This window comes from Oncorhynchus gorbuscha, linkage group LG10 (assembly GCF_021184085.1).
Source record: "Oncorhynchus gorbuscha isolate QuinsamMale2020 ecotype Even-year linkage group LG10, OgorEven_v1.0, whole genome shotgun sequence".
Lineage (NCBI taxonomy): Eukaryota > Metazoa > Chordata > Actinopteri > Salmoniformes > Salmonidae > Oncorhynchus > Oncorhynchus gorbuscha.
Window position 1 is genome coordinate 49,374,894 of NC_060182.1, and position 51,251 is coordinate 49,426,144.

The following is a 51,251-nucleotide window of genomic DNA, read 5'->3' on the forward strand; positions in this document are numbered from 1 at the left end:
TAGCCAAGAGAAAGTTTTAGTTGCTCACGTTCGTTCTAACATATCAAAGTTTATTCTCATTCATACAGGTTTTACTTATTAAACTTACTTTGTTGTTACCAACAACAATTACTTTACCCGGTGCAGTGAGTAATAATGGTGGTGCTACACACACTGCCAGACTGCTTGTAACAACTGAGAGTGACAATGAAGCATTCAGTGGGGGCGGGGAAAGTGACACATTCCAGCAGCGGAGGCCTTTTCAAAATAAAAGTCCCTCAACGAATCTGGAGATTCATTTTTCTAAATAACATTCTTGCAGATTATTATTTTTATTATTGGGGGGAACCATTTTACCTGGTTTTAACATTGGGGAGGGGGCATGTCTACCCTTTCCCCCCCGGTCCTACGCCCTTGTTTCTGGTCAGACCTTGAAGTTACCACTTACCAGCTGGTATATGGGCGTAAAACAAATGGGCCTACATTTCCCTACTTACAGGAACTTATTCAAATACCATATATAGCATCTAGCCTAACCGGAATGGAGACGTGAGGAGAATCATTGTCGTACTGTAATTGATGGTAATCTATCGCATAATTTCATGAGTGTGTGTGGATTGTGCTGGGCTAGGTCTCTATCTGCTGACACGCCTCAGTGTGGTGCTGGTGGATGAAACGTACACATACCGGACTGTCACGGCGCTGTGGAGGATGGGGGTGGAGAGGGAGGACATTCAGACCCTCTGAAAGAGCTATTTGTACCCAAGGCATCCCTGGAGAAACTCCTTCACCCACCCAATAGTACTGGCCATCAGAGTCAGTCCACCCCATGTATGTCCAGAGTCTCCTGTGTGTGGGCAGTAAACATGCTGCCCATCTTTGAGGGGGGAAGAAAAGAAAGCTTGTTATGGCCACACAACCACAGCTCATTGTGATCTGGTTGAGAGCTCCTGCTTCAATACTGAGAAGCACAAGTTAAAGTCCAGAATTGTGTCCAACCACAGGTAAGATTACTGCATTAAACTTGCTTGAAAATAACATGATTAATAATGTCAATGATAAACAAAATGATGAGACATGCAGTCGGGACAGTGCTTTGAGATTGACTGTCATTTTAAAGATACATTATGTTTCCAGTGATACGTACATAGGGCTTATGCTAGTATAGGGGTTCCCAATTTCTTGGGGCCTGCGACCCTGTTTTGATATTTTTTTTAATTGCCACCCTACCATGTTTTAAAAGGGGTGTAATCAATGGCCAATGTTAACTTTTTCAATTGGGGCTATGACAGTCTATTACAAATCAGTCTGACAGTACTTCAATCTAAAGGAAGTATGGTTTGAAGTGACTGAAATTCATGTATTAGAAAGTTCACAAGGTCATAGGCAATACTTTTATATGATATTCTGTGTGTAGAAAATAAAATCATCATTAACCAGGTTTCCACCCAACCTTTATATGTGAGTAAAGTACATGTCGAATAAAAAATGTCAAGTCAGGCTCAATGGAAACAACATTTATCAGTAACCTTTCCATATGTCGACCCAAAAAAATACGCTAGACAAGGTGCAATGTTTTTGTGTTAGTGAAGCTAATTATGCGAGTAATGTTGGTGGAAACGCTTTTATGTGCAAATATTGATATAATAACCATGATATGAAAGTTGACTTGCAGTGGTACCTAAGTAAAAATACTTTAAAGTACTACTTAAGTAGTATTTGGTGGTATCTGTACTTTACTTTACTATTTAAATTGTAACTACTTTTACTTCTCTACATTCCTAAAGAAAATAATGTACTTTTTACTCCATTCATTTTCCCTGACACCCAAAAGTACTCATTACCTTTTGAATGCTTAGCAGGACAACAATTCATGCACTTATCAAGAGAACATCCCTGGTCATCCTACTACCTCTGATCTGGTGGACTCACTAAACACACATGCTTCCTTTGTAAATTATGTCTGAGTGTTGGAGTGTGGCCCTGGCTATCCGTAAAAAAATATTTAAAAAAGACAGGAAAATGGTGCCGTCTGGTTTTCTTAAAATAAGGAATTTGAAATGATACTTTCACTTTGACACTTAAGTATATTTTAGCAATTACATTTACTTTTATACTTTAAGTATATTTAAAACCAAATACTTTTAGACTTTTACTCAAGTAGTATTTTACTGGGTGACTTTCACTTTTTCTTGAGTCATTTTATATTTTAAGGTATCTTGACTTTCACTTGAGTACTTTTCCACCACTGTTAACTTGGAGTCACGCGATGACTTTGTATGGTCGTCCCACTACAACTCATCTGGAAAGCATGCAGTTTATTAGGCTAAATTATGATGAACTTCACAGGGTGATGAAACTGCAGGGTGATGAGCTTGATGCTCCTTTCCAATAAATATTGAGGGCCTTATTCTGGTGACATGATCATCAATGCTTGGCTGCTGTCTGACAAAAACAATCTTGCTCTTTTGTCCATAATAGTTTCATAATGTTGGCTATACCTGCACTGTATCTGCGAGCTGTTGGCTCACGTGCCAATACCAGTGTATACACTCGATATATAACATTTTAATGTGAGATATGTTATACTAATTTAACAGTATTTATTATTCGGAACATGGGAATTTAACAGCAAAAGGTATTTGTATGTGCACTACATCATCACGCACAGCCTTTTATCCAGTCAATGTGTTTGTTGTGGATTTAGTGCCTGACCTGTTCTAATGAATCCTGCGTGGCATGTGAACATTCCTGCGAGTCATATCTTTCAGTGATGGGGTCATAATATTTTTTTGCTTAAACTGTTCAAAAGTTAGTCATATTTGTAGGAAGAAAACAAAAACCACTATTTTTATTACTGCCGCATCTAACGGCTACCAGAGGTTACTGATGTAACCCCGGTTCTATGAACCAAGTGGATTTTTTTTTCAGAGTTTTTGCGACTCCATTTTCAAAGACACACCTATTTGATATTTTATATGTAAAAAAACATGTAATATAACAGAATAACTAGAACAGAAAATATTTCCAAATGAAAAGAGTTGTGATGCGCATATCGCATCTGGAACAGTTGTTCTCAAAGAGGGATTATTTGAAACAGAGCTCAGTTTGGTGAATTGAAAGACAAATTCTTCAGGGTTACAAAACAAAATCTGTTTTCTTTTTGATAAACAAACGTTTTATTTAGTTTATTCTGCCTTTTCTTTCAAATTTTCAAAATGGAATAACAATTCCACATTGAACAGATGACCTGGCCTCCATAATCCCCCGACCTCAACCAAATTGAGATGGTTTGGGATGAGTCAGAGTGAAGGAAAAGCAGTCAACAAGTGCTCAGCATATGTGGGAATAGCTTCAAGACTGTTGGAACATCATTCCAGGTGAAGCTGGTTGAGAGAATGCCAAACGTTTGCAAAGCTGTCATCAAGGCAAAGGGTGTCTATTTGAAGAATCACAAATATGTACATAGTTATAAACATACTAAAACATGCTCAAGTCAATTGTATTGTATCATCCAGAAAGCCATATATTGATGTGCTTTAACATTAGAATTCTAATAACATGGTCAAATAAAACCCCAACTATCAATAATATTCAACACAAATTTAGTGCCTCACGTTGAGTCTATCACTCAAATTCAAGACACTCAAATTAGCACACATCATTACAGTTAGAATATACATTTACAAACGGGATGATATATAGACAGTTTGTACTACTTATTACCACTATTAACTTTTTATCATTACAGCTCACGTTTATCCCGGTCTTACACTGTCGTGAGTGTGACAGATCGATATCTCAATGCATTCTTAGTATCACGTTCGTTCGTAGAAACGGACCAAAGCACAGCATACGTTGAGTTGAGTTCCACATAATTTATTAAAGAAGTGAAACTTTAGCAAAGACAAAACAATAAACAACGAACCGTGACTACAACACTAACTCAAAACATAAACAATATCCCATAACCCACAGGTGGAAAAAATGCTACTTAAGTATGATCCCCAATCAGAGACAACGATTACAAGCTGCCTCTAATTGGGAATCATACACAAACCCCAACATAGAAAATAAAACTTTGAAACCCACATAGAAATAATAAACTAGAGTAAAACTCCTAGTCACACCCTGACCTACTCTACCATAGAAAAAACAAATATTTTTTATTTAACCTTTATTTAACCAGGTAGGCAAGTTGAGAACAAGTTCTCATTTACAATTGCGACCTGGCCAAGATAAAGCAAAGCAGTTCGACACATACAACAACACAGAGTTACACATGGAGTAAAACAAACATACAGTCAATAATACAGTAGAAAAATAAGTCTAAATACGATGAGAGCAAATGAGGTGAGATAAGGGAGGTAAAGGCAAAAAAAAGGCCACGGTGGTGAAGTAAATACAATATATCTAATCAAACTTATTTATATAGCCCTTCGTACATCAGCTGATATCTCAAAGTGCTGTACAGAAACCCAGCCTAAAACCCCAAACAGCAAGCAATGCAGGTGTAGAAGCACGGTGGCTAGGAAAAACTCCCTCGAAAGGCCAAAACCTAGGAAGAAACCTAGAGAGGAACCAGGCTATGTGGGGCGGCCAGTCCTCTTCTGGCTGTGCCGGGTAGAGATTATAACAGAACATGGCCAAGATGTTCAAATGTTCTTAAATGACCAGCATGGTCGAATAATAATAAGGCAGAACAGTTGAAACTGGAGCAGCAGCACGGCCAGGTGGACTGGGGACAGCAAGGAGTCATCGTGTCAGGTAGTCCTGGGGCATGGTCCTAGGGCTCAGGTCCTCAGAGAGAGAGAAAGAAAGAGAGAATTAGAGAGAGCACATATGGGGTGGCCAGTCCTCTTCTGGCTGTGCCGGGTGGAGATTATAACAGAACATGGCCAAGATGTTGTTACTGTAATTTAATTATGCAAATGTGCTTTCATCAATTGAAAGCCCTTAATCTATTTTATGAGAATCTGTAAGATTTCTTGTTTGCATAAAATAGACGCAGACCAGTCTTTCAATAATAGGTAATAGAATTTATTCTCGGAGCGCGCTCCCACTTAATCACGTGCAGCAGTTTATATACAGATCATGACGTCATTTCATTGCTTCAACAGAATCCCCTCCTCTCAACCGGGACAAAGTAAGGTGAAAAGTTCATTCTAACTTACTAACACACTCCCAGATAACTTTTGACCCCTCAACATTATCGATCACCACTGAACTGACAGTTTTAATTAACAGAAAACCTAGGAATGCACTCACTGCCTTATCTAAAAAACCCAGAGCTAAGTTTCTGTAGGGTCAACCATAGGCTAACGACCTTATCTGTTTTCACAGTCCACAACCCATTAGTTTTATTCCTAGTTGGGATGGTGTTCATTAACTTTGTTTTACTCCTTGTCCGTGTCACACAATCCCTTCTTATGAACTCATATTGTTAATAACTTATAAAACAGAGTATAAGTGTTATGCAGGTGAATGAGGACCCAAAAGCGACTTGGCGAAAACAGAGTTTTTAATCCAGTAAAGTTACTTTACAAACAAAAGGCATAATACTACTCGTAATGACGAGAACAGACTGGAGACTTGATCAAGAACTGCAGGTTGCCTCGGGAAGGCACTTGAACGTAGCAGACTCAGACACCTGCTCACCACGCAGCATCTGAGGGAAACACGACACGACAGGGCAATACATAGACACAGCACGGTGAACAATAGACAAGGATCCGACAGGGCAGGAACGGAAAACAAGGAGAGAAATAGGGACTCTAATCAGGGAAAAGGATCGGGAACAGGTGTGGGAAGACTAAATGATTGATTAGGGGAATAGGAACAGCTGGGAGCAGGAACGGAACGATAGAGAGAAGAGAGAGAGGAAGGGAGAGAGAAAAAGGGGAACGAACCTAAAAAGACCAGCAGGGGAAAATGAACAGAGGGAAAAGCAAAATGACAAGACAATCTAAGACAAAACATGACAGTACCCCCCCACTCACCGAGCGCCTCCTGGCGCACTCGAGGAGGAATCCTGGCGGCAACGGAGGAAATCATCAATAAGTGAACGGTCCAGCACGTCCCGAGACGGAACCCAACTCCTCTCCTCAGGACCGTAACCCTCCCAATCCACTAAGTATTGGTGACCCCGTCCCCGAGAACGCATGTCCATGATCCTACGTACCTTGTAAATAGGTGCGCTCTCGACAAGGACGGGAGGGGGGAGGGAAGACGAACGGGGTGCGAAGAAAGGGCTTGACACAGGAGACATGGAAGACAGGATGGACGCGACGAAGATGTCGCGGAAGAAGCAGTCGCACAGCGACAGGATTGATGACCTGGGAGACACGGAACGGACCAATGAACCGCGGAGTCAACTTACGAGAAGCTGTCGTAAGAGGAAGGTTGCGAGTGGAAAGCCACACTCTCTGGCCGCAACAATACCTTGGACTCTTAATCCTGCGTTTATTGGCGGCTCTCACAGTCTGTGCCCTGTAACGGCAAAGTGCAGACCTCACCCTCCTCCAGGTGCGCTCACAACGTTGGACAAACGCTTGAGCGGAGGGAACGCTGGACTCGGCAAGCTGGGATGAGAACAGAGGAGGCTGGTAACCCAGACTACTCTGAAACGGAGATAACCCGGTAGCAGACGAAGGAAGCGAGTTGTGAGCGTATTCTGCCCAGGGGAGCTGTTCTGCCCAAGACGCAGGGTTTCTGAAAGAAAGGCTGCGTAGTATGCGACCAATCGTCTGATTGGCCCTCTCTGCTTGACCGTTAGACTGGGGATGAAACCCGGAAGAGAGACTGACGGACGCACCAATCAAACGACAGAACTCCCTCCAAAACTGTGACGTGAATTGCGGGCCTCTGTCTGAAACGGCGTCTAACGGGAGGCCATGAATTCTGAACACATTCTCGATGATGATTTGTGCCGTCTCCTTAGCGGAAGGAAGTTTAGCGAGGGGAATGAAATGTGCCGCCTTAGAGAACCTATCGACAACCGTAAGAATCACAGTCTTCCCCGCAGACAAAGGCAGACCGGTAATGAAGTCTAGGGCGATGTGAGACCATGGTCGAGAAGGAATGGGGAGCGGTCTGAGACGACCGGCAGGAGGAGAGTTACCCGACTTAGTCTGCGCGCAGTCCGAACAAGTAGCCACGAAACGGCGCGTGTCACGCTCCTGAGTCGGCCACCAAAAGCGCTGGCGAATAGACGCAAGAGTGCCTCGAACACCGGGATGACCAGCTAACTTGGCAGAGTGAGCCCACTGAAGAACAGCCAGACGAGTGGAAACAGGAACGAAAAGGAGGTTACTAGGACAAGCGCGCGGCGACGCAGTGTGCGTGAGTGCTTGCTTAACCTGTCTTTCAATTCCCCAGACTGTCAACCCGACAACACGCCCATAAGGAAGAATCCCTCGGGATCAGTAGAAGCCACAGAAGAACTAAACAGACGGGATAAGGCATCAGGCTTGGTGTTTTTGCTACCCGGACGGTAAGAAATCACAAACTCGAAACGAGCGAAAAACAACGCCCAACGAGATTGACGGGCATTAAGTCGTTTGGCAGAACGGATGTACTCAAGGTTCTTATGGTCTGTCCAAACGACAAAAGGAACGGTCGCCCCCTCCAACCACTGTCGCCATTCGCCTAGGGCTAAGCGGATGGCGAGCAGTTCGCGGTTACCCACATCATAGTTGCGCTCAGATGGCGACAGGCGATGAGAAAAATAAGCGCAAGGATGAACCTTATCGTCAGACTGGAAGCGCTGGGATAGAATGGCTCCCACGCCTACCTCTGAAGCGTCAACCTCGACAATGAATTGTCTAGTGACGTCAGGAGTAACGAGGATAGGAGCGGACGTAAAACGTTCTTTAAGAAGATCAAAAGCTCCCTGGGCGGAACCGGACCACTTAAAACACGTCTTGACAGAAGTAAGAGCTGTGAGAGGGGCAGCAACTTGACCGAAATTACGAATGAAACGCCGATAGAAATTAGCGAAACCTAAAAAGCGCTGCAACTCGACACGTGACCTTGGAACGGGCCAATCACTGACAGCTTGGACCTTAGCGGAATCCATCTGAATGCCTTCAGCGGAAATAACGGAACCGAGAAAAGTAACGGAGGAGACATGAAAAGAGCACTTCTCAGCCTTCACGTAGAGACAATTCTCTAAAAGGCGCTGTAGAACACGTCGAACGTGCTGAACATGAATCTCGAGTGACGGTGAAAAAATCAGGATATCGTCAAGATAGACAAAAACAAAGATGTTCAGCATGTCTCTCAGAACATCATTAACTAATGCCTGAAAAACAGCTGGCGCATTGGCGAGACCAAACGGCAGAACCCGGTACTCAAAATGCCCTAACGGAGTGTTAAACGCCGTTTTCCACTCGTCCCCCTCTCTGATGCGCACGAGATGGTAAGCGTTACGAAGGTCCAACTTAGTAAAGCACCTGGCTCCCTGCAGAATCTCGAAGGCTGATGACATAAGGGGAAGCGGATAACGATTCTTAACCGTTATGTCATTCAGCCCTCGATAATCCACGCAGGGGCGCAGAGTACCGTCCTTCTTCTTAACAAAAAAGAACCCCGCCCCGGCCGGAGAGGAAGAAGGCACTATGGTACCGGCGTCAAGAGACACAGATAAATAATCCTCGAGAGCCTTACGTTCGGGAGCCGACAGAGAGTATAGTCTACCCCGAGGAGGAGTGGTCCCCGGAAGGAGATCAATACTACAATCATACGACCGGTGAGGAGGAAGGGAGTTGGCTCGGGACCGACTGAAGACCGTGCGCAGATCATGATATTCCTCCGGCACTCCTGTCAAATCGCCAGGTTCCTCCTGAGAAGTGGGGACAGAAGAAATGGGAGGGATGGCAGACATTAAACACTTCACATGACAAGAAACGTTCCAGGATAGGATAGAATTACTAGACCAATTAATAGAAGGATTATGACATACTAGCCAGGGATGACCCAAAACAACAGGTGTAAAAGGTGAACGAAAAATCAAAAAAGAAATAGTCTCACTGTGGTTACCAGATACTGTGAGAGTTAAAGGTAGTGTCTCAAATCTGATACTGGGAAGATGACTACCATCTAAGGCAAACATGGGCGTAGGCTTGTCTAACTGTCTGAAAGGAATGTCATGTTTCCGAGCCCATGCTTCGTCCATGAAACAACCCTCAGCCCCAGAGTCAATCAAGGCACTGCATGTAGCACCGAACCGGTCCAGCGTAGATGGACCGACATAGTAGTACAGGATCTAGATGAAGAGACCTGAGTAGTAGCGCTCACCAGTAGCCCTCCGCTTACTGATGAGCTCTGGCCTTTTACTGGACATGAATTGACAAAATGTCCATCAAATCCGCAATAGAGGCACAGGCGGTTGGTGATCCTCCGTTCCCTCTCCTTGGTCGAGATGCGAATACCTCCCAGCTGCATGGGCTCAGTCTCTGAGCCAGAGGAGGGAGATGGTTGCGATGCGGAGCAGGGAAACACCGTTGATGCGAGCTCTCTTCCACGAGCCCGGTGACGAAGATCTACCCGTCGTTCTATGCGGATGGCGAGAGCAATCAAAGAGTCCACACTGGAAGGAACCTCCCGAGAGAGAATCTCATCTTTGACCACTGCGTGGAGTCCCTCCAGAAAACGAGCGAGCAGCGCCGGCTCGTTCCAGTCACTAGAGGCAGCAAGAGTGCGAAACTCTATAGAGTAATCCGTTATGGATCGATCACCTTGGCATAGGGAAGCCAGGGCCCTAGAAGCCTCCCTACCAAAAACTGAACGGTCAAAAACCCGAATCATCTCCTCTTTAAAGTTCTGGTAATTGTTTGAACAATCAGCCCTTGCCTCCCAGATAGCTGTGCCCCACTCTCGAGCCCGGCCAGTAAGGAGTGAAATGACGTAAGCAACCCGAGCTCTCTCGCTAGAGTATGTGTTGGGTTGGAGAGAGAACACAATATCACACTGGGTGAGAAAGGAGCGGCACTCCGTGGGCTGCCCGGAGTAGCAAGGTGGGTTATTAACCCTAGGTTCCGGAGGCTCAGCAGGCCAGGAAGTAACAGGTGGCACGAGACGAAGACTCTGGAACTGTCCAGAGTGGTCGGAAACCTGAGCGGCCAGGTTCTCCACGGCATGGCGAGCAGCAGACAATTCCTGCTCGTGTCTGCCGAGCATGGCTCCTTGGATCTCGACGGCAGTGTTACGAGCATCTGTAGTCGCTGGGTCCATTCTTTGGTCGGATCCTTCTGTTATGCAGGTGAATGAGGACCCAAAAGCGACTTGGCGAAAACAGAGTTTTTAATCCAGTAAAGTTACTTTACAAACAAAAGGCATAATACTACTCGTAATGACGAGAACAGACTGGAGACTTGATCAAGAATTGCAGGTTGCCTCGGGAAGGCACTTGAACGTAGCAGACTCAGACACCTGCTCACCACGCAGCATCTGAGGGAAACACGACACGACAGGGCAATACATAGACACAGCACGGTGAACAATAGACAAGGATCCGACAGGGCAGGAACGGAAAACAAGGAGAGAAATAGGGACTCTAATCAGGGAAAAGGATCGGGAACAGGTGTGGGAAGACTAAATGATTGATTAGGGGAATAGGAACAGCTGGGAGCAGGAACGGAACGATAGAGAGAAGAGAGAGAGGAAGGGAGAGAGAAAAAGGGGAACGAACCTAAAAAGACCAGCAGGGGGAAAATGAACAGAGGGAAAAGCAAAATGACAAGACAATCTAAGACAAAACATGACAATAAGTTTACTTAGTTACAATTCTTTTTATAATGGGGTTATTGTTTATTCATTTATTCATAATAAATCCAACAGATGTTCAAATGTTCATAAATTACCAGCATGGTCGAATAATAATAAGGCAGAACAGTTGAAACTGGAGCAGCAGCACGGCCAGGTGGACTGGGGACAGCAAGGAGTCATCACCAATATAGCAAGTAAAACACTGGAATGGTAGATTTGCAGTGGAAGAATGTGCAAAGTAGAAATAAAAATAATGGGGTGCAAAGGAGCAACATAAATAAATACAGTAGGGGAAGAGGTAGTTGTTTGGGCTAAATTATAGATGGGCTATGTACAGGTGCAGTAATCTGTGAGCTGCTCTGACAGCTGGTGCTTAAAGCTAGTGAGGTAGATAAGTGTTTCCAGTTTCAGAGATTTTTGTAGTTCGTTCCAGTCATTGGTAGCAGAGAACTGGAAGGAGAGATATACCAAAGGAAGAATTGGTTTTGGGCGTGACCAGAGAGATATACCCGCTGGAGCGCGTGCTACAGGTTGGTGCTGCTATGGTGACCAGCGAGCTGAGATAAAGGGGGAATTTACCTAGCAGGGTCTTGTAGATGACCTGAAGCCAGTGGGTTTGCGACGAGTATGAAGCAAGGGCCAGCCAACGAGAGCGCACAGGTCGCAGTTGTGGGTAGTATATGGGGCTTTGGTGACAAAACGGATGGCACTGTGATAGATTGCATCCAATTCATTGAGTAGGGTGTTGGAGGCTATTTTGTAAATTACATCGCCGAAGTCGAGGAGCGGTAGGATGGTCAGTTTTACGAGGGTATGTTTGGCAGCATGAGTGAAGCATGCTTTGTTGCGAAATAGGAAGCCAATTCTAGATTTAACTTTGGATTGATGTGAGTCTGCAAGGAGAGTTTACAGTCTAACCAGACACCTAGGTATTTGTAGTCGTCCATATATTCTAAGTCAGAACCGTCCAGAGAAGTGATGCTGGATGGGCGGGCAGGTGCAGGCAGCGATCGGTTGAAGAGCATGCATTTAGTTTTACTTTTATTTAAGAGCAGTTGGAGGCCACGGAAGGAGAGTTGTGTGGCATTGAAGCTCGTCCGGAGGGTTGTTAACACAGTGTCCAAAGAAGGGCCAGAAGTAGAACTGTTGCTAAGCAGTTGCTAGGGACTCTCCTGGAAGAAGCTAGCTAGCTTACAAAGAATAACAACAAAAAATATCTAGTTAACAGAAGAAAGGAAGACAAAATAAGGACAAAAGAAGGACAGAAGAAAAAGGAAAAGAAAGAGGACAACAAAGTGAAACAGTCAGCACTTCTATTGCAACTTCGTATTTCGTCGTCCTAACGTAGTCTACACTGTTATCTGCCCAGCAGCTAGCCAGCTAGCAAACGTCCACCGTCTACCGAATAGCAGCACTGTAGAAGCTATTACACTCAACTGAACGACTTGATTAGTGTAGTGTTAGCTAGCTACATAGTTGTCTTTGCTGTCTTCGTATCCAAAATAATTGTGTAGTTTAGAGCGTGTAGTCTTAGAGTGATTATCTTAATTTACCGAGGTTAGCTAGCCAGCTATTTGTCGTCCTTAACGTAGGAGACACTGCTAGCTAGCCAACAGCTAGCCAACGTCTACTGAATAGAACTTCCGCACTCAACAACCCGGTCGCATTCCGCTTCGCTCAACAGGTAGTATCACATTTTTCATTTCATTTCATTACAGCACAACGGTTTGATTTGTTTGATCGTAGCTAGCTACATAGCTAGCTACATAGCCGTCTGTGTATCAAAGATAATTGTGTAGTCTAGAGCGATTTTCTAGGTTAGCTAGCCAGCTATTGTCGTTCTTTTAACGCAACGTAACGTAATCAACACTGCTAGCTAGCCAGCTAGCCCCGAATAGCAGCACTGTAGAAACTACTACACTCAACGGAACGACTTGATTAGTGTAGTGTCAACAACGCAGCCACTGTCAGCTAGCCTACAAAGTCAACAACGCAGCCACTGCCAGCTAGCCTACTTCAGCAGTACTGTATCATTTTTAATAATTTTAGTCAATAAGATTCTTGCTACGTAAGCTTAACTTTCTGAACATTCGAGACGTGTAGTCCACTTGTCATCCCAATCTCCTTGCATTAGCGTAGCCTCTTCTGTAGCCTGTCAACTATGTGTCTGTCTATCCCTGTTCTCTCCTCTCTGCACAGACCATACAAACGCTCCACACCGCGTGGCCGCTGCCACCCTAATCTGGTGGTCCCAGCGCGCACGACCCACGTGGAGTTCCAGGTCTCCGGTAGCCTCTGGAACTGCCGATCTGCAGCCAACAAGGCAGAGTTCATCTCAGCCTATGCCTCCCTCCAGTCCCTCGACTTCTTGGCACTGACAGAAACATGGATCACCACAGATAACACTGCTACTCCTACTGCTCTCTCTTCGTCCGCCCACGTGTTCTCGCACACCCCGAGAGCTTCTGGTCAGCGGGGTGGTGGCATAGGGATCCTTATCTCTCCCATGTGGTCATTCTCTCTTTCTCCCCTTACCCATCTGTCTATCGCCTCCTTTGAATTTCATGCTGTCACAGTTACCAGCCCTTTCAAGCTTAACATCCTTATCATTTATCGCCCTCCAGGTCCCCTCGGAGAGTTCATCAATGAGCTTGATGCCTTGATAAGCTCCTTTCCTGAGGACGGCTCACCTCTCACAGTTCTGGGCGACTTTAACCTCCCCACGTCTACCTTTGACTCATTCCTCTCTGCCTCCTTCTTTCCACTCCTCTCCTCTTTTGACCTCACCCTCTCACCTTCCCCCTACTCACAAGGCAGGCAATACGCTCGACCTCATCTTTACTAGATGCTGTTCTTCCACTAACCTCATTGCAACTCCCCTCCAAGTCTCCGACCACTACCTTGTATCCTTTTCCCTCTCGCTCTCATCCAACACTTCCCACACTGCCCCTACTCGGATGGTATCGCGCCGTCCCAACCTTCGCTCTCTCTCCCCGCTACTCTCTCCTCTTCCATCCTATCATCTCTTCCCTCTGCTCAAACCTTCTCCAACCTATCTCCTGATTCTGCCTCCTCAACCCTCCTCTCCTCCCTTTCTGCATCCTTTGACTCTCTATGTCCCCTATCTTCCAGGCCGGCTCGGTCCTCCCCTCCCGCTCCGTGGCTTGACGACTCAATGCGAGCTCACAGAACAGGGCTCCGGAAGGCCGAGCGGAAATGGAGGAAAACTCGCCTCCCTGCGGACCTGGCATCCTTTCACTCCCTCCTCTCTACATTTTCCTCCTCTGTCTCTGCTGCTAAAGCCACTTTCTACCACTCTAAATTCCAAGCATCTGCCTCTAACCCTAGGAAGCTCTTTGCCACATTCTCCTCCCTCCTGAATCCTCCTCCCCCTCCCCCCCCTCCTCCCTCTCTGCAGATGACTTCGTCAACCATTTTGAAAAGAAGATCGACGACATCCGATCCTCGTTTGCTAAGTCAAACAACACCGCTGGTTCTGCTCACACTGCCCTACCCTGTGCTCTGACCTCTTTCTCCCCTCTCTCTCCAGATGAAATCTCGCGTCTTGTGACGGCCGGCCGCCCAACAACCTGCCCGCTCGACCCTATCCCCTCCTCTCTTCTCCAGACCATTTCCGGAGACCTTCTCCCTTACCTCACCTCGCTCATCAACTTATCCCTGACCGCTGGCTACGTCCCTTCCGTCTTCAAGAGAGCGAGAGTTGCACCCCTTCTGAAAAAACCTACACTCGATCCCTCCGATGTCAACAACTACAGACCAGTATCCCTTCTTTCTTTTCTCTCCAAAACTCTTGAACGTGCCGTCCTTGGTCAGCTCTCCCGCTATCTCTCTCAGAATGACCTTCTTGATCCAAATCAGTCAGGTTTCAAGACTAGTCATTCAACTGAGACTGCTCTTCTCTGTATCACGGAGGCGCTCCGCACCGCTAAAGCTAACTCTCTCTCCTCTGCTCTCATCCTTCTAGACCTATCGGCTGCCTTCGATACTGTGAACCATCAGATCCTCCTCTCCACCCTCTCCGAGTTGGGCATCTCCGGCGCGGCCCACGCTTGGATTGCGTCCTACCTGACAGGTCGCTCCTACCAGGTGGCGTGGCGAGAATCTGTCTCCTCACCACGCGCTCTCACCACTGGTGTCCCCCAGGGCTCTGTTCTAGGCCCTCTCCTATTCTCGCTATACACCAAGTCACTTGGCTCTGTCATAACCTCACATGGTCTCTCCTATCATTGCTATGCAGACGACACACAATTAATCTTCTCCTTTCCCCCTTCTGATGACCAGGTGGCGAATCGCATCTCTGCATGTCTGGCAGACATATCAGTGTGGATGACGGATCACCACCTCATGCTGAACTTCGGCAAGACGGAGCTGCTCTTCCTCCCGGGGAAGGACTGCCCGTTCCATGATCTCGCCATCACGGTTGACAACTCCATTGTGTCCTCCTCCCAGAGCGCTAAGAACCTTGGCGTGATCCTGGACAACAAACTGTCGTTCTCAACTAACATCAAGGCGGTGGCCCGTTCCTGTAGGTTCATGCTCTACAACATCCGCAGAGTACGACCCTGCCTCACACAGGAAGCGGCGCAGGTCCTAATCCAGGCACTTGTCATCTCCCGTCTGGATTACTGCAACTCGCTGTTGGCTGGGCTCCCTGCCTGTGCCATTAAACCCCTACAACTCATCCAGAACGCCGCAGCCCGACTAGTGTTCAACCTTCCCAAGTTCTCTCACGTCACCCCGCTCCTCCGCTCTCTCCACTGGCTTCCAGTTGAAGCTCGCATCCGCTACAAGACCATGGTGCTTGCCTACGGAGCTGTGAGGGGAACGGCACCTCAGTACCTCCAGGCTCTGATCAGGCCCTACACCCAAATAAGGGCACTGCGTTCATCCACCTCTGGCCTGCTCGCCTCCCTACCACTGAGGAAGTACAGTTCCCGCTCAGCTCAGTCAAAACTGTTCGCTGCTCTGGCTCCCCAATGGTGGAACAAACTCCCTCATGACGCCAGGACAGCGGAGTCAATCACCACCTTCCGGAGACACCTGAAACCCCACCTCTTTAAGGAATACCTAGGATAGGATAAAGTAATCCTTCTCACCCCCTCCCCCCTTAAAATATTTAGATGCACTATTGTAAAGTGGTTGTTCCACTGGATGTCATAAGGTGAATGCACCAATTTGTAAGTCGCTCTGGATAAGAGCGTCTGCTAAATGACTTAAATGTAAATGTAAATGTAAGTATACAGAATGGTGTCCTCTGCGTAGAGGTGGATCTGAGACTCACCAGCAGCAGGAGCAACATCATTGATGTATACAGAGAAGAGAGTGGAAGAGAGTGGGCCCAAGAATTGAACCCTGTGGCACCCCCATAGAGACTGCCAGAGGCCCGGACAACAGGCCCTCAGATTTGACACACTGAACTCTGTCAGAGAAGAAATTGGTGAACCAGGTGAGGCAGTCTTTTGAGAAACCAATGCTGTCGAGTTTGCCGATGAGGATGTGGTGATTGTCAGAGTCGAAAGCCTTAGCCAGGTCAATGAATACGGCTGCACAGTATTGTTTCTTATCGATGGCGGTTAAGATATTGTTTAGGACCTTGAGCGTGGCTGAGGTGCACCCATGGCCAGCTCTGAAACCAGATTGCATAGCGGAGAAGGTGCGGTGGGATTCGAAATGGTCGGTAATCTGTTTGTTGTCTTGGCTTTCGAATACCTTAGAAAGGCAGGGTAGGATAGATATCGGTGTGTAGCAGTTTGGGTCAAGATTGTACCCCCGTTTGAAGAGGGGGATGACCGCAGCTGCTTTCCAATCTTTGGGAATCTCAGACGACACAAAAGAGTGGTTGAACAGGCTAGTAATAGGGGTTGCAACAATTTCGGCAGATACTTTTAGAAAGAAAGGGTCCAGATTGTCTAGCCCGGCTGATTTGTAGGGGTCCAGATTTTGCAGCTCTTTCAGAACATCAGCTGACTGGATTTGGGAGAAGGAGAAATGGGAATTCTTGGGCTAGTTGCTGTGGGGGTACAGTGCAGTTGATCGGGGTAGGGGTAGCCAGGTGGAAAGCATGGCCAGCCGTAGAAAAATGCTTATTCTCAATTATAGTGGATTTATCAGTGGTGACAGAGTTTCCTATCCTCAGTGCAGTGGGCAGCTGGGAGGAGGTGTTCTTATTCTCCATGGACTTTACAGTGTCCCAGAACTTTGAGTTTGTGTTGCAGGAAGCAAATTTCTGCTTGAAAAAGCTAGCCTTTGTCACGGCCGTCCAAAGAAGTGGACCAAAGTGCAGTGTATTAAGCGTACATTTTCCTTTTATTTAAAAAACAAAACAACAAACGAAGAAACAACCGTGAAGCTTACAGGGCTATAGTGACTATAGTCAACTACCCACACTAAAAGGAGGGAATAAGGGCTACCTAAGTATGATTCCCAATCAGAGACAACGATAGACAGCTATCCCTGATTGAGAACGATACCCGGCCAAAACAATTAAATAAATAAACATAGTAAACAAAACATAGAAAGCCACCTCATATCACACCCTGACCTAACCAAATAGAGAAATAAGACATCTAAGGTCAGGGTGTGACAGTACCCCCTCCCAAAGGTGCGGACTCCGGCCGCAAAACCTGATCCTATAGGGGAGGGTCCGGGTGGGCATCTATCCACGGTGGCGGCTCTGGTGCGGGACGTAGACCCCGCTCCACCTCTGGCTCACCCCACTTTGGTGGCGCCTCTGGTGTGGGGACCCTCGCTGCTGATCCCGGACCCTAGTTGCGGGCCACGGACTGGGGACCCTCGTTGCGGGCCCCGAACTGGGCACCCTTGTTGCGGGCCCAGACTGGAGACCATCGCTGGAGGCTCCGGACTGGAGACCGTCGCTGGAGGCTCCGGACTGGAGCCCGTCGCTGGAGGCTGGAGGCCGTTGTTGGAGGCTTCGTGCCATGACTCCTCACTGGAGGCTTCATGCCATGGATCATCACTGGAGACCGTCGCTGGAGACTGGAGGCCGTTGTTGGAGGCTTCGTGCCATGAATCCTCACTAGAGGCTTCATGCCATGGATCATCACTGGAGGCTTCTTGCCATGGATCATCACTGGAGGCTTCGTGCCATGGATCATCACTGGAGGCTTCGTGCCATGGAATGGGACTGGACGTCATGCCTGGAATGGGCACCGGCGTAGAGGAAGGCTCCTGCCATGGAGCGGGACTGGACACCGTGCCTGGACTGGACGCCTTGCCTGGAAGCTCCGGACTGTTGCCCCTTGCTGGAGGTTCCGGAACGTGAACCGTCGCTGGAGGTTCCGGACCGTGGACCGTCTCAGGAGGTTCCGGACCGTGGACCGTCTCAGGAGGTTCCGGACCGTGGACCGTCTCAAGAGGTTCCGGACCGTCGCAGGAGGTTCCGTACCGTGGACCGTCGCAGAAGGTTCCGTACCGTGGACCGTCGCAGGAGTTTCCGTACCGTGGACCATCGCTGGAGGTTCAGTACCGTGGACCGTCGCAGGAGGTTCCGTAACGTGGACCTTCACAGGGGGTTCCGTACCGTGAACCGTCGCCGGAAGCTACGGACTGTGAACCGTCGCCGGAAACTCCGGACCGGGGATCGTCGCCGGAAGCTCTGGACCGGGGATCGTCGCCGGAAGCTCTGGACTGGGAACTGTCGCCGGAAGCTCTGGACTGGGGAACTTTTGCCGGAAGCTCTGGACTGGGGAACTGTCGCCGGAAGCTCTGGACTGGGAACTGTCGCCGGAAGCTCTGGACTGGGGATCGTCGCCGGAAGCTCTGGACTGGGAACTGTCGCCGGAAGCTCTGGACTGGGGATCGTCGCCGGAAGCTCTGGACTGGGGATCGTCGCCGGAAGCTCTGGACTGTGAACCGTCGCCGGAAGCTCTGGTCTGGGGATCGTTGCCGGAAGCTCTGGACTGGGGACCGTTGCTGGAAGCTCTGGACTGGGGACCGTCGCCGGCATGCACTTCAGGGCGCGTTCGAGGAGCAGGCAGAGGACGTACCGAACTGGGTAGGCGCCTTGGAGGCCTAGTGTGTGTAGCCGGCACAGGTGGCTACACACACTAGGCCAACATAGAAATAAAACAACCTATATTAACCACCCTAGTCACACCCCGACCTAACCAAAACAGAGAATAAAAAGGCTCTCTATGGTCATGGCGTGACATAATTACTCTTTTATTATGTTCATGTTATTACTATGTTATTTTTTCCGTTATTTTTTTAAATGTATTTTTTAAATGTACCTGTAGGAATATTTGTATTTTTTCTCAGGATTGTGCCCTGGAATCACATAGCTTGTAACTGTGTCATATCATCCCATGGCTCTGCTTCAACAGAGAAACACAACCCCTGTCTCTAAACAGGATACTTCTGCTTCAACAAAAAGATGCCAACAGGATGTTTGCCCTATAATTACTTCTAGGACTTTCCCTATTCAGCAATAACTCTGCTACAACAAAGTTTCTAACTCGGGGTGTCTTTGCTACAACAAATACATAATGTGCACAACCTGTTCATTTTACATTTACATTTAAGTCATTTAGCAGACGCTCTTATCCAGAGCGACTTACAAATTGGTGCATTCACCTTATGACATCCAGTGGAACAACCACTTTACAATAGTGCATCTAAATATTTTAAGGGGGGGGAGGGGGGGTGAGAAGGATTACTTTATCCTATCCTAGGTATTCCTTAAAGAGGTGGGGTTTCAGGTGTCTCCGGAAGGTGGTGATTGACTCCGCTGTCCTGGCGTCGTGAGGGAGTTTGTTCCACCATTGGGGAGCCAGAGCAGCGAACAGTTTTGACTGGGCTGAGCGGGAACTGTACTTCCTCAGTGGTAGGGAGGCGAGCAGGCCAGAGGTGGATGAACGCAGTGCCCTTATTTGGGTGTAGGGCCTGATCAGAGCCTGGAGGTACTGAGGTGCCGTTCCCCTCACAGCTCCGTAGGCAAGCACCATGATCTTGTAGCGGATGCGAGCTTCAACTGGAAGCCAGTGGAGAGAGCGGAGGAGCGGGGTGACGTGAGAGAACTTGGGAAGGTTGAACACTAGACGGGCTGCGGCGTTCTGGATGAGTTGTAGGGGTTTAATGGCACAGGCAGGGAGCCCAGCCAACAGCGAGTTGCAGTAATCCAGACGGGAGATGACAAGTGCCTGGATTAGGACCTGCGCCGCTTCCTGTGTGAGGCAGGGTCGTACTCTGCGGATGTTGTAGAGCATGAACCTACAGGAACGGGCCACCGCCTTGATGTTAGTTGAGAACGACAGGGTGTTGTCCAGGATCACGCCAAGGTTCTTAGCGCTCTGGGAGGAGGACACAATGGAGTTGTCAACCGTGATGGCGAGATCATGGAACGGGCAGTCCTTCCCCGGGAGGAAGAGCAGCTCCGTCTTGCCGAAGTTCAGCTTGAGGTGGTGATCCGTCATCCACACTGATATGTCTGCCAGACATGCAGAGATGCAATTCGCCACCTGGTCATCAGAAGTGGGAAAGGAGAAGATTAATTGTGTGTCGTCTGCATAGCAATGATAGGAGAGACCATGTGAGGTTATGACAGAGCCAAGTGACTTGGTGTATAGCGAGAATAGTAGAGGGCCTAGAACAGAGCCCTGGGGGACACCAGTGGTGAGAGCGTGTGGTGAGGAGACAGATTCTCGCCACGCCACCTGGTAGGAGCGACCTGTCAGGTAGGACGCAATCCAAGCGTGGGCCGCGCCGGAGATGCCCAACTCGGAGAGGGTGGAGAGGAGGATCTGATGGTTCACAGTATCGAAGGCAGCCGATAGGTCTAGAAGGATGAGAGCAGAGGAGAGAGAGTTAGCTTTAGCGGTGCGGAGCGCCTCCGTGATACAGAGAAGAGCAGTCTCAGTTGAATGACTAGTCTTGAAACCTGACTGATTTGGATCAAGAAGGTCATTCTGAGAGAGATAGCGGGAGAGCTGACCAAGGACGGCACGTTCAAGAGTTTTGGAGAGAAAAGAAAGAAGGGATACTGGTCTGTAGTTGTTGACATCGGAGGGATCGAGTGTAGGTTTTTTCAGAAGGGGTGCAACTCTCGCTCTCTTGAAGACGGAAGGGACGTAGCCAGCGGTCAGGGATGAGTTGATGAGCGAGGTGAGGTAAGGGAGAAGGTCTCCGGAAATGGTCTGGAGAAGAGAGGAGGGGATAGGGTCGAGCGGGCAGGTTGTTGGGCGGCCGGACGTCACAAGACGCGAGATTTCATCTGGAGAGAGAGGGGAGAAAGAGGTCAGAGCACAGGGTAGGGCAGTGTGAGCAGAACCAGCGGTGTCGTTAGACTTAGCAAACGATGATCGGATGTCGTCGACCTTCTTTTCAAAATGGTTGACGAAGTCATCTGCAGAGAGGGAGGAGGTGGGGGGAGGGGGAGGAGGATTCAGGAGGGAGGAGAAGGTGGCAAAGAGCTGTTCTTAGAACAGGATTTTCTATTATGTTTATAAGAAAATCAGTCTCACCCTGAATTTCTTTTATCTGTCCGGAATGATATATCTACTCACTGACACTTTCGGCAGGTCCAAGGTGGGTCCCCCTCTGCTCCGTTTTAGTCAGAGTGTGTGGTACCCTGAGCCACATCTAACTGAGCCCCTGCACGCAGTTTAACCTCGGTCTCTGGGGAGCAATCTACAAGCAGAGTTAGCATCCCACCACTGTCACCAATTTGTCGTGGAATATCAAATCCAAGAGAAGAGAGACTGCAGATTCTTTCAAACACTTTATCATGGGATTTTCAGAAATGGAGAATCAACTACCCACTCAACAGCTGATAGTTGAAAAGCTCTACAAACAGTGCCGGTTCAATGCTTTTATAGAGAAAATATATACAACCCCTTTCAGTATTCGTGGCAGTCAGAAGATAGTGTATAAAAGGTCATTCGTTGTCTGTGTAAACTTAAGATGGGCTATCAACCTTGTCCTAAGGGCTCAACCGTCTAACTGCATTCACAACAATAAACACTATATTGTACTCCTTTCTGCAAGGTTCCATACATGTGACTTTCTGTAGAAAGTAAAACCACTGCATTTCACATGCTGCGGTTGCACCCAAACATCTCTTAGCTCTTATGACTAAGTGACACCAAGACAAGTTTGTATCAGGTTTGAAAAAACACTAGCATATAAGAAGAGACTACTCTTTAAGTGGTAAAACACGGGATAGCATGACTAATTATGTCATTTTCCACGACAGCACCCACTTTTATAAAATAAGAGATTGCTTCTAATATGCAAACGAAAGATGCCCAACGATTGGCTAATACGGCTTTATTTAAATGTTGTGGTAACATTTTGATATCGAGTATCATGCTGGTTGTCATGTTTGTCATTTATTATCATGTCTTGTCCCTGTGCTCCCCATGCTATTCGTTTCCCTCTGCTGGTCTTATTTGGTTCTTTCCCTCCTATCCCTCTCTCTCCCCCTCCCTCTCTCACTCTCTCGCTCTCTCTTCTCTCTGTCGTTCCGTTCCTGCTCCCAGCTGTTCCTATTCCCCTAATCATCATTTAGTCTTCCCACACCTGTTCCCGATCCTTTCCCCTGATTAGATTCCCTATTTATTCCTTTGTAATCCGTTCCTGTTCCGTCGGTTCCTTGCATTGTATTCACCATGCTGTGATTGCGTTTCGCCCTGTCCTGTCGTGTTTTTGCCGTGATTGTGTATCACCCTGTCCTGTCGTGTTTTGTGCCTTCATCAGACGCTGCGTGTGAGCAGGTGTCTCAGTCGACTACGGCCTGCGCCTACCCGAAGCGACCTGCAGTCTGTGGCCGCTTCTCCAGTTGTTTTCCCCTCTACAAATCTAGAGGATTTCAGTTATTCCGTTTTGAGCATTAATAAACTCTGTTTCTGTTAAGTCGCGTTTGGGTCCTCTTTCACCAGCATGACAGAAGGAACCGACCAAGGAATGGACCCAGCGACTTCAGACGCTGTTTACACTGCCGTCAAGATCCAAGGAGCCATGCTCGGCAGACACGAGCAGGAATTGTCTGCTGCTCGCCATGCCGTGGAGAACCTGGCCGCTCAGGTTTCCGACCTCTCTGGACAGTTCCAGAGTCTCGTCTCGTGCCACCTGTTACTCCCTGGCCTGCCGAGCCTCCAGAACCCAGGGTTAATAACCCACCTTGCTACTCCGGGCAGCCCACTGAGTGCCGCTCCTTTCTCACGCAGTGTGAGATTGTGTTCTCTCTCCAACCCCACACATACTCTAGAGAGAGAGCTCGGGTTGCTTACGTCATTTCACTCCTTACTGGCCGGGCTCGAGAATGGGGCACAGCTATCTGGGAGGCAGGGCTGATTGCTCTAACAGATTCCAGAACTTTAAAGAGGAGATGATTCGGGTTTTTGACCGTTCAGTTTTTGGTGAGGAGGCTTCTAGGGCCCTGGCTTCCTTATGCCAAGGTGAACGGTCCATAACGGATTATTCCATTGAGTTTCGCACTCTTGCTGCCTCTAGTGAGTGGAACGAGCCGGCGCTGCTCGCTCGTTTTCTGGAGGGACTCCACGCAGCGGTTAAGGATGAGATTCTTTCCCGGGAGGTTCCTTCAGATGTGGACTCTTTGATTGCTCTCGCCATCCGCATAGAACGACGGGTAGATCTTCGTCACCGGGCTCGTGGAAGAGAGCTCGCATCAACGGTGTTTCCCTGCTCCGCATCGCAACCATCTCCCTCCTCTGGCTTTGAGACTGAGCCCATGCAGCTGGGAGGGATTCGCATCTCGAATAAGGAGAGGGAACAGAGGATCACCAACCGCCTGTGCCTCTATTGCGGAGTTGCTGGACATTTTGTTATTTCATGTCCAGTAAGAGGCCAGAGCCCATCAGTAAGCGGAGGGCTACTGGTGAGCGCTACTACTCAGGTCCCTTCATCTAGATCTTGTACTACTATGTCGGTCCATCTACGCTGGACCGGTTCGGGTGCTACATGCAGTGCCTTGATTGACTCTGGGGCTGAGGGTTGTTTCATGGACGAAGCATGGGTTCGGAAACATAACATTCCTTTCAGACCATTAGACAAGCCTACGCCCATGTTTGCCTTAGATGGTAGTCATCTTCCCAGTATCAAATTTGAGACACTACCTTTAACTCTCACAGTATCTGGTAACCACAGTGAGACTATTTCTTTTTTGATTTTCCGTTCACCGTTTACACCTGTTGTTTTGGGTCATCCCTGGCTAGTATGTCATAATCCTTCTATTAATTGGTCTAGTAATTCTATCCTATCCTGGAACGTTTCTTGTCATGTGAAGTGTTTAATGTCTGCCATCCCTCCCGTTTCTTCTCTCCCTACTTCTCAGGAGGAACCTGGCGATTTGACAGGAGTGCCGGAGGAATATCATGATCTGCGCACGGTCTTCAGTCGGTCCCGAGCCAACTCCCTTCCTCCTCACCGGTCGTATGATTGTAGTATTGATCTCCTTCCAGGGACCACGCCTCCTCGAGGTAGACTATACTCTCTGTCGGCTCCCGAACGTAAGGCTCTCGAGGATTATTTGTCTGTGTCTCTTGACGCCGGTACCATAGTGCCTTCTTCTTCTCCGGCCGGGGCGGGGTTCTTTTTGTTAAGAAGAAGGACGGTACTCTGCGCCCCTGCGTGGATATCGAGGGCTGAATGACATAACGGTTAAGAATCGTTATCCGCTTCCCCTTATGTCATCAGCCTTCGAGATTCTGCAGGGAGCCAGGTGCTTTACTAAGTTGGACCTTCGTAACGCTTACCATCTCGTGCGCATCAGAGAGGGGGACGAGTGGAAAACGGCGTTTAACACTCCGTTAGGGCATTTTGAGTACCGGGTTCTGCCGTTCGGTCTCGCCAATGCGCCAGCTGTTTTTCAGGCATTAGTTAATGATGTTCTGAGAGACATGCTGAACATTTTTGTTTTTGTCTATCTTGACGATATCCTGATTTTTTCTCCGTCACTCGAGATTCATGTTCAGCACGTTCGACGTGTTCTACAGCGCCTTTTAGAGAATTGTCTCTACGTAAAGGCTGAGAAGTGCTCTTTTCATGTCTCCTCCGTTACTTTTCTCGGTTCCGTTATTTCCGCTGAAGGCATTCAGATGGATTCCGCTAAGGTCCAAGCTGTCAGTGATTGGCCCGTTCCAAGGTCACGTGTCGAGTTGCAGCGCTTTTTAGGTTTCGCTAATTTCTATCGGCGTTTCATTCGTAATTTCGGTCAAGTTGCTGCCCCTCTCACAGCTCTTACTTCTGTCAAGACGTGTTTTAAGTGGTCCGGTTCCGCCCAGGGAGCTTTTGATCTTCTAAAAGAACGTTTTACGTCCGCTCCTATCCTCGTTACTCCTGACGTCACTAGACAATTTATTGTCGAGGTTGACGCTTCAGAGGTAGGCGTGGGAGCCATTCTATCCCAGCGCTTCCAGTCTGACGATAAGGTTCATCCTTGCGCTTATTTTTCTCATCGCCTGTCGCCATCTGAGCGCAACTATGATGTGGGTAACCGTGAACTGCTCGCCATCCGCTTAGCCCTAGGCGAATGGCGACAGTGGTTGGAGGGGGCGACCGTTCCTTTTGTCGTTTGGACAGACCATAAGAACCTTGAGTACATCCGTTCTGCCAAACGACTTAATGCCCGTCAAGCTCGTTGGGCGTTGTTTTTCGCTCGTTTCGAGTTTGTGATTTCTTACCGTCCGGGTAGCAAGAACACCAAGCCTGATGCCTTATCCCGTCTGTTTAGTTCTTCTGTGGCTTCTACTGATCTCGAGGGATTCTTCCTTATGGGCGTGTTGTCGGGTTGACAGTCTGGGGAATTGAAAGACAGGTTAAGCAAGCACTCACGCACACTGCGTCGCCGCGCGCTTGTCCTAGTAACCTCCTTTTCGTTCCTGTTTCCACTCGTCTGGCTGTTCTTCAGTGGGCTCACTCTGCCAAGTTAGCTGGTCATCCCGGTGTTCGAGGCACTCTTGCGTCTATTCGCCAGCGCTTTTGGTGGCCGACTCAGGAGCGTGACACGCGCCGTTTCGTGGCTGCGTGTTCAGACTGCGCGCAGAAGAAGTCTGGTAATTTTTTTTCTGCTTCTGCTCCTGGTCTTGCTGGGTCTCAGTCTGTTCCCTGCCATCGCATCTCTCCTGTTCTTGTCCCTGCCCTTGCTGTGTCTCAGTCTGTCCCTAGTTCTCTTTTTTTTTTTTTTAGAGTAGTACCCTAGTTTCCCTTTTTATCGTTTTTCGTTACGGTCCTGAGGAGAGGAGTTGGGTTCTTTCTCGGGACGTGCTGGACCGTTTGATCTATGATTTCCTCCGTTGCTGCCAGTGTTCCTCCTCGAGAGCGCCAGGAGGCGCTCGGTGAGTGGGGGGGTACTGTCATGTTTGTCATTTATTATCATGTCTTGTCCCTGTGCTCCCCATGCTATTCGTTTCCCTCTGCTGGTCTTATTTGGTTCTTTCCCTCCTATCCCTCTCTCTCCCCCTCCCTCTCTCACTCTCTCGCTCTCTCTTCTCTCTGTCGTTCCGTTCCTGCTCCCAGCTGTTCCTATTCCCCTAATCATCATTTAGTCTTCCCACACCTGTTCCCGATCCTTTCCCCTGATTAGATTCCCTATTTATTCCTTTGTAATCCGTTCCTGTTCCGTCGGTTCCTTGCATTGTATTCACCATGCTGTGATTGCGTTTCGCCCTGTCCTGTCGTGTTTTTTTGCCGTGATTGTGTATCACCCTGTCCTGTCGTGTTTTGTGCCTTCATCAGACGCTGCGTGTGAGCAGGTGTCTCAGTCGACTACGGCCTGCGCCTACCCGAAGCGACCTGCAGTCTGTGGCCGCTTCTCCAGTTGTTTTCCCCTCTACAAATCTAGAGGATTTCAGTTATTCCGTTTTGAGCATTAATAAACTCTGTTTCTGTTAAGTCGCGTTTGGGTCCTCTTTCACCAGCATGACACTGGTATTGAGTATCATGATATTAAACCTGGTATCGAAGTCAGAATTTTGGTATCGTGACTACACTACAAAGACGATCATCAACATCACCCAACAGTTATACCTACAGTCATCCTGCAGAGTAATACACAATGGACAATTCACTGATTTTATTTTTTTTTATTTCACCTTTATTTAACCAGGTAAGCTATTTGAGAACAAGTTCTCATTTATAACTGCAACCTGGCCAAGATAAAGCAAAGCAGTGCGACAGAAACAACAACACAGAGTTACACATGGAATAAACTGATAGCTTCCCCGTAAAACACAGAAGATTGACATGGCTACCTGTGGTTCCCCCTTCTCTTTCCAATGGCAGTCAACTGGATAATGAAGGACACCACCACAGGAGAAAACCTTGGACCCTCTGGTCCCAACTAGCAGACCTACACTTTGTTGACAACACAGTACACATAAAACATTTGCAGAACAAGATGTACTGGAGGAAGTGACACATTCACTTATCTGGGAAGTGTCATCAGGAAAGATGGAGGAAGTGACAAAGATCTACAAACAAGAATAGGAAAGGCAAGAACTGCATTTCTAATGCTTAAGCTAATATGAATCTCAAAACAAATGAACACTAAACAATCTATGCATCTTCAATACCAACAGGAAAATCAGTTTTACTATATGGAAAACCACAAGTCACAAGCAACAAACTACAAACATTCATAAACAAATGCCCAAAACACATCCTGAGAATACAGTGGCCATACGGAATGAAGATCTCTCAGAAATTACACAGCAAGAACAAATTGTCACAAATAAAATGCAGGAAATGGAGCTGTGTCGGGAACACCTTGAGGAAACCACGACCAGACAAGCTCTAACCTTGAACCCACAGGGGAAAAGGAAACCAGGAACACCCAGAAACAACCTAAGAAGGTCTGTGGAGACAGAACCTAAAGATGCAGGATTATCCTTGAAAGAAGCAGACAAAACCACCCAACGCCGAGCCCACTTGAGGAAGTTTGTGAAAGGGTGTAAGTCAAGGAAGTATGCCCCATATGGGCATTGTTGTGTCTGTGACTATCATTAAAGCTGACAACTGTATATTATCAAATCAATTCTCTATGTGTAATGTAATTATGCGATTAAACTAATCATGTAACTTTAATTAATTAGGAAGACGGGGCACCACAGAAAATATGTTTATAAGAGTGTCAATTTCCCGAATATAACTCCACAGATATTTTCAAAACAGTGCTTATTAATGGATTATAATTACCTCATCAGTTCTCATGACTGAATGTCACAAACCCTTGGATATCAGCACGAACCCTAGCAGAAATTATGAATCAGTGATGTACAAATCGGCTTAATTATTTATTTACTAACTAACTAACCAAATCAAATCTGTGAAAACACAGACAATTAGTTCATACGAACTAATGACATATGACGTGATACAAAGAAAAAGTCCCTAGCGGACGAAACCAATATGATTGCTTGGTAGACAACGGAAAGGGGGTGTGGACTGCTCAACAGCGGGAAACTCATAGCTAATAACTACACTCATAGAAAATGCTAATAGTTTACATTAACGACCGCTCATTCGAAAATAAATTGCAATTGACATATTTACGAGTATATGTCTTGTTGTCTCTCTGTGGTCGCCGGTCCGTCTGCTGGAGAGAGTCGACAGAAAGTCTCTGGTCATAAGGGCACAGGGCGAGACCCAGATGCAGACACGGGAGGCAGATGGTTCGAGTCTCTGATATTTATTCTAATCCAAGGGGCAGGCAAGAGAATGGTCGTGGACAGGCAAAAATGGCAGTACTGAGTGGCAGGCAGGCTCGAGGTCAGGGCAGGCAGTATGGTCAGGCAGGCTCGAGGTCTGGCAGGCAGTATGGTCAGGCAGGCTCGAGGTCAGGGCAGGCAGTATGGTCAGGCAGGCGAGGCAGGCAAGGGTCAAAACCGGGAGGACTAGCAAAAACAGAGAAATGGGAAAAGCCTAATAAACTGCATGCTTTCCTGAGTTGTAGTGGACGATCGTATAACATATGACCAACAAAAAAGAAAGGAGGACCAAGGCACTCTTCATATAATTAATTAAAATGCCTTTACTAGTATGGCATTTTCAATAGAAACATCGTTTTCTCCCTGAGGAAGACCCTGCAGCCGAAACGCATCGTTTAAAAAAAACTTTGTTTCTATTGAACATGCCATACTACAGGCATTTTAATTAATTAAATTAAGAGTGGCTTGGTCCTCCTTTCTTTTTGATGACCAATTTACCCCTTTTACCAAAGAGCACCTTCTGTCTACCAAAATGTACTATTGTGTACCTTAATGGCGCTTCCATTCCTCCACTTTCGACTAGATCGCGTGACCAAGTTTACTTCGATATGATGGTTATTATATCAATATTTATGCATAAAAGCACTTCCACCGCCATTTCACGTATAATACATTTTACAGACAAAAAAAGATCCCAACTTGTCTCGCATGCTTTGTTTTGTCGACATCTGGAAAGCTTACTGACAAATCAGCTTCCAAATCAGTTTCCATCAGGCCTGTTGTGACATTTGTTATCCAACATATTTTACTTGCAATAAAAAGGTTGGATGGAAACCTTGTTATTGTAAAACAACTATTCGTTTAAAAAAAGTGAATAAATCAAAGGCAGCCCTGTGCTTGGTTTGAAATTCAATCTTGCTCAAATTCATAGATGGAGCTATAAATGCAATAACATTTGATTTTGGTGAAATCCAAACAAAGAGTGTTGAGGCATGATACATCCATTAAAGGGAAAGTTCACCCAAAATACTAAATTACATATTGGTTTCCTTACCCTGTAAGCAGTCCATGGACAAGATATGACAGCAATACATGCTTTGGTTTAGTTTCCTGGCACCGTTTCCAAATGTTTTAGCATTTGTGGCACAAATCCCAATCAAGTCATAGTACAATATTAGCAGGGTAAGGAAGCCTGTGTCATTTTGTAATTTGGGTGAACCATCCCTTTACAGGGCAAGTTGAAGTTTCTTATTTTTGTAGTTGTTTCTGTAAACAAGTCACAAGAGGCAAGGTAGTACTGATAACACAACAAAAATGTTTCATTGCTTGGTAGAAGCTGTTTGTAGATTGCTGCTAACTGTTGCATATGTCACTCTCTCTTCAACAGCTTTTCCCTGAGCATAGTGACATCGAGTGGAACGTTACAGACCCAGTAGATGACTTCTGGAGTTGGGCTCAGTCCTCAAGGCAAAAGCTTCAACATGCTGGCCATTATTGAGTCCTGGGAAGAGGAGGGGAGCTACTACGAGGACAGCACCGGTCAGTTTCTGTTCATCTTGCTGTTAAAGGTGGGCCTGAACTGTCTGGTCCTGTCGATGTGCTTGCGCTGGCTGCACACCTCCTTCATGGGCGTCTGTGGCCTCTCCGTCTTCCTGGTCGATGTGTTGTTGTTGTGCGCTGTGGCGGCTGTGTGGTTCCTCGGATCCGCCCGCTCCCCGGTGTCCATCTGCTTCCTCTTGGCTCATGCCTCAGCCGTATTCAACGCGCTGCCTCTGCCCATGCTGGGCCTGGGGCTGCTGGACTACGCCTCCGAGCCACGCTACACCACGTGCCACGACGCTCCCTGTAGGGACCTATGGAACTATGCCCTGACGCTGCTGGTGTGGGTGCTTGCCGGTGTGCACTCCTGCTGCTCAGCAGTCACCACCCTCCTAGAGGTTGAGTACGAGGGAGGGAGGAACGCTTTAGGGTGCACTGTGCAGGAGTCTGTGTTTGTGGTACATTTCTCAGTGGGGATCTCCGTGGCCATCTGCTGTGTAATGCTGCTCCACTACAAACAGATGCCTTTGTGGCTGAAGGAGACCAACAGGCTGTCAGTGCAGAGGGATAAAGTTAACCCAATGTTGCAGAGCCACTTGAGATTCAGGTATGCCAAGTTACAGCAGCTAGGGGGTGACGAGGACGAGCAGAAAGCACTGTCAGTGGAGACTGAAAGGCAGAGGCCCCCCCTTTACCTCAGCCTGACTTTGGACTTTGGCACAACGTGGGCATCTTACCTGGTCATGTGCATCGCCTGTGAGCTTTTGGGCCTTGCAGTCCCTGCCTACATCAGCATCAACCTCCTATGGTTGGAGTTTGCCAACAGCGTATTGGTGGGGCTGGTGTTTTGGCTCAAGAACGACTGATTGAGGCCTTACACCGCCAATGGCATGTTTACTGGCACTTAAAGTAAAGATTCAACCATTTTTGAAAAATATATTTTATTTTACAATTTTCCATACAGTCAAAAATAATAATAACAACACACATAAAATGATATGTATATATATATTATTATATTGTGTTTGTGCATATAGGCTACGCCGGGCGGCAGGGTAGCCTAGTGGTTAGAGCGTTGGACTAGTAACCGAAAGGTTGCAAGATCCCCGAGCTGACAAGGTACAAATCTGTCCTTCTGCCCCTGAACAAGACAGTTAACCCACTGTTTCTAGGCCATCAATGAAAGTAAGAATTTGTTCTTAACTGACTTGCCTAGTAAAATAAAAATAAATAAAATCTCTGAACAAAGTTTTATCGATTCCCTGGGTTAATTTATGTTTTCATGTGTAGCTGAGATATTGCTGTTCAAGCAGGCAGAAATTCTGCCTGTATGACGTAGCATTGAGATAAAGCCACTCTCAACACTGGAAGTTAATAGGACTTTTAGATTATGAAAATGCCTATCATACACGTCAGTTTTCAGGGTCTAAAGTGGGCACGTGATCGCGTTGCACTCCATTGCATTGGCTTGGTAGGTGACTCGTTTGGAGGTAAGACATGTACAAAAATATTACTACATCTCGTTAGGTTCTAATTATCAGAGTAAGAACTCAACGGACGCTATGAAAGCTTAAACCATGTTTATTTATCCCAGAGGGTTGAACAGCTGAACCGACCAAAATACATTTCCAATAGTGGTGTATGTACCCCAATCTTCTCCTTCTCTTCAAACACTAAATCTCTGTGGCTAGGCAGGAAATGAAGTGGCAATAAACTGTGCCTTCTCCCTTAACATGACCTCAACCCCCTTCATCACTAATCCACGGCTCTCTCCCCTTATCAGTGCTGCCACGTGATCATTTACCCTGCACTCAGCACATTCCAATCTTAATTGCACCCACCATATACCTTCCTCCTACAGATAACCATTAACTTTTGGTGTAGACCCTCTAACCCTAAGCACTCAATATTTCAAAAGGATACCTGATAATTAACCCTATCCCAAGTTTAGGAGTTAGAACCCAGAATCCATCAGTCCCCCGTTTTGAACACTTAACTCCATACTGTTCAACATGACATAAACTTGGGAATTACTTATAGATGGACAAACAATAATAATAAAACGAAAACAAAAAATAAACATGATTCACCATGAGGTTTACAAACTCCGAGACATACAGTATGTTGACATGCCTCTGTTCTATGATCACACCATTTCTCATAGAAACTGATAGTAACGTGTCCGCTGGAGATGTCGACCCCTTCCATTTCAACTTTCTCCTTAGGGTTCCTAAGTGAGTGATAGCACAAGACTTGAAAATCAACGAGAAACACAACACATAACAGTATTAACAATGTGGTAAGCTTTTCATAATTATAAATGCAAAGAAATCCCAAAGTTTGATAACATGACAATTTCCACTCTCTCTTCGCCCGATTCTATGCTGATTCTGGATTCTGCTGGATTCCACAAAAATGAAGGCCCTATAAAACATCCTCATGCTTTCATCCAGTCTTCCCTATCAGGCCACAGGGTATAAGAGGTGTTCCCAAGCCATGTCATTTTAACTTGATAGGCACGTCACCTGATAGGCAAGTGTTGCCCTTTCCCACCTGGACAAAAGGAACACCTATGTGAGAATGCTGTTCATAGACTACAGCTCAGTGTTCAACACCATAGTGCCCACGAAGCTCATCACTAAGCTAAGGACCCTGGGACTAAACCCCTCCCTCTGCAACTGGATTCTGGACTTCCTGACAAGACACCCCAGGTGGTAAGGGTAGGCAACAACACATCTGCCACGCTGATCCTCAACACTGGGGCCCCTCAGGGGTGTGTACTTAGTCCCCTCCTGTACTCCTTGATCACCCACAACTGCGTGGCCAAACACGTCTCCAACACCATCATTGAGTTTGCTGACGACACAACAGTGGTAGGCCTGATCACCGACAATGTGTCACGCCTGCTCCCGCTCTTCCCCCTGGTGCTCGAGGGCCCCAGGCTGCCCAGCATTACGCACACCTGCCTTCCCTCGTCAGGGACGAGTTTCAGTTATTTTGGACTCACCTGGACTCACTCAATCACCTGTTTATTACCTCCCCTCTATCTGTCAGTTCCCCAGCTCTGTCCCCCACTGCTGCATTGATTGCTGTTTGTTATTGTGTATCTGTGTTCTGACGCTGTTTCTGTCTTGCTCTTTGTCTGTTCATAATTAATTGTCAACTCCCCATGCCTGCTTCTCATCTCCGGCGTCGGTCCTTACACAATGACGAGACAGCCTATAGGGAGGAGGTCAGAGGTCTGGCAAAGTGGTGCCAGGACAACAAACTCTCCCTCAATGTGAGCCAGACAAAGGAGCTGATCGTGGACTAGGAAAAGGCGGGCCGAACAGGCCCCCATTAAGATCAACGGGGCTGAAGTGGAGCGGGTTGAGAGTTTCAAGTTCCTTGGGGTCCACATCACCAACGAACTATCATGGTCCAAACATACCAAGACAGTAGTGAAGAGGGCACGACAACAACTTTTCCCTCTCAGAAGACTGAAAAGATTTGGCATGGGTCCCCAGATCCTCAAAAAGTTCAACAGCTGCACCATTGCTGCACCATCCTGACCGGTTGCATCACACTGCCTGTTATGGCAAATGCTCGGCATCTGTAAGGCACTACAGAGGGTAGTGCGTATGGCCCGATACATCACTGGGGCCAAGCTTCCGGCAACCCAGGACCTATATAATAGGCGGGGACAGAGGAGAGCCCATAAAATTGTCAGAGACTCCAGTCACCCAAGTCGTAGATTGTTTTCTATGCTACCACATGGCAAGCGGGAAGGGAGCACCAAGTCTAGGACCAAAAGGCTTCATCTCTCAAGCCATAACACTGCTGAACAAATAATCAAATGGCCACCCATTTGTTTTGCACACTGCTGCTACTCGCTGTTTCTTATCTATGCATAGTCACTTCACCCCTACCTACAGTTTAAGTCGGAAGTTCACATACACTTAGGTTGGAGTCATTAAAACTAGTTTTGCAACCCCTCCACAAATTTCTTGTTAACAAAATATAGTTTTGTCAAGTTCGTTAGGACATCTACTTTGTGCATGACACAAGTAATTTTTCCAACAATTGTTTACAGACAGATTATTTCACTTATAACTCACTGTATCACAATTCCAGTGGGTCAGAAGTTGACATACACTAAGTTGACTGTGCCTTTAAACAGCTTGGAAAATTCCAGAAAATGATGTCATGGCTTTAGAAGCTTCTGATAGGCTAATTGACATCATTTGAGTCAATCGGAGGTGTACCTGTGGATGTATTTCAAGGCTTCCCTTCAAACTCAGGGCCTCTTTGCTTGACATCATGGGCAAATCAAAAGAAATCATGCAAGACTTCAGAAAAGAAATTGTAGACCTCCAACAAGGCTGCTTCATCCTTGGGAGCAATTTCCAAACACCTGAAGGTACCACGTTCATCTGTACAAACAATAGTACGCAAGTATAAACACCATGGCCGTCATACCGCTCAGGAAGGAGATGCGTTCTGTCTCCTAGAGATGAACGTACTTTGGTGCGAAAAGTGCAAATCAATCAGAGAACAACAGCAAAAGACATTGTGAAGATGTTGGAGGAAACAGGTAGGAAGGTAGGAAAAGTACGTGGATATATTGAAGCAACATCTCAAATGGGTCTCCCAAATAGACAATGACCCCAAGCATTCTTCCAACGTTGTGGTAAAATGGCTTAAGGACAAAGTCAAGGTATTGAAGTGGCCATCACAAAGCCCTGACCTCAATCCTATCAAACATTTGTGGGCAGAACTGAAAATGTGTGTGCGAGCAAGGAGGCCTACATACCTGACTCAGGTATACCAGCTCTGTCATGAGGAATGGGCCAATATTCACCCAACTTATTTTGGAAGCTTGTGGAAGGCTACCCTAAACATTTGACACAAGTTACAAAACAATTGAAAGGCAATTTAAAGGCAATGCTACCAAATACTAATTGAGTGTATGTATATAAAGTGCTGGCCCACTGGGAATGTGATGAAAGAAATAAAATCTGAAATAAATCATTCTCTCAACTATTATTCTGACATTTCACATTCTTAAAATAAAGTGGTGATCCTAACTGACCTAAGACAGGGACTTTTTACTAGGATTAAATGTCAGGAATTGTGAAAAACTGAGTTTAAATGTATTTGGCTAAGGTGTATGTAAACTTCCGACTTCAACTGTACATGTACAAATGATCTCAACTAACCTGTACCCACGCACACTGACTCGGTACCGGTACTCTATGTATATAGCTTCGTTATTGTTAGGTTATTGTGTTACTTTGTTTTTACGTCAATATTTTCTTTACTCAAATTGAACTGCACTGTTGGTTAAGGGCTTGTAAGTAAGCATTTCACGGTAAGGTCTATCTTTGATGTATTCGGCGTATGTGACAAATAAAGTTTGATTTGAAGTGTGTATATCTTATCAACGCTACATCTCCTTGAGGTAACTCAGAACTGTATATGCTTTCACTTCAGTCCAGTGTACAATTACCCCAACATCTATCCTTTGTTCTGATGCATTAACCAGTAAAGCAACTAACCCAACCCAACTATGGCGGTTAATGTAGCTCCCAGACCCAACCCATCTGTATATCTACAGTGGAATCTAGTCTTTTTCACTCTTCATGGCGTCTTCAAGCTCACCCATTATGCAGCTGGATCTCACTTCACGTGAGAAGTATGAACCCACCGAGGAGAGACATGACGATCTTTACCGACTGGAGGTGCTGTAAGGAGTACTGTGTGGACCAACAACCCCGCCTGCTGTATCATTACGTAAACTCAATCTCCAGAATTCAGCCCTGTGCTCTCGGTTATCTCCTGCTCCTCATGTGCCGCTTTCACCTGGGAATATACACACTGCAATTCATGGGCATTTCCTGACAACATAGACTCTCCCATTATGGCCAGATCACTAATTTGTGACATGTGAATAATAGCCCCCGGTACTCCCATTGGTCTCCCAGTTACCAGCTACCAAGCCATTTGGCATGAATCCTCATAAAAGTATACCCCATCAATGATACTAAAGTAATCCCTGCAACTACTGACACTGCCCATGACGCATACCTCAAAATCCCTCATTTGCGCCGTAGTCATGAGCCCCCACAGATCTCCACCCCAGTCACATTCCATCCCACTTAACAGCCTCATGTAAACATTCTGTCTCAAACACTGACCTCATTTATATAATTATATTGGACATGTTATCCTTTATCACATGCCAGTATTTGTATCCAATGTGTTTATCTTAAATTTAGGATGAAGTAGCCTAGGCCTTATCTAGTTAGATTGCATCATATCACCTTTTCAATATTAGTTATCAACTAATATAAAGCCATGTTATCCTGAACATCAGTGTCATTTAATATAATATGCACATGTGTGATAGTTGAATTAATTCATTGCAATGTAAGCCTACCACAGGAGGTTGGTGGCACCTTAATTGGGGAGAACGGGCTTGTGGTAATGAGTGGAATGTGTAATCTGTGGAATGGTATCAAACACATGGTTTCCAGGTGCTCCAGTCTGGTTTCCATAGCCACAAAGTCAGATTCTACAGCCACATTCTGCCTTGTGAATGACAGCACAGCAGTAGCTGAGTTTATCTGTTTTTTATTTATTTTTATTTTACCTTTATTTAACCAGGCAAGTCAGTTAAGAACAAATTCTTATTTTCAATGACGGCCTAGGAACAGTGGGTTAACTGCCTGTTCAGGAGCAGAACGACAGATTTGTACCTTGTCAGCTCGGGGGTTTGAACTTGCAACCTTGCGGTTACTAATCCTGTTATGCTGGTGAGTGAGGACCCAAAAGCGACTTAACAGAAACTGAGTTTATTAAAGTCCAAACAGGGAAAACATAATCCTCAATCTTTACAGGAGATGTCCAAACAGGGAAAACATAAATCCTCTAGTTGTAGAGGAGAATAGCAAGACTCGCGGCAACAGACTGCAGGTCCCTTCGGGTAGGCGCGGGCCGTAGAGAACAGAGACACCTGCTCACACGCAGCATCTGATGAAAAGGCAAAACACGACAGGACGGAACAAGGGCAAAGCAAACAAGAATCCGACAAGGACAGAGGCAGAAACCGAGAGAGAAATAGAGACCTAATCAAAGGGCAAAATAGGGGACAGGTGTGAGAGAGTAAACGAGGTCGTTAGGAGAATGAGGAACAGCTGGGAGCAGGAACGGAACGATAGAGAGAGAGAGGGATAGAGAGAGAGAAAGAAACCTAATACGACCAGCAGGGGGAAACGAAGAGAAGAGAAAGCACAGGGACAAGACATGACAATACAATACATGACAAATCCAACGCTCTAACCACTAGGCTACCCTGCTGCGACTTTGGCTAATATGCCTCATTTGTTTGCAGTGGTATCATTGTGGTATCGAGTATTGTCACAGTAAATCTGTTATCGAAGCAAAATTCTGGTGTCATGATAAACACTACCTCCATCTGTTACCATTTTTTTCATAAAACAGCATTTCCCCTTAACCTCTAAGATTAGATAATCCTCAATTTCCTACATTTCCTCTTAACCTCTAAGATTAGGCAATCCTCAATTTCCTACATTTCCCTTTAACCTCTAAGATTAGGCAATCCTCAATTTCCTACATTTCCCTTTCTGAAAGGACATATAGGCCTATAGAGAGAATCAGCAAACACACATACGCACGTCCCTGTAAAAGCACCCGTCAATCAAAACCACCAGCATATTTCAGACACAAGCAAATATTTCTCCTTTCCTTAAAATGTATTACAAAACCTAGTCCTACCGAAAGTATGATATAAAATAATGAACTGACAAGGAAAGTATGAAGGGGACAGCTATGCTATAGTATGAAGATGAAATTAACAATCACTAAAATAGAAACAAATACACACGTGTCCATAACCTTTTTATCAGCAACGCTGATTATCGAAAGGGAGTGTGTTGGAAAGATTCTTCAAATATTGTGAGGAACTGTTATTATTTGGACAGATGAAAAAACATAATAATACTCTGTTGACTTACTGTGTGAGGTGAAGAAGAAAATTACAGAAGCCCAGCTGGGCACTTTCCTTCTTTTGACATTAAGTGAAAGCAGGCCAGGTACTTACTTCTGTGAGTGCTCATAAAAATAAATCAAAACTTGTTTCTCAGAAGTGTAGCAGGTTGTGAAATCTGCAAACTACGTTTCCACTCCGAGAATGAAAACAGTAAATTACCTTCCTTAATACATGCATTAACAGAAATTAATATAACCAAATGAGGGGGATTAATGATAAATTGCCTGTTTTACAAATGGTAGGGTACCACATGGGCATTCATAAAAGTGCAATGCGGGCCAACACTATAGCCTAAGCTACTATTCTACTTTGAGGGGATATGAGTGCTGTAATTTTGGGGGGGTCTTGTCTAGGATGGCATATCAGCCAGGACATGATCAGCAATGATTCTTCTATGAATTAAGAAAAGGCCAGGTTGGAGAGGATGGGTGCATTGTCCATTTGAGACAACATTAGTGCTTTATAGGCATCAGAGGCAAAACAACCTTGTCCACTGCAGTTGAATAATTATTGAAAAGTCCAATAAATCAAACTTCTTTTCTTTTTAATTAGACCAATTTATTTATTTATTAGCAAGCAATGAAAATGTGCATTGTATAAAAAAGTCCACACAAATGATTGTTTTTACTTTAGTGCCATATAAACTCAGCAAAAAAAGAAACATCCTCTCAATGTCAACTGCGTTTATTTTCAGCAAACTTAACATGTGTAAATATTTGTATTAACATAACAAGACTCAACAACTGAGACATAACCTGAACAAGTTCCACAGACATGTTACTAACAGAAATTGAATAATGTGTCCCTAAACAAAGGGGGTCATAATTAAAAGTAACAGTCATTATCTGGTGTGGACACCAGCTGCATTAAGTACTGCAGTGCATCTCCTCCTCAAAGACTGCACCAGATTTGTCAATTCTTGCTGTGAGATGTTACCTCACTCTTCCACCAAGGCACCTGCAAGTTCCTGGACATTTCTGGGGGGAATGGCACTAGCCCTCACCCTCCGATCCAACAGGTCCCAGACGTGCTCAATGGGATTGAGATCCGGGTTCTTCACTGGCCATGGCAGGACACTGACATTCCTGTCTTGCAGGAAATCACGCACAGAACAAGCAGTATGGCTAGTGGCATTGTCATGCTGGAGGGTCATGTCAGGATGAGCCTGCAGGAAGGGTACCACATGAGGGAGGAGGATGTCTTCCCTGTAACGCACAGCGTTGAGATTTCCTGCAATGACAACAAGCTCAGTAAGATGACGTTGTGTCACACCACACCAGACTATGACAGACCCTCCACCTCCAAATTGATACAGCTCCAGAGTACAGGCCTCGGTGTAACACTTATTCCTTTGACGATAAACGCGAATCCGACCATCACCCCTGGTGAGACAAAACCGTGACTCGTCAGTGAAGAGCACTTTTTGCCAGTCCTGTCTGGTCCAGCGACAGTGGGTTTGTGCCCGTAAGAGACGCTGTTGCCGGTGATGTCTGGTGTGGGCCTGCCTTACAACAGGCCTACAAGCCCTCAGTCCAGCCTCTCTCAGTCTATTGAGGACAGTCTGTGCACGATGGAGGGACAGTCTGAGCACTGATGTGCGTTCCTGGTGTAACTCGGGCAGTTGTTGTTGCCATCCTGTACCTGTCCCGCAGGTGTGATGTTTGGATGTACCGATCCTGTGCAGGTGTTGTTACACGTGGTCTGCCACTTCGAGGACGGTCAGCTGTCCGTCCTGTCTCCCTGTAGCGCTGTCTTAGGCGTCTCACAGTACGGTCATTGGAATTTATTGCCCTGGCCACATCTGCAGTCCTCATGCCACCTTGCAGCATGCCTAAGGCACATTTTCACAGATGAGTAGAGACCCTGGGCATCTTTCTTTTGATGTTTTTCAGAGTCAGTAGAAAGGCCTCTTTAGTGTCCTAAGTTTTCATAACTGTGGAGAGAGTTACACCGTCACAGCCCTGACGCTGACTAGGCTAGGAGAGTTACACCGTCACAGCCCTGACGCTGACTAGGCTAGGAGAGTTACACGTCACAGCCCTGACGCTGACTAGGCTAGGAGAGTTACACGTCACAGCCCTGACGCTGACGAGGCTAGGAGAGTTACACCGTCACCGCCCTGATGCTGACTAGGCTAGGAGAGTTACACGTCACAGCCCTGACGCTGACTAGGCTAGGAGAGTTACACGTCACAGCCCTGACGCTGACGAGGCTAGGAGAGTTACACCGTCACCGCCCTGACGCTGACTAGGCTAGGAGAGTTACACCGTCACAGCCCTGACGCTGACTAGACTAGGAGAGTTACACCGTCACAGTCCTGACGCTGACTAGGCTAGGAGAGTTACACGTCACAGCCCTGACGCTGATGAGGCTAGGAGAGTTACACCATCACAGCCCTGACGCTGACTAGGCTAGGAGAGTTACACCGTCACAGCCCTGACGCTGACTAGACTAGGAGAGTTACACCGTCACAGTCCTGACGCTGACTAGGCTAGGAGAGTTACACCGTCACAGCCCTGACGCTGACTAGGCTAGGAGAGTTACACGTCACAGCCCTGACGCTGACGAGACTAGGAGAGTTACACCATCACAGCCCTGACGCTGACGAGGCTAGGAGAGTTACACCATCACAGCCCTGACGCTGACGAGGCTAGGAGAGTTACACCATCACAGCCCTGACGCTGACTAGGCTAGGAGAGTTACACCATCACAGCCCTAATGCTGACTAGGATAGGAGAGTTACACCATCACAGCCCTAATGCTGACTAGGCTAGGAGAGTTACACTGTCACAGCCCTGACGCTGACTAGGCTAGGAGAGTTACACCGTCACAGCCCTGACGCTGACTAGACTAGGAGAGTTACACCGTCACAGCCCTGACGCTGACGAGGCTAGGAGAGTTACACCGTCACAGCCCTGACGCTGACTAGACTAGGAGAGTTACACCGTCACCGCCCTGACGCTGACTAGGCTAGGAGAGTTACACGTCACAGCCCTGACGCTGACTAGGCTAGGAGAGTTACACGTCACAGCCCTGACGCTGACGAGGCTAGGAGAGTTACACCGTCACAGCCCTGACGCTGACTAGGCTAGGAGAGTTACACCGTCACAGCCCTGACGCTGACTAGGCTAGGAGAGTTACACCTTCACAGCCCTAATGCTGACTTAGGAGACCCTTAGTTTGTGCATTTGTTTCAAGCCATTACTAAACACCAGTGGTACATAAACACCACCTCCTCAGAGGGGGAAGGGGAGGACCATCCTCCTCAGTGAATTTAATTTAAAAAGGTTTTAGATAAACTATAATACATACACAGTTGAAGTTGGAAGTTCACATACAACTTAGCCAAATACATTTAAACTCAGTTTTTCACAATTCCTGACATTTAATCCTAGTAAATATTCCCTGTCTTAGGTCAGTTAGGATCACCACTTTATTTTAAGAAAGTGAAATGTCAGAATAATAGTAGAGAGAATGATTTATTTCAGCTTTATTTCTTTCATCACATTCCCAGTGGGTCAGAAGTTTACATACACTCAATTAGTATTTGATAGTATTGCCTTTAAACTGTTTAACTTGGGTTGAACATTTCGGGTTGCGTTCCACAAGCTTCCCACAATAAGTTGGGTGAATTTTGGCCCATTCCTCCTGACAGAGCTGATGTAACTGAATCAGGTTTGTAGGCCTCCTTGCTCGCACACACTTGTGATGGCCACTCCAATACCTGGAGGGGTCCTTCTGTAGCACAGTTGGTAGAGCATGGCGCTTGTAACGCCAGGGTAGTGGGTTCGATTCCCGGGACCAGCATTGTCCCCAAGAACACAGTGGCCTCCATCATTCTTAAATGGAAGAAGTTCCTAGAGCTGGACGCCTGGCCAAACTGAGCAATCGGGTGAGAAGGGCCTTGGTCAGGGAGGTCACAAAGAACCCAATGGTCACTCTGACAGAGCTCCAGAGTTCCTCTGTGGAGATGGAAGAACCTTCCAGAAGGGGAAGGAAATGGAGTTACCTAGTCAGTTGTACAACTGAATGCCTTCAAATGAATTGTGTCTTTCGCATTTAACCCAACCCCTCTGAATCAGAGAGGTGCGGGGGGCTGCCTTAATCGACATACACGTTCAGAAGGACAACCATCTCTGCAGCACTACACCAATCAGGCCTTTATGGTAGAGTGGCCAGACGGAAGCCACTCCTCAGTAAAAGGCACACGACAGTCCACTTGGAGTTTGCCAAAAGGCACTTAAAGAACTCAGACCACGAGGAACAAGATTCTCCGGTCTTGTGGTCCTTCTGTAGCTCAGTTGGTAGAGCATGGCGCTTGTAACGCCAGGGTAGTAGGTTTGATCCCTGGGACCACCCATACGTAGAATGTATGCACACATGACTGTAAGTCGCTTTGGATAAAAGCGTCTGCTAAATGGCATATATTATTATTATATTATTATATTACCTTGATTAAGTTGTCCTTAAGCCATTTTGCCACAACTTTGGAAGTATGCTTGGGGTCATTGTCCATTTGGAAGACCCATTTGCGATCAAGCTTCCTGACTGATGTCTTGAGATTATGTCAAGCACAGAGGCACTGAGTTGGAAGGTAGGCCTTGAAATACATCCACAGGTACATCTCCAATTGACTCAAATTATGTAAATTAGCAGAAGCTTCTAAAGCCATGACATAATTTTCTGGAATTTTCCAAGCTGTTTAAAAGCACAGTCAACTTAGTGTATGTAAAACGTCTGACCTGCTGGAATTGTGATACAGTGAATTATAAGTGAAATAATCTGTCTGTAAACAATTGTTGGAAAAAATATTTGTGTCATGCACAAAGTAGATGTCCTAACCGACTTGCCAAAACTATAGTTTGTTAACACGACATTTGTGGAGTGGTTGAAAAACGAGTTTTAATGACTCCAACATAAGTGTATTTAAACTTCTGACTTCAACTGCATATTTACGTCACCAAATAATTGTTAAAAACACAGTTTTGCAATGAAGGTCTAGCACCATGGTGTAGCACCATGGTGTAGCATGGTGTAGCATGAACTTGCAGCATGAACTGACATGTTGTCCACCCAATCAAATGATCAGTGAATGAATCTAGTACTGAAAGCTTAAGCTACAGCTAGCTAGCATTGCGGTGCTTAAAATGTGGTGAGCAGTTGACTCACTTTCAGTTAGCAAATGTAGCTATCTAGTTAAGCCTACACAAGCACCTCGCTCAAACGGAGAGCGATGCTCGGTTAGCTAGCTGGCTATGGCTATCCAACACTGGAATTCTTCCAAGTCAAGTTAATAGCTATGTTGACTATAATGTTAGCTAATATGGTGACAACGACGTAGGATGTGTGTAGCGGTAATGATATGAAGGTTTGGCTTGGAAAGTTTTTTTTTACCTGGTCACAGACAGTTGTTGTGTTGCGCACTGAAGTCCACAAGCGAAGGAAAAAGGTGTGAGGAGGACAGCGCGTAGATGGGAGACAGAATTATACAACGAGTGTCATGCCTTGGTCTTAGTATTTTGTGTTTTCGTTATTTATTTGGTCAGGCCAGGGTGTGACATGGGTTTATTTTGTGGTGTGTTTTTGTATTGGGGTTTAGTAGGTATTGGGATTGTGGTTGAGTAGGGTTGTCTAGCATAGTCTATGGCTGCCTGAGGCGGTTCTCAATCAGAGTCAGGTGATTCTCGTTGTCTCTGATCGGGAACCATATTTTGGTAGCCTGGGTTTCACTGTGTGTTTGTGGGTGTTTGTGGGTGTTTGTGTTCACAAGATAGGCTGTATAGGTTTTCACGTTTCGTTTGTTGTTTTGTTTATTAAGTTATTTCATGTATTGTTAATTTTTTATTAAAGAACATGAGTAACCACCACGCCGCATTTTGGTCCGACTCTCTTTCAACAGACGAACGCCGTTACAAGAGCAAAGTGATCATGCTCTTTGTATGTGAAAGTGAACTGTGTTTGCGGGTGATCAAGGGTGTATTCATTCCTCTGATTCTGTTGAAAAATGTTTCTTAAATGGAAGCAAATGGAACTGGGAGAAACATACCTGAATTTGTCCAATAGAAACTGCAAGAGTGTGTAAGGTGGTATTGAATGTGTCACTGTCTGTCACCTTGATTACACAAATTTCTCCCTCAACATGTGCATCTACGTTGTAAACTTCCATTTGTAGGCGAGGTTATAGCAACCTCATCATGGGTATAGGGGAAATTTAAGTATCATGTAGTAGCCTAAACTTATCGATGTTACATTGAGCTGTGTGAATGGAATATGAATATGAATGACAGTCTTCGAATATGCTGTAATAGAAATAAGGCCATACTCATAAAAAAAATTGTCCTCCCTAATGGTAATTTTAAATGGCACCAACCGGCACTGCTACACAACTTGATCTGTTTCACTTGTCCTTGTGATTGTCTCCACCCCCTCCAGATGTCTCTTATTTTCCCCAGTGTATTTATCCCTGTGTTTCCTGTCCCTGTGCCACTTTGTCTTTTCCTGTTAAGTCAACCAGCATGGTTTTCTCATGCTCCTGCTTTTTCTTATCTTTATTTTTCTACAGTAGTCCTCCTGGTTTTGACCCTGGCTTGCCCTGACTCTGTACCCACCTGCTTGACTATTCTGCCTGCCACTCTGTACCTCCTGGACCTTGACCTTGTTATGAACTTTTTGCCTGTTCCTTGGATACTAATACATATCAGAGACTCAAACCATCTGCCTCCCGTGTCTGCGGGAAATGTGCAAGGAGATAACTAGGTATGCATGCAAATTCTGGTCCATTCATGCAGTAACAATATATACATATACAATATAACACTTACAAGTCCTTAACCAACAATGCAGTTTTAAGAAAATAGAGTTAAGAAAAGATTGACTAAGTAAATGAAATAACACAAAATAACAATGAGGCTATATACAGGGGGGTAACGGTACCCAGTCAATATGTGGGGGTACAGGTAAATTGTTAGAACATATGTTTACATAGGGTATAGATAGCTAACGTTAGCGAACTTTAAAGTCGACTTCGTCTAAACATCAGACTGTTACCATGGTTACTCCATGGATTATCAGTCGCCCTAAAAAAGACGTCATAGTCTCCACCATCCAGAATGTTTACATTTGTTTTACCAGTTGTACATGCTGTTTGTTCTTTTGTCAGTATGAGATGGGATCCACAGGAAAGGGTTGTTTACCCAACATTTTGTGGCGCTAGTAGGTTGTCACTTGTATTTTCAATCCTTTCAAGCGTTGCAGGTGATGCACAATATGTCAACAATAATGGCCGAATGTAACCAAATGTAGTGCACAAAGGCACGTTTCCTTGCAAATCAGCTGTGGTTCGTTTAGGCTCGGCCATATCGTGAAGGTGTTTGTCACTGTCAAATTGCATCAGTATATACGATGTATTCGGGAAAGTATTCAGACCATTTGACTTATTCCACATTTTGTCACAGCCTTATTGTTAAATTGATTAAATAGTTTCCACCCCTCATTAATCAACACACAATACCCCATAACGGCAAAGCAAAAATAGAATTTCATAAATATTTGCACATTTAAAAAACGTAAATATCACATTTACATAAGTATTCAGACCATTTACTCAGTACTTTGTTGAAGCACCTTTGGCAGTGATTACAGCCGTGAGTTTTTTTTGGTATGGTGCGACAAGCTTGGCACACCTGTATTTGGGGGGGGTTCTCAAATTCTTCTCTGCAGATCCTCTCAAGCTCTGTCAGGTTGGATGGGGAGTGTCGCTGCACAGATATTTTCAGGTCTCTCCAGATATGTTAGATCGGGTTCAAGTCCGTGCTCTGGCTGAGCCACTCAAGGACATTCAGAGACATGCCCCAAAGCCGCTATTGCATTGTCTTGGCTGTGTGCTTAGGGTTGTTGTCCTGTTGGAAGGTACCCTTCGCCCCACTCTGAGGTCCTGAGAGATCTGCAGCAGGTTTTCATCAAGGATCTCTCTGTCCTTTGCTCTGTTCATCTTTCCCTCAACCCTGACGGGTCTCCCAGTCCCTGCCGCTGAAAAACATCCCCACAGCATGATGCTGCTACCACCATGCTTCACTGTAGGGATGGTGCCAGGTTTCCTACAGACTTGATGCTTGGCGTTATCAATATATAAAAATATAATAATATATAATAATATATGCCATTTAGCAGACGCTTTTATCCAAAGCGACTTACAGTCATGTGTGCATACATTCTACGTATGGGTGGTCCCGGGGATCAAACCTACTACCCTGGCGTTACAAGCGCCATGCTCTACCAACTGAGCTACAGAAGGACCACAAGACCGGAGAATCTTGTTCCTCGTGGTCTGAGTTCTTTAAGTGCCTTTTGGCAAACTCCAAGTGGACTGTCGTGTGCCTTTTACTGAGGAGTGGCTTCCGTCTGGCCACTCTACCATAAAGGCCTGATTGGTGTAGTGCTGCAGAGATGGTTGTCCTTCTGAACGTGTATGTCGATTAAGGCAGCCCCCCGCACCTCTCTGATTCAGAGGGGTTGGGTTAAATGCGAAAGACACAATTCATTTGAAGGCATTCAGTTGTACAACTGACTAGGTAACTCCATTTCCTTCCCCTTCTGGAAGGTTCTTCCATCTCCACAGAGGAACTCTGGAGCTCTGTCAGAGTGACCATTGGGTTCTTTGTGACCTCCCTGACCAAGGCCCTTCTCACCCGATTGCTCAGTTTGGCCAGGCGTCCAGCTCTAGGAACTTCTTCCATTTAAGAATGATGGAGGCCACTGTGTTCTTGGGGACTTTCAATGCTGCAGAAATGTTTTGGTACACTTCCCCAGATTGGTGCCTCGACACAATCCTGTCTCGGAGCTCTACGGTCAATTCCTTTGACCTCATGGCTTAGTTTTGGCTCTGACATGCGCTGCCAACTGTGGGACCTTATATAGACAGGTGTGTGCCTTTCCAAATTATGTCCAATCAATTGAATAGACCACAGGTGGACTCCAATCAAGTTGTAGAAACATCAAAGATGATCAATAGAAACAGGATGCACCTGTGCTCAATTTCGAGTCACATAGCAAAGGGTCTGAATACTTATGCAAATAAGATCTTTCTCTTTTTTATTTTTTATACATTTGCAAACATTTTAAAAAACTGTTTTCGCTTAGTCATTATGGGGTATAATTTGCAAATAAATTCATAAAAAATCCTACAATGTGATTTTCTGAATTTTTTTTCTCATTTTGTCTGTCATAGTTTAAATGTACCTATGATGAAAATTACAGGCCTCTAATCTTTTTAAGTGGGAGAACTTGCACAATTGGTGGCTGACTAAATACTTTTTGCCCCACTGTGTGTGTATATATATATGTGTGTATATACAAATTAAAAACAGAACTACCAACCACATTTTTTATTTATCCTTTATTTAACTAGGCAAGTCAGTTAAGAACACATTCTTTCTTACAATGACAGCCTATGAACAGTGGGTTGTTCAGGGGCAGAACAACAGATTTTTACCTTGTCAGCTTGGGGATTCGATCCAGAAACCTTTATGTTTACTGGCCCAACGCTCTAACCACTAGGCTACCTGCCGCCCCAGCAGACCAGTGTACTGAAAGTCGGACTAATAACACTTCCCTGTGGATATTTTGACTATGATTGGTGTTAAAACAATTCTAATTAAATTAATAAATTAAATCATACTCAACCTTCACTACAATGTATTTAAAATGTATTGGTTTTTTAATAAAAATAATTATATTAAACATTTGCAGTTAAAGTATAACTCTTTTTAATGTATATGAACAAAGTGCATATAAATCTAACCATTCAAAACTAATACAATCTGAAGAACATAATAGAATATTGCACCAAAGAAAAATGAATAACAATTTGCAAAACTGCAACATCCCACTTAAAACATGAAACTGGTCCCTCTTTTCTTTATTGCCATGGTATAACCAGCAGCACTGAAGCCTGTGTGCTCTCGTACAGTTGTGGAATAAGTGATTTTGAAAGGGTTTTCCTGCTTGGAATTGTGTACATTGGATTTAGACTATTGCTATAATTTCTAAAACCTCTGTCCTCCACAATTGAAAATGGCTGGAAATCGGTGGCAATCATTTTAGCCAGTACAATATCAATTTGGCCTTGTTTTGCTACAGACATAGACTTTGGCATTAACTGGTAGAACTGGCTTTATATGAGATTGGCTTTACATTGTCTACATTATTAAAATGCATCCAAATGCTACTGTGCTTCCGACTCATTTTCCAGCTGTTGTTTTCACAGCTGTCCTTCCTCTCTCTCCTCGGCTGCTAAGTGTGTGACTGTGAGTGAGTTGGCTCGGCCCTCCCTCACGCATCTGTGGTTCATTGGTTGACACTGTGTTTCTGATTGACAGGAACAACAGGTGAGGCTGTTAGTCTGAGCAGACAGTCAGAACAAATGTGTATTTAGGCCCATATTTTAATTAGTTAATTATTTTCATTTAAATCTTTTGATTATTCATATCTTATGTTTTAAATATATTTGTAGATAGATTCGTCTTTTCTGATATGAGAGAGGCTCTTAGAGCCAACTCGTTCGCAAACAACCCATTACTATTACTACTGTTCACAAAAAGTGAGCCTACATGTTAAGAGACGAGAAAGGGGTCTTCCACTCTTGGATTCGCAAAGGCTATGGTCAACCGTCGTCTTCAAGCAAGCTATCGTTAGCTAGCTAACTACAAACGTTACAAATCAAATGCTATCACTTACCATTAGAAATGCATTATCCATTGCTCAAGACCACTTGTGTAGATATTATATGGAAAGTTGTTTTTGAGCCTCAATGTGATAGCTAGCCAGCTTGCTACATTCGTCATCACATTTTGGGACAAAGTTAGCTAGCGCCTAGCTTTCCCGCTGTATGGAAGGATAATGCTGGATGGCTAGCCAACTTGATGGCTCTGGGATTTCATAGCTATTAAAGCAATAGAACTACTTGTCCTTCAATTGTGACGTCAAAGAACACAATCGGGTCAATTGGGATTATGGGGCTAAACATTTACATTTTACATATTTACATTTACATTTAAGTCATTTAGCAGACGCTCTTATCCAGAGCGACTTACAAATTGGTGCATTCACCTTATGACATCCAGTGGAACAACCACTTTACAATAGTGCATCTAAATATTTTAAGGGGGGTGAGAAGGATTACTTTATCCTATCCTAGGTATTCCTTAAAGAGGTGGGGTTTCAGGTGTCTCCGGAAGGTGGTGATTGACTCCGCTGTCCTGGCGTCGTGAGGGAGTTTGTTCCACCATTGGGGAGCCAGAGCAGCGAACAGTTTTGACTGGGCTGAGCGGGAACTGTACTTCCTCAGTGGTAGGGAGGCGAGCAGGCCAGAGGTGGATGAACGCAGTGCCCTTGTTTGGGTGTAGGGCCTGATCAGAGCCTGGAGGTACTGAGGTGCCGTTCCCCTCACAGCTCCGTAGGCAAGCACCATGGTCTTGTAGCGGATGCGAGCTTCAACTGGAAGCCAGTGGAGAGAGCGGAGGAGCGGGGTGACGTGAGAGAACTTGAGAAGGTTGAACACTAGACGGGCTGCGGCGTTCTGGATGAGTTGTAGGGGTTTAATGGCACAGGCAGGGAGCCCAGCCAACAGCGAGTTGCAGTAATCCAGACGGGAGATGACAAGTGCCTGGATTAGGACCTGCGCCGCTTCCTGTGTGAGGCAGGGTCGTACTCTGCGGATGTTGTAGAGCATGAACCTACAGGAACGGGCCACCGCCTTGATGTTAGTTGAGAACGACAGGGTGTTGTCCAGGATCACGCCAAGGTTCTTAGCGCTCTGGGAGGAGGACACAATGGAGTTGTCAACCGTGATGGCGAGATCATGGAACGGGCAGTCCTTCCCCGGGAGGAAGAGCAGCTCCGTCTTGCCGAAGTTCAGCTTGAGGTGGTGATCCGTCATCCACACTGATATGTCTGCCAGACATGCAGAGATGCGATTCGCCACCTGGTCATCAGAAGGGGGAAAGGAGAAGATTGTGTGTCGTCTGCATAGCAATGATAGGAGAGACCACTAAACATTCATTGTGATTTACTTTCACAAGTAAAGCAATAGGTGAAACTATTCAGTGGTTAGACAAAAGCATGTAATTTATAATTCAAAAAGAACTGCACTTCCTAAATCTACGGAAGGGTGGACATTTACTACGGCTGACTTCAAGGACAAATATAGAGTTCGCCAGCTTGTAGTCCTAAAACCAAGAAATAAGTTACCTCTGGTTTCTTCAGCCATCCCTATGTGAAAAAAATGAATGGTAAAATGAACAGTTTCGATATGAACGCCTAAAATAAGGTCTGAAGTTACAGGCATAGATCTTATAAGTTTTGTGCTATGATATAATAGCAGTCAGTTAACATGACCTTCATGAATTATGAAGGATTTATGTCATTTTTTTATTACATAAATTCTTCAATTCACAAAATGTGATGTTAGCCAATTAAGATTCTCATTAAACAAAATGTATAAAATCTCCTAAGCCTGTGTATACCACATACCTTATTTTCAGCATTTGTCCAAAAACACCATTTATTTTCTTCATAGGCTTTGTCCAACGAACCATGGGGGAGTTAGTGCCTACAAAGACACTTTCTCTCTTACCGACTGCCCCACTCAACCTATGGTTAAATACTATTTTTAGTACTGTTACACCACCCTGATAAATATTTTGCCAACAACTCTTCCCCTTGTTATCACCAGACTACATAAACAAAAAGGCAACAAAGCACAAAGTCAGAAATAAGTCATTGTTTAACATTTTATTTGTATCGATAAAATAGTACAAGATCAAAATTCCACATGAAGCAAAGTATGCCCTACTTTAAAAAAAACAGAACAGTGACTGCAATTAATATTCTACTGACATCTGAACCATGATCATAGGGGGTTGCGACAGTACAAGACCAATTTCCTATGTGAAGTAATGAGGTTTCTTTACGTTGATGCCATACTCAGAAAGGGCAGGGGAGAGGTCCTCCATGGTCAGTGTGTACTTCTTGTCCTGCTTTGGGAGGAAAGAGGTGGGAGGACAGAGTGAGAAACCAACCAAAAAGATACAAACCGCATTCATACTTGTGCATGAATCATTCTGTGCATCTCACATTAACAACAGTTTGTTCATGTGTTAATTTCATGGGAAATGGAAAAAGAGCCTTGTGGTGGGCCTTGTGGGCTGAAGAAAATA

The 51,251-nt window shown here is 45.8% G+C and overlaps 1 protein-coding gene across 1 annotated transcript; it reads left to right on the top strand.

The window, feature by feature from the left end:
* The first annotated feature begins 307 nt into the window (after positions 1 to 307).
* LOC124045193 (probable G-protein coupled receptor 160) lies at positions 308 to 31,156 on the top strand. Its single transcript, XM_046364447.1, has 2 exons — positions 308 to 983; positions 29,836 to 31,156. The coding sequence occupies exon 2, from the start codon at positions 29,885 to 29,887 to the stop codon at positions 30,851 to 30,853; it is 969 nt and encodes a 322-aa protein (XP_046220403.1). The 5' UTR covers positions 308 to 983; positions 29,836 to 29,884; the 3' UTR covers positions 30,854 to 31,156.
* The last annotated feature ends 20,095 nt before the right edge of the window (positions 31,157 to 51,251 follow it).

Excerpts from the sequence above, each read along its gene's own strand:
- LOC124045193 (XM_046364447.1), top strand. The coding sequence starts at position 29,885 with ATGACTTCTGGAGTTGGGCTCAGTCCTCAAGGCAAAAGCTTCAACATG.